This window comes from Leptosomus discolor, chromosome 2 (assembly GCF_034619465.1).
Source record: "Leptosomus discolor isolate bLepDis1 chromosome 2, bLepDis1.hap2, whole genome shotgun sequence".
NCBI lineage: Eukaryota > Metazoa > Chordata > Aves > Leptosomiformes > Leptosomidae > Leptosomus > Leptosomus discolor.
The window spans coordinates 124,208,633-124,279,814 of NC_141392.1; the positions used below are offsets into that span (position 1 = coordinate 124,208,633).

Sequence of the window (71,182 nt, forward strand, 5' to 3'; positions counted from 1 at the left end):
ACAAGGCATTTTTTCGCCTGTTGTTCTCCACTGCAGAACTGGAAGGTTCTGGTTTGTGCCACTGTCGATTGAGACAGCACCAGTGTAATTACAGCATGTTCCCTCCCTGTGGAATTTAGCAGAGACCAGCTCTTTTTATAGCCCAGCCAGACCCCCTCTGAGGGACTGCTTCTGTGCCTCTGACAGTCTTTTACACTTTCTGTTCCTGGGACTGACGTGAAAGTGCTGCAGCATTGACCTCAAGCCCTGCAGGTCCTTTGAGTGGTTCCTAGAAAACCCTCCTGGCACCTTGCCCATGGGGTATAGTCACAGCTTTGCCCTGGGAAGGCTGTGCCTGGTGTTGGCCCACGTCTCTGCAAAGTCCCTGCTGCTGTAGACACTGTGCAGAGACCAGGTCCTTAAAAAGCTGACATTATGGAGGATATAGTGTGACCCCCCACCCCCAGTTGTGCACATCTCCCATCTCCAGGGGTACTACATGGCTACCAGTTCCCAGATAATTCATGAACCCTTTTCCTTAGACTAGGTTTTACATGAGGATTGTCCATACCATCCCAACCACTCTCTCCTGCAGGGTCCCTGCAGGGCAGAGGTAAGGATGCAGATCAGAAGCTAACATCCCTGTGACGATCTGCTTCCAAAGCAGTGGTGGTGGTGGTAGGGAAGAGACAAGTGGTGGGGTGAGGGAGGGGGAGCCTTGCACTGCTGTTGTCTGAGAGATGCTTGTGCTGTGGGACATCTGGGCCCCTCTGGCATCCCGGTTGTGAACAGCAGTGTCTGGTTGGGTTGATTAAATAGGAAGAAGGGAGAACACTGCACACCACACCACCCCCTGGCAGCCTTTCAAACCCAGTTCTCAGCCCAAATTACATGGAACTAACAAAGTACAAACAAGTATCTTCTCTCTGTGGACCTCTAACTTGTTTTGTATTTTCATCTTTTCTCTGTCTCTGAGAGCCCATCCTCTCGCTGCCCCTATACCTCCTGGCCTGCTGCCGTTTCTCCATATTTCCAACCATTGGATGGCATTAGCAGAATGTCAAGTGCATGCAACTCCTTCCCAATAAATGTTTCACAAAGGGGACTGGAGACTTCCCCAGGACCTTTCTGTAAAGCCTTTCTTGCTCCTTCTGTAAAGACACAGTCTTACTGTGAAGACATCCTGAAGTGTTTCTCTTAGACTTGAAGAAGCAGGATATTGCTAAAGCCCTAAAACGTCTAGGAAATTAAGACTGCATAGAAATCAAGGGGTCTCATTCTCCTGAATTGCTTGGATGCTTTGGCTTTCTTCACCCAATGTCCATGGAGTGGGAACAAAGTACCTTAGGGTTATCCCCAGTGTGTGTTGGGTCCTGTCCCTGCCTTCCTCAGGCAACCAGTTACCCAAGAGAGACGTATTTAGTTACCCACTGGGCAGAGTGTTAGTTTGGGAAGTGAGATGGGATTAAAAGTCCCCTCCTTGCAGTGTCTCATCATGCCTCTCCCCAGCTATGCAAGAGTGGGATGAAAAGAGCTCAGCGTTATCATGAATAACAAGAACAAGTGGGTTTCTAACCTTGGGAATGAGACGATTTTTTCCGTCACAGGACACAGCTCTACTAATAAACTGAACAGTGCCAAGCACAGATAGTGAAACTTGATTGTCTGTATCGTTAGCCCAATGCTTGGCACAGTTTGGGCCCCAACCAACCACCGCCAACCTAAGCCATCCTAAATCTGCACAGGGCAATTTCTTCATAGTCTGAGCACAGGGATGGTGCTTCACCCAAATGAGGTTCAGGCAAAGCACCAAGACTTTTGGGGTGCCCCATCTGAACCCCCTCTGGGTGCAGCAAGCATGTGGCCACAGCACAGCTGAGCCTGTTGATGTATCACTCCTCTTGCCCTGCTTCTTAAACCCTTTACATAAACATTTGCTAGTGGCCAGGGTTGGGAAAGAGCGTGTAAGCAGATAGAGCTGCGTTCTGACTCATTGCGGCTGCTCAGAAGTTTTTGCCCTGCTTTTCATGCAGATGAGCTCAGACCACGGCAGAGGTCAAACCAGCACATGATATCTTTAAAAAGCCCAGAACTGAACCAGATAGCTCTTCTCAAAAGCCTTTCCTGGCAAATTTTTTTTTCCTCTCCTGGCATACCCAGGCCATGCTAGAGTTTCTCCTTGCAGCCCATGGAAAATGCAGCAATTACATGTCAAAAAATGGATGGCAAGAAAGAACAATAAAAGAAAAGGGCAGATAGGGCAGGGTAGCCCTTGTTTATCTTGCACTGGGGCTTGCAAGTTGCAGAGATCCTCAGGCTGAACTTGGATGGGGAAGAGATGTCCATTAGCTCCTTTGCCTTCATTCCCCGCTTAAAGCTTTCTCCCTACTTCGCCACTCTAGTCCCCCCAGCACTGCCCCTGCCCCCCATCCCATTAGGACCCAGCGGGCTGTCGGAAGCATAATGGAAGAGAGAGCTTTCATCCATCATAGACCTTGAAGAGTTCAGCGAGGCAGAGCCATCACAGAGGAGAAACATTCCTCCGCGAATCCCCTCTTGTCTCTCGGGTGGGAAGGGGGAGGAGGAGGGAGAGATAAGGCCAAACTAATTTGTCTTTTTTAATTGGCTCAGAATACTTGAACGAAAGCTGGTTTGTTATCCTTGGCTTTGCTCTGGCAGGCGTCCAGGATGTAGGGCAGAGACGGAGGCTTCTGAAGAGTTAACCTCTTCTAAATATCCTATTAGGATCCTCTCCGTTTAGTGTAAGGACAATCTAAGTAGAGAGAGAGTGGGAGGGCCTCTTTGTCTTTCTTTTTTCCCCTTTTTCTATTAGAAATCCAGCCTTGGAAGGGACACAGGGACATACAGAACAGCAAAGGCCCAAGGGTGAGAGTCTTCTGGTCGAATTTTGCCGTACACGTTGTAAACATCCAGAGCTGAGCTAATCACCCCAAACTCACTTTGTAGTTCTCTCAGTGAAGAGAGACGGGCACTTCTAAGGCACAGTTCATCTCAGCCAAAGGCAGTCGTCTCAAAGAGGTCAAAAGATTCGTGCCTGCTTGTCTGCAAGGGTCTGCAGTGACTGGGAAGGGAGCCTAGAGGTCATTAGCTTGAATGGACACATCCATTTAGCTGCACACATGTAGGCACCTAGTGCCCTCTGAGATGCTCTAGGGTTTATCATAGAATCATAGAATGGTTTGGGTTGGAAGGGACTTTAAAGATCATCTGGTTCCAAACCTAACGTGTTTTTTTTTTTCTGGACATTTACATTTATCTAGTGTCACACAGATACGACAACAGGTCTGTGGGAGACCTCTTGGTGCAGGTCTTGAAGAGCAGCTGGAGGCTGAGGGCACCTAAAATGCCACTTGGTGCCAACTCATGGGCGACTGAATCAAGCTGCTGAAGTCAAGCTGTTCTGAACGTCTGGCCCTAGCTGACCAAGTTTTGTGTACGTGGCTGGGAAGAAGTGGCTCCAAAGTCACGCTTGAGGTCAGACTGGCAATTCATGATTTGTGTTTCCATGCTGCAAGTGGCTGTTGAGTGACCCATTTGTTCTAAAAGAGAGATCACCAAATGCTTTAAAACAAACTCGAAGGCATATTTACAAGATCGTTTAGGCATGAACTGCACCATGTCCTTCGTCAGTCTTGGTGGTCATCATATCTGGCGGACAAAGTGGTCCAACACGCTTCCTTGAAGAGTCCCAACTCTATCTTTCATGAGGACAGATGATGTGTGTAGAGCTGAGTTTAGCATCATGCTGGTGGGTCTTAGAACAACCCTGGACTTTGCCAGGGCTCCTCACACAGCTAGCTCAGGTCCAGCGAAGAGGCAGTTAGCCGAAAACCAGTGATGCTGCATGCTTTGCTTTCCTCTCATGCTCAGATGGGTGGATCCTTTGTTTGCAGATGGTTACAGTCACAGGTCAAGGCCTGTGCCCTCCGCATGTCTGGGAGCATCAGATTTGCTTTGGTCTCTGACAACATTACTGAAAAGTAATTTCTCTCTTCGGGCCAAGCGACTCTAGTAGGCAAAGAGGCGAGAGGCAGTGCTCAGCAGCTTGACATACAGTTTGCAAGGTCCAGGGTTAATTCTGTGCTTGGTTATAAATTCCCCTTTGTAGAGTTGGCAGGCCTAATTGATTTAGGAGCCAAATTCCCATTTCTCAAAGAAGACTTATCTGTACTTGTAAAAACTGGAGCTTGCTTTCAACCCCAAAGCAGGAGAGTTAACGTCCCTTCTAGACGGTCTGCCATCTTAAATCATGTTAATTAACAATGTCATTTAATTCGTATAAATGTCTGATTGGTTTTTTTTTTTTTTGAAACCTGTGTTCCTATCAAAATCCATCATGTGGGCAGTTTAGTTGTGTTCCTCTGTGTTATGGAAAGAAGAGTGCAAAATCTAGTTCACGGGGGTTTTGTCTGTGTGAATAAAAGCCTACAAAGTAAGAAAGGGGAAAATTCTCTGGAAAAATGTGGCAAAGCCTGGAATAGTACAGTCAGGGCTGTGTTTGCCAGGGCTGGAAATATCTGTCCACTGTTTTCATTGACAAAGCCTGTTCGAGTTCACCCAGTGTGACCCAAGTAATGCCATCAAAAGACAGTCCCAGCCCCTGGATTTTGCTTTTCTCAGATGTCTTAATCAGCTTGTTTGACAGATGCAGGCAGATACAGAGGGTGGCCTTGCAGCCAGACACTGATGCGGGCGCCTGCAGAGATGGGTCTCGTTCCTTGCTCCACCCTAAAAGCGCTGAGACGCCTGGGGCAAGTCACATCGTATGGCAGCTGCCACAGCCTGAGCTGACACGGGTCAAAGCACTGCGGGGCTGGAAGGGGCTCCTTGAGGGCATCTCGACCAGCCTCCTGCCCCAAGACAGTCAGCTCTATCTACCTACTTATCCTTGCCAGAGGCCGTTCTGAAGGACACTGAATTTCCCAGGCAGTTTCTCTTTCCTAGGCTTCCCTGTCCTTGCCATTAAAAGTCCCTTCCCTCCCTTCCTCCCTCCCTTCTTTTACCCTTTATGAAGGAATGTCACTCCTCAAGTGTCTCTGCAGACTAACCATTTTCACTGCTTCCTTCTTAATCTGTCCTTTCTACTCTTTAGTTATTCTCATCGCATTTTTTTTTTTGGGGGGGGAGGCTGTCCCCAGTCCGACCCCTTTTTTCCTTGAAGCCCAGGGCCCAGGAGGAGGCCCAGTGCTCCAGCTGAGACCTTCCCAGCACCAAGGAGATAACTTCATAGCTAACTTCAAAGAAAATGCCATAACTCCACAGAGCTCCCCAAAGGCTCAGACACTTCCCAGCTTCCCAGGGATTGGGAAGAGCAGTTCCCATCATGAAAGGAGACTGAGGAAGGCTCTTGGTCTGCACATATGACACCCACATTTTCATGTCCACAGGTCAGTCATCCAGCTGGCCAAGACTAGGTCTCTGCTGCAGAGTGGAGCAAGTAGCTGTGGTGGTTCTAGTCAATAGTGGGGTGGGATTTGTTTGCCACATGAAAGTCTAAGGTCATTTTAGCAGGAGATCCTGCTACCATTCAGATGGGTGTGAGTCTTGTGCCGCAACTTCAGTCTCTGTTGACATCTCAGGTGCTTTCAGACATTCCCATTGCCTCTGTTTGACCAACTGAATTGTGTCTAAGGGAACCATGCGGAATAAAGGAAATATAAAGGGAATTTAGACATCCATCTCGCAGGGAGACATTGGCCTGGAGAAATTTATTAGTCTTAATCCACAACTCAGTCCTGACTTGGCATGCCATGTCTTACAGCCTCTTTTGCTCTGTTTTCACATCTACCTTCTCCATTTCAACCTCTTGTCCCCATGCAAAGACTCGCCTTGACTTGCTTGGTGAAAGCATTGCAGGGCCCCTTCACATCTACATCCCTGAGCATCCCCTGGGACCAGGGCACTGACACACCTGAGACAGACCCCAACATTTGGGACTTGAGTCTTGTACAGATGAAAGGGATGCTAAAACACCTTCCCTCAACTCTACTACCACTGTTGAGCCCTGTATGGAGAAGAACTACCTCCTCCTGCATGGGGATGTGCTGGAGGCCGAGCAGAGCCCACCACTCTCTGGAAACCCCCCTCCCCTTCCCCGTGCCTCACAGACCCGGGCACCCCCAGCCCTCTCAGGGCTCTGACAGTAACCATGCCACAGAGCCTGTCAGTCAACGCAACGTTGGGCAGTGTCAGCCACAGTTCTCTGTAATCTCCTGGGGGGAGAGCGGTGCCAGAAGTGACAGCTACCTTTATCCACATCCCAGGGATATAAACAATATTGTGGAATAATGACAGGGGGAGCATAAGCATCAATATCCTTCAGACGCTTCAGCCCCCCTCTCTCCACCCCGGAGTATGTTCCTGAAAAGCCTCGTTTCCTAATACCTGGGGTTTCTTTGCTTATTAGCCTTATCTGCTGGAGCAAAGTACCTCGGTGAAAGACATTTTTTGGTGCCGTTTTTTGGAATGTTTTTGTAATCCTTGCATTTATAGGCAAAGACAAGGAGATCAAAGCTGCCCAGGGTTTATAAAGCATGTCAGGCTGAAAGTTTGACATCAATTAAAGTGATATACACGTTGTCCGGATTTATGAGAAAACACTGATTTCGCTCCGTCCCCTGCCCCCAAATCAGTGAGACTCTTTGCAGTGACTTGCATCTCTTTTCCAGGCCTGCTGGTGAGTGTTTGGGGATCTGAGAGCAACACAAAGAGGACACGGTGCCCAGTGGTTCCTCCCAGCTGCAAGTCCTGACCTTGCATGCACCGAGTTGGCTGGTCTCAGCTGCTTCCATTCACTCTGCCGGTGGCATTGCAGTGGCAGCAGTCAGAAATCGTTCACTTGTAATATTTTTGGAAGGTAAAAGGGGATACAGGACTGATAATTCAGTTTTCCTCTTAATGCTTTTTATGGGTCTTCTTTTGCCTTCTGTTTTAGTAGAAATTGTTTTGTTATTACCAGAAGCAATGGCTGAAAACTGTAAAGCCTTCATGTTTTGGCTGAAAATGGACAAATTCCCTCTTGAAAGGCCCCTCTTGAGGGTTTGGGTCCCCATCCTCACCATGTTCCCAAATACTATCCCAGAGTGGATTCCCAATCTGTGACACCACAGGAAAGGTGCAAGAGAGCTCCGTGGCTGGGCTGTTTGCGAGAGAAGAGATTTCAGTTCATAGCTCCTCTCAGGCTCAGGAAATTGAAATCACCTGTGGCCCAGGAAGGAGCCATGACCTCCTCTCCAGCCTTCTTGATGAAGCTGGCCAACTCGATATGAAAAAATAAGTGACTCATAGACCGTGAAGATAACCGAGGGGAGGGAAGGCTGACTGTGTGTTTCATCTTTAGGGTACTGCCCTGTACAGGTGGGCTCTGCTTCTGTCTGTGCATTTGCATTGATGCAGTAAGATGGTGGGGATTTATAGACACAGACTCCCTCTCCCTATGGTCTTCTGTTATTTGAACTTCTTGTGCAAGGTGATAAAATGCAGACTAGCGAAACCTAACCTGCAAGAACATCTTGGAAAATATTTCTGGTACTCAACTGTGTGCTTTGCAGCTCTGCTGCCTTTGGAAATTCGGTCCATGAAGAAGATCTGACATGCCACGAGAAAGTCAGCTTTCCCCCAGCTGGAGGAAAACCCTAGATGTGGATTTGGAAACAATGGGGCTGCTACCACCTTTTTGAGCAAGCCAAACGGCGGGGACTGCTGGGTGAAGTTGTGAGCATCCCTGTTTTGCAGATTTCGTTCACCTCTGGTTTCTGGCCAGGCAGTAAATCATGCAGGATCATTTTCCTGTGTGTGGCTGGAGTAAATATGGAAACAAAATAAATATCTGAGAACCTAAAAAATAGGTTCTGGATATAAAAATGGCCAAAGGGAAGGCAATGGCGTGGGTGAGGATAATAAATGTAAATTGGATAGTTCACCCCTAAATTAGACCTTGCTTCCATCTCATTTCCCCTGCTGCATTTCAGATATCCTCTGAGTGTTTCCTGGCAATCCCTCTGCATTTTTAACATCATAATTTTGTTCATTTACCCCAGCGTTCACTGCTCTTCCTGTGTCTTGTGACCGAGGGTTGATTGCAATGAAAGTTATTCCTCAAGAACAAAACAGGAGCTGATTGTCTTTTTAACCCTCCTGGAAACAAAGCCATCCAAACCAAGAAATACTTCAAAAGCACCTGTGATAACTAGAAACAAAGCTCACTGGGTGGAAGGAACAAGAGGTGAAGACACCACAAAAGGGACCGGTGTCTGGATCCTGCTAGAGACATGGTCTCAGACCCAACTGCTTGGGCTTTTCCTCTGCAGCAGCCTCAGTAGCTGCTCTGGTGTTGCCCATCACAGATTTGCTGCAAACTGACTGTCAGTTCAGCCTTTCTGGGAAGCCCTCGGATTGCAGAACAAGCTGATGAGCCTACACTTTGATCTTCAAAAGTCGTTAGTCCTTACCTTTGTGGATAAACAGTGAAACACTCTAGGAGGAGAAAAGATGCTTGAAATTCAGCGATGTTTTTAAAACCTTATGGTTTTCATGCTAATCTGATAGCTTCTTCTGGGACTTGAAGTGTGGCACATGGGAAGGTGCCACAAAGCCTGGCTTTCCCTGTGTGCTCCCAGGTTGCCTCTGCTCCAGGCCAGGATATCTCAGGACATCTGAGACAAACCGACTTTGCATTTCATTTGGGAAGGAACTGCAGATATGCCACCTGGATCGGATGGGCAACTCTAACAGAAGCTGCTATGTGACCACCTGGAGCTGCCAGTCCAAAGGGGTGGATTCACCTGAGCAACCACATTTGGAGAAGAGAAAGAAATGGAAGTGGAGATGGTCTTCAAGGTGTTCGTCTGGTCAATGTCAGCAGCATTTTACAGAAGCTTGTGAGCAAACCCATCCAGACAGTAAGGGTCTAGATCCACGTTTTACACTCTCTGAATGTGAAGCCAGTTTAAGGGTGTCTGGCCCTAGTGATGTCCCTCAGATCTGTCCCCCAGGCTGCCAAACCTGCAGTTAACTCTGATGACAGAATTTCCAGGGCTGTTCCAGGACATTGGAATGATTAAGACAAACGAAAAAGAGAGAAGAAGAAGAAGAAGAAGAAGAAGAAGAAGAAGAAGAAGAAGAAGAAGAAGAAGAAGAAGAAGAAGAAAGGAAGAAAAAGGAAAAGAAAAAGGAAAAGGAAAATAAAAAGAAGAAGAAGAAGAAGAAGAAGAAGAAGAAGAAAAAAGAAAAGAAAAAGGAAAAGAAAAAGGAAAAGAAAAATAAAAAAAGGAAAAGAAAAAGGAAAAGAAAAAGGAAAATGAAAAAGAAAAAAGAAAAAGAAAAAGAAAAAGAAAAAGAAACAGAAAAAGAAAAAGAAAAAGAAAAAGAGAAAAAAGAAAAAGATCTGCACATAAAACAATAGGATCAGAGTCTTCACTTCTCCTCTGTTTTCTGTGTACTGTCCCTTAACCCTCCTAAACCATCTTTCTCATCAGAGAAAATGTCAGGGAATGGCATCCTGAGTCATGGGACAACTCCTTCTTTTGACAGACATGAGCATGGTGAAGGCAACAGGACCTGGCAGGTCATGCTGGAGACCATCCCCTAGGAGCTGCCAACTTCCTTAAAATGCCCCAAAAGCTGTGTGGTCCAATTACAAAATATATGGTCATTATGACTTAGCTGAAACTGTAGAAGGCAGAAGTGATCAGATCGTTTTAGTTTCTTCTCAGACCACAGGGTTTAGGAATTACTGAAGCAAGTCAGGCGTCATGACGAGCTGCTCGTGTCAGTGCTTGGGGGTATGAGCTGGGAGATATGTGGTGATGTGATTTTTACCTTTGCTCTGAACACAATCAGAAAAGGGAGCAGAGAGGTCTGTGGTTCAGGAATTAACGTCCACTGTGGGAAGCTTGGCATTTAGTCCCTGTGTTGTCATGAGTTGCTCGGCTGCTCTGTGCCCCAACGGTGTAACGAACACAGCAGCTTCCGTCAGCTACGGGGATTTTCCGCTTCCTCTAAGGGAAACCCAGTGCTACAAGGAGCCTCCCAAACCTTAAGACTCTGAGCCTTCTCCTACGCATTTCAACACCTCCTCCGGATCAGGATCCAGACTAAGGATAAGATTCAATCATTTATTGCCTTTGCCTTGAAATGTATCACAGCAAAGCAGTTTTTCAGTTCCCCTTCGCTCACGGTGGCTATTTAATATGTCCTATGGCAGTCACGGGAGATGTCAGCCGGTAGTTTCTGCAGACACCAGTGGCTCAGCACTTTCCGCCTTGAGATTTTACAGTGGAACCTGATGTTTTATCAGTGAACTGAGCTGAATAATTAAATTCACTAGGGAAACACTAGTTACTGCTTCTATGCAAGGGATGTTAGAAGGTTGTCTTCAATAGTGGTGCACCCACATTCTCTACTTCCTATTTTGAGCCAAACCAAAAATGACTTTGCAGGCCTGTTCTGCTCTCACAAATTTCCAGGGACATTCAGCTTCTGCAAGCTGTGTTACTCAGTCTGTGCATGTTCTTCTTGTTAACAAAAATGAACAAATTCAGTCTAGGAAAGGCACCAGAAAGAGTGGGTCCCTCTTCCAAAGAGCTACCTGTGAAAAAGGAGTTGACACCACCACAGGAGAGAGGAATGCACAGGAGCTTGCTGTTGTCTATTTAGCCGTGGGATATGGGGCTGTAGCTTTACTTGTCCTGATCGCAATGATTCTTATGATGTTTACAGTAGGAAAGAAATGGGAATAAGTATTTTCATCATCAGGGGTGGAAATAGACTCCCCTTGGAGGCAGCAGGGACAGGAGATGGAGCCAGGTGAGGATGGCATGGGTGAGTTTCTCAATGTACTGTGTCACGGAGCCTGCAGAACACAGTGCCTCTGCTCTGTGGTCCCACCTGCCAGTGATGCCCTTTTGCATGGTGGAGCTCATGTCCCCAGCTGGAGGCGCAAATGATGTGGAGCTTTCTGACTGACAGAGACCAGGTTACCCTGAGGACTGTGACCCTTCCTCTCTTTATGGCCATATCATGGTCTTCTGTTCTGCTAATGTACAGAACCCCAAAGTATCCCTGGTGCCCTCAAGTAACTGTTAGGCCACATGCTATGGGATTACACCACACTCCTGCACCTCAGGGCCAATGTTTTTATGAAAACTGTTCTGCTTTGAGTTGAAAAGACCAGAAAACTGGGCTTCAGGGGTGTTGTATATTCCTCATGCAGCTCTCAGAGACAGAAGGGACTTGGCTTCAGAGTATCAGGCAGGCAGGAGACCGAAGGAGAGGATAACAGGAGCACGCAAAGAAACAAGGTATGGTGGTATGAGCTTCGTCACTTTGATGCAACTATATTTCCTGGTGGAGATTTCTCTGCTTTAGTGGTGACTGTGTCCACATGACATCTCCCAAGGCTGGAGGTGAAGAGCTCTGGTCCCTGCCTAGAACAGAAGTGTGCTGGCAGGAGTCCCAGACTAGCAGCAATTTACACTGGCACAACTGTGTCTCTCTTACTCAGCCTGTTTTGTTCAGAGGTTTAAGCTGTGGCTTAGCTGATATTTGCTGTTTTGCAGTGCCTGTTTCCCAGCATTGTGTCCTGTCATCCACATCCAGGGAAACTGGATGGTGTGATGGTGAGGAGGGAACGGGCTTCTGGTTTGAGGGACAAATCCTTTCCTCCTCCCACAAAGAACTGAGATTGTCCTTTTCAGGAGAATGAAATGATGCCAAATATTTAATTTTCCCTTGTTTTATTACTTAATCTCACAGGAAGTTGAATAAGGGGATCATAGTTTCATTTCAAGGCAAAACCATTGCTTGAGAAAGAAAAGGCAAGAAATTTCATTTTTGAAACTCAGGGCAAAATGCTTCAAAGTTTGCTCCATTGTTTTTTTTTTTTTGGCTGAAACAGCTTGCCAAATTTGGCCTGAACTTGCAGAGAGACTCGATCTGCCAAAACCTGCATTTTTCAGTGAATTAATGATTGTCATGAAAAATTTCAGCCAGCTGAGACAAAACCCAGAGCTGTTTTGAAGAGATAAAGCTAAAATGGTGCAAAAGTCTTCCTAGACAAGCCTTTATGGTTAGTTTCCTGCAGGAATGCATGTACCTAACTCCCTCTCAAATGACGGAGAGTTAGTACTTAATTCTTGGATGACATTGGCCCTTCATGCTTATATGGTGACGACTGTTTTCGACAGCAGAAGGGACTGAACCTATGACCACTGACAGCAAAAAGCAGAGTTCACACTAGCTCCATTCACCCCCACCTGAAGATTTCTTTACAATGGTATTTGAGTAGCATTTGGTAGCACACCACCCGATATTAACAGCTCTGGCCCTTCTCCATAGCAGCAAATTTCTGCACTTGGCAGGTTTCAGGCCTAACTTGCTTTAGCTATAAAATGCAGATTCTGCTGAAAAATCCCAGTGACCAGCTCTGCTCTTTGGCCTTGCTTCATTTTCAAATCAAAGAACAGCCTCAGCATCCTCCCTCATCCTCCCTTTTATTTCCCTCTTGGCAAAAAATAAACACGTATATTTTTCCTAGGACACTGGTATCTCTGCCCAGAACATGCCATGATATTATTTTTAACTCTGTTTTCCCTTCCTTGCTTTTTTTTATGGAAGAGCCTTGGAAGCCCGCTTTTTTTTTTTTCATCTGCACCTGCATCTGCTTTGCCCTTTCCTTCCCTTCCTCACTCCTCTTGATAAAAGAACCCTGGTCCGATTCCAGCAAAGTGCCAAATGTACCGTGCACAGAGCTGGGCAGAAATACCTCGGCTGATTAAATCACCCTTTTTAAATAACCCAAGCAGTTAATGTCAGCTCTCCCTGCCAAACAGTTTCTTGCCTACCCATATCGGCCCAGCAGCGTGGCAGCCAACCTCTCTTGCTCTTGAGTTGTGCTGAGAAAAGGCAGCTCATAAGCCAGACAGATATGTAGACATCCCCTGAAGCAACATGAGGAGGTGTGAGCGAATAGAAAGAAGCATTGCTGGGCAGATCGGACGTTGCATTTCACCCAAATGTTGTTGTTGCCTTGCTGAGCGTGGTCAGAGTGTTGTGTTAAGAGCCTCAGAGGGCTGACTGCTCAGTTGCAGTGTACCTGGGGGCTGTAGGTGGGTTAGTTTGAATTTTCAGTGTGCTGGGGCTGTTGTAGGTGGGTACAGGTGTCCCTAAAATCTAGTATTCTTTTTGATGCCTCCGAGGAAAGGCCAAGGGGGACTTGGCAAGGTGGGAGCTGCCTGAAGACCACTACCAAGTGAGGAGTGCAGGGCATAGGGCTTAGGTGGAAACAATGCTGTCCAGAAAACCACAGGGCAGTGAGGTGTTTTTAGAGGCTCAGATGTGTCTTGGTGACTACCAAGGTCCTGCCTTATCTCTGAGACATTGTGGTGCTTCCTGGTGCCTCAAGTTTTCTTCTCAAGGACATGGGTTGAATTGGCTGCCCTGCTCATGCACAGTTGAGCTCCCGGCAGCTCTGAGGCTCCTGTTCACATAGGGAGAAGAAGGTGACTCCAACTTGCTGAGCATTCAGGACCTTGCAGATATTGCATCCCAGAGAAAAGCCTGAAGGAGACAAAGAAGCATGAGGAGGTCACCTGAATTCCAACCCTCTGACCACCTTGGTAGCCCTCCTCTGGACTCTCCCCAACAGCTCCATATCTGTCTTGTGTTGGGGTCTCCAGAGCTGGACGCAGTATTCCAGGTGGGATCTCATGAGGGCAGAGGCCCCATATCATATGGGAGCTGCTCATCCTGCTGCTGCGGGTATCTGGCAGCTTCCTTCAATGCAGTTACTCCACTCTGCAGTGAAGCATCACCCTGAAGTGAGCAGCTCGGAGAGGGGACTCCGGACCAGAGCATCCCGCACCCAAGCCCTGTTACTGCACCCTTGTCTACAAGCGCAGCCCTTGCCTGTGCTTCCCGCTCCCAGACAGAAGTCAAGGTCCCTGCGGCAGGAGAGCCTGACGCAGACAGCTCCCCGCCGTGACGCTCCTGTGCCTGGGTACAGAGCATTCCCATGGGGAGGTGAGGGGTGGGCTGGAGGAGGGGGGGACAGAGCACAGATGCGCGCTGCCTGTTACCTTGAGCGCTGGAGAACGGCTCTGGAGCGAGCCGGGATACGGTCGACTTGTTTTGCAGTCCTACTCCAAGCAAGAAGAGCAGGAGGAGAAGGAGGAGGAGGAGAAGGAGGAGGAGGAGCGGGGCCTCTGGCAGGGATTGCATGGGAGACTGCTTTGGAAACAGCCGGCACAGCTGGGCTCTGTCCCATGACCTTCACCTTGCTGCTTTGCTAGGGGAAAAAGAAAGGGGGGAGACTTGGCTGGGGAACCCTTTGATTTCTCCTGCTTTCATACTTCAGTTTCTTCCCAGGTAGAAGGACTCTCTGGTCCCACAGGCAGGCAGACCAGCATGGATTGGATCCATCCTACTAATCTCTCTTCACCTTCAGAAAAGGATGGCCACATGCAGAAGGACTATTGGGAATGGTCCCCGGCCCATGATAATCCCCAAACCGTGCTTGGGACTCCTCTGGGTCAGTGCTAGCCAGGCCAAGCCAGACCTGTGCCAGACTAAGCAGGATGGACAATCTGGAGATGGAGGTTCAAAGGTTTTTTTCCATATTTTAGTGTGAGACAGAGCAATGTAGTTGTCCCCTTCTGTCCATCTTTGTGAGCTCCTTCTGCTTCAGAGACGACGTTGGTTGGACTTTTCCCCTGTGGTGAACCATCCTGATATCCCGTCCTTTTGCATCCAAGGGCAATAAGGCTGTGAGAAACCCACTGACTAAAATACAACCTGTCCCCAGACCTTCCTTACTTGTGTACAAGGAACTGAGGCTGGGAAACATGAGGCATGTTCAGACCACCAGCCTGGTGGGTGTTGCTTTTGCCCCAGCAAGTGGCTTTAGATTTGCAGGTCACACCTTGGGGCTAAGACGTTATAGGTACAATGCTGAAGGCTTTACATCCTTCCGTTGTCCCACTCTTTTTAGACCAAATACATAAGAGAAACCAAAGCAATGGTTTAGAAGGATCTGTAAGTGCTCCTCTAACACCACGCACACAAAGCTGTGGATGTAGAGCACGCACACATTAGTGCTCCCACCCCTTCAACCTTCTACAACTCCCCAACCCACCACAGCTGACACTCAGCCACAAGCTGAGCCTCTCTTAGCAATTTTGGCTCTGAGCGTGCCTCTCCTTCAGGCTCCCAATGCTGTTGGAGTGAGAAGATGGTAGGGGGATCGGGGGGGAAGGGTGTAAATTGCTCACTGAGGATGCTATCACGTCAAGCCCACTGTTTACAAGCTGCTGCCAGGTTATTGAAGATCAGAGAGTTGCTGGGTCTAAACACAGCTACTCCTGGAGTGCAGCATGTCGAAGCTGGTTGATACATGTCCACCCGCTGCCCTTGGGCTGACCTTTAAGACCTCAGAGTTATCAGAGGGAAGCGACCATGCGGTGGGGCTGGCGGACCACCTACGGTGCGACGTGAGCTGTGTGGCGATCTTGCACAGCTCAAAGAGAGGAGATCTAGAGATACAGTCTACACAGGAGGCTCCCAGCCCATATAGATCCAGGGCTGGGAACCTATATGAGCACCTAAACACCTGGGATAAATGATTGCCGGTCCATAGATGGCAGAGGTGCTTTTTCCCAGTCTGTCCAGTTGGGCTGATTAACTTCTGTGGTGCTGGCCCGTGGAGCGAGGTGACTCTGTCCACCAAATGAAAACCGATGCTGGTTATTTCATGCAAGATTTGGCTTAGTGGACATATCTGTACTAGTAAACTCAACACAGCCAGGAATTTGATCATCTGCACTACTAAATTGTTAACATGCTCCCAGCATCAGCTTGGCCCAGCTCAACCAGCATAGACACAAACAATCCCTGGGCATCAGACTGGAAACAGCACACACCAGGGAGCATTCCCAAAACCTATTTTGGATCTGTCCACCCTGTTCTGGAGGCTGAGAGAATTTAATAGCGTGGACATGGCCAGACCAAGACAGGTGGCCTCAGGGTTGGAGGACAGGACAGGTACTTCTTTTGTTTACCAGCACGGCTGTAATGATTAGGCTCAAAAGTTTGAGGTACTGGAGCATCAACACCAGCCAGAACAGCACTAGCAGTGCTTGTCCTGCAGAAGAAAGGCTCTTGAGGTCCTTGGTTGAAGATGGCAAAGGCAAAGGTCATTAGATGAAGATGGCAAAGGCAAGGTGCTGGTAGAGAAGGAAGGTCAGAGCACACCCTTGCTGTGGGGCAGGGTCCAATTTCAAGTGCAGAAGGGCTTGTGATGTTAATTTCTGACCTCCTGGATGGGACAGGCCAGTTGTTCTGAAAGTTTGATCTAGATAAGAAAACGTGGGGCAAAGGCTCTCACATTCACCTGCTTAGAGCAGATAAACATCCCTCTGCTTGCAAGCCCATGTGCCCCAGTCAAGGCTTATCCCTATGGCTTGGAGGTTCTCGACGTTCTGCCTTTCTTCTTTGCAAGGGGTATATCCTCTTAGCAAGGGGTACTACCCCGTATAGCTCCAGTCTTTACCCTTCCTAATATATCCCTATGGGTGAGCTGGGGGCCTGCTTGGGACCCCTAGCTTGTGGGGCAGGGGAGAGCAGCACGCCATGCATGTAGGGCTCACTGGGAAGAAGGTCTGTTCTTGCTCATGTCACATTGCTAGTCCTTAGCAGAAGGGAACCTGGAGGCCAGGACAGAACTTTCTTGCGAGGGTTTCTTCCCAAATAAAACACGTGAGCTCAGCTCTAGGCTGGGTTCCTGCATGCTGCTCTCCACTTGGAAGTACACTGAAATTCCTGCTCTGCAGTTGTTCCTCTGCTATTTGCTCAGAGCTCCCCAGCAGGCACTCAAATTCCACGAAAAGTCAGAAAACTGATTGCAATCTCTGTTAATGTCATGCACAGAGGGATGCAGACAAGTGAACATCAAATGCCAGCAGAATGAGACAGGTCCAAACTGGGTGTCCTCACTCCCAGACACCAATATGGCTATAGCTCCCATTTCTGGTCAAGTGTGTCCACATAAATGGCCCCACACCTACAAGCACAGAACCTTCCTCAGAGTGTGGCCCTCATCACATTTATTGTTTTTACCCTTCAAAGACTTCATTACGAGCTGATAATTGCACCCCACCTTCCTGTTACTGCCTGCTGACCCTTGATGGAGAAGTGGTGACCACCACAAGGCCCAAATCCAGAAGCAATAACATTTCAGGCCCTCATGAGGACAAAAGAAAGGTGTATTGTTAATACCTGAATTGAGTATCAACATGAGAACTAAGAAAGCTACCTCGTCCTGAGGCTTTCATTCTCCAGGCTTGGCTGCCAAAAGGACTCAGCACCCTGACTTGCTTCCGGGGACCTCCAGTTTGCATCTCACTATGGACAATTTCCTCAAATGAGTGGGGTCTCTGGGAAGGAAAAGCCAAAAAGAAAGCTGCAAGACAGGAGCAGAGACTGAGATAAAAGGATTGCTCTCCAAAGCTTTGTAAGGGATCTTGTAGGTGGGGCACATGGTGGTTCAAGGTACAGAGAAAAGATTTGGAGAAGTGTTTTTTCCCCACTGCCTCAGTATTGTTGAGATCTTGGAAATGTTTCCATGGTCCGTCTGAGACGCAGTAAGATTTCCATCCATATGAGGTGTTTCGGGAAATGTGGGTGAACGAACTGCATTCTCAATGTGGGGGATCCTTGCAGTTGGATTATTTGCTGTCTAATAAGGTGTGTCCTCCAATCTGAAGCTTTTTCTGCATCTGGGGCATTCATAGCTTCTCTTCCAGCTCCTGTAATAAGGACTGTGTGCATGCTAGACACTTTCCCTCAGAAAGGACATCCATGGGCTCCTTCTTCTCCTCAGCTGCCCATTTCCTTGAAGCTCACAGGAACATAATACCTCTGCGATCTTCACCCCTTTGGCCACGGAATCAGGGCTACAGCAGAAGACAATTTCCTCCCTCACTGGGCGGCCAGAAGCCAGGTCATACAGGGTTCAGCAGCGCAGACAGAAGCACAAGGGTTCAGAGGAACCATGTCCCCAAGGCCCTGCTCTCTAGACCAAAACGATGATGCTCATCTAGTCCAGGATGGTTTCTCTTAACCTCATCCTTTCCAGCTCTTCCCCTTTGTGTAGGAGATTTATAGCACAGGAGTTTCACCACAACAGCTGTTCTCCAAGGCACTAGTTACTAGTCTGGGCATTTAGAATTCCAAATATCCATATTTTCCACCAGAAATGCACTTTTTCTGTGGTATGAATCTCTCCTACTCTTCTTCTGTGGCTCTTTGTCAATCCCAAGAGTCTGCCTGACAGCTTCAATTCAAGTAAGCATATATTCTCTGTGAAAAACTTGATTTTGTCCAGATATTTCAGGTGGCACTTGATAAGGAAAGGCTTGGGTGTTACAGCAGTTTTTCTTGGCTTTTTGCTATTATTGGAAACACCTCTGTTTTTGAAGAACATCCTCCCTCAAGCAGTGGTGACACTGCAGATTTTCATTTGCAGTTGCCCAGTGCAAAGGTAAGGCCACCATGCTCATTTCTTCCTCCTAGTGAGGTGCATGTGATTTCCCTTTTTTTCTGCCATCGCTCTGTTGCCCACATCAGCTAGCAGTGCCTCACACACCAATGTTTGAGTTCAGGGTTGAGTTCGGTCTGGAGGAGATGCCCTGACTGGTACATCAGGAAGACAAGGGTGCTCTTTCTCCTTGGGACCAAATTTAGGGGCATATGTTACAAAGGGACAAACCATGTGAGTGTTACTGCTGCATGGGGCAGGGGATGCTTTCCTGGGCTGTGCACCAAGCTGGGACTGAGGTCCTGATTCCCTTTGCCATCTGTGCCCTTTCCTGGTGGACCAGACATTACACACCGAGGCATCTCCAACCCAGGGTAGGGGACTGACCACAGCAAAACTCGCAGCACCCTGCCACGGCTGCCTTTCTGCTACCTCCACCCTGTGGCTTCAGCCTGCCCTGGATAAAAAGGAAAGAAAGATAAGAAGACCAGGAAGAGGGATCAGGTGAGGACGAGTTAAATATAGATTTGAAAGACTGGGGGAACTCTCTTGCTATCACAGAGGCACGATCAGCAGAACGTCTGGTTTGGGTACATCTGGCATTCAGAGGATGGTGGTGGGAGCTAGAGGCTCCAGGGAGACGCTTTTTCCTCCTGCTTTGTCGGCACGGATCTGGAGCTCAGATTTAAGGCAGAGAGAGAGAGAGCTGGCTGCAAGTCCTTAGCTTATGACTGAGGATGGCAAGCACAGGCTCTCTCACCTCCAAGGGAAGACAGAGCTGGATCCCCTGACACCAGCTCCCAGGATCATGAGCAGGCCGGTGAAATTGGCCGTCCCTTCTTGCCAACGGTGAATAAGCTGCTAATTTTAACTGGGAGTGACCTTCAACAGATTGGTGGGGAAGGAAACTCCGGGGAAGAGAGGTCTGTAAGCAGCCTAAAGAAGGAGCACCCATGGCAGGTGATGGCCCATCTCCAGTGGTGGGCAATTGCAAGTGCCATAGGAAGAACAGGGGGAGGGTGCAGCAAGAACCCTGGGAGAGCAGAACAAGGAAATCAGCTCTTTAGAGACTTTCCGAGCCAGGGATGGTGTTGTAACGCCTGACTCAAATCACTGAGGGATGGGCAATCACCCAGAAACAGCTCCAGCCCTCCTGCCTGCAACCCAACAGGACTGCAGGGAATGCCTTTGACACATCCCACAAACCTCTCTGGAGCAGCCATGGGCCCTGAGTGTATAAAGAAAATTCCTCGTTATCCATGGAGGATTTTTCTGGCAGCTGGCAGAGATGGGATGTTGCAGTGAGTGGCAGGTGGGGATGAAGAGGCTTTTCCTTGGGCAGATTTGCTGGGGGCTCCGTCTCTGCTTCGCATCAGCAACGCATCTCTGCTCTCTGCCACCCACGGAGCCTGGCTGTGCCACATGGCCCCAGCCTCTCCTTCAGTTGAGGGGTGCTCACGGGTGGCTGCCTACGCTTTTCAGATCCAGCCTGCAGCTTCACCAGCCCTTGGGGATGCTCTGAACCAAGACTTCCTCTTGGAGAAGCAAGCCAGATGAAGTCCCCCTTGGTTGTAAGCACTAGGCTAGCTAGCTGCCTGGCCAGGGAAGGGGCCCTCCTGGTGAAAGAGTAGTCATTGTTCCCTTTGCCGGAGCAGCTTGGAAACCAGGTCTCAGGCTGGCAGGACACTGATGGCCTTGTTTGCTCTACAGTATTTGCCTGGGGATATTTGCTCTGCTGCTTGTGGGTGGAGGTGAAACAGAACAAGGTGAGGGCTCCTCACCACCTCCCTTCCCTGGGGCCCTCCCTTACTTTTCGGTAGCAGCCTGGCAAGCTCCAGGCACCCTGTCCTGCGTGGAGAGGGTGGGGACACTCGGATCCTCACTTTATCGCCCTTGGAGAGATCCTGAGCTCCTGGCATGTGCCAGCGTGCGCTGCTGGTGAGGCTGTGCTTGCCGATGCTGTTCTGCTCAGGACCAAACAAGAGCCTAGCACGGGGTGGCATTGAAAAATGCTCGTTTCCCAGGACATGACTTCGATACATCGCTGCTTTGCTTTTGCTTTACCAACCAACAAGCCAAGCCCACCTCACAGCTCCAAGCTCCGGTTGCAGCCTGTTAAAGTAGATGCAGATTTCTGTCTGTTAACAACCTCCTTCCCGAAAAGGGTACCAGCTCCCCCATTAGCCAGACATCTGGAAATGTAATGGACTTTTGTTCTTTACCACTGCCCTGTCTGAGTCCTGCGCACACAGGCTGTCAGGCAGGTTGGGTTGTTGATATAACATGGGGAGAAAGAAGAGGGTAGAGGAGCCTTACTTGAGAAGCCCTGTGCCTTTATCCATGGGTAGGGCCATGTGCTCTCTCCTTCTTCCTGCTCTGCTCTTCCATCTCACCTAACCTTCTTGTCCTGCTCTGACTTTAACCCAGCTTCCTCAAGACATTCAGGAAAGCCTGTAGTGTATGCTATGCTTAATCTTTTATTAGACACAAGAAAATCCACATTGCTATGAATGCCTGGGTCATGGGAAAAGCCTCAGCTGGGTCTCACACCGTGTTAGACGTCAGAGAAGCCACCTGATTTCCTCAGTGCTGTCGCTCCCCGCAGCCCTGCCCTCTCACTGGTTTTCCTTTGCTTTCCCTCTCGCTCTCACCTCTCTCCTCTAAGCACCTGCTGATTTTTCCGTTCTTGTCTCACCGCCTGGCCCTGGCTCCGGCTCCGAGTTTCCAGATGCACTTTCTGCTTTGCTAAGATGTCGCAGAGCACAGCTATTTTCCTGGAGAAGGCTTTACACTGCAGTTACAGGGATGTTTCTACAGCTGCAGGGTGGAGAACTGAGAAGTACCATAGAAACCTTCCCCTTAGAGCCCCAAACCACTTGCAAACAGGGTGTTAATGCAGATGAACTCAGCACTAACAGCAGACCAGATATCACCTGCACAGTTGAAATTTCAGGCAGAGGATGGGGATGAAGTAACAGGACCAAGGCTGCATGGGAAAGCAGTAGCAAAGACCAATAATGGATACCTGGGTCTTTCCATATGAAAATCCGAAAAACCATTCCAACGGTCGTTGGAAAGACCATCTGGCACTTGGGAAAGGAATTAAAGGACTATCTTGGTTGTTATGCAAGATTCATATCATTAGGTATCCCTTTTAATCCTTGCCTGGGCCATTCAGAGAGTTCAGACTCTATCCACAGCAGGAATTGCCTCTTCTCTTGTAAAACACCTTGCACAGCCCGATGCCTGCACAAAATAAACCACAGGATCTTCTCGGGTAGCTTCACAGGGTCCTTGTAACTGAGCTGTTTGCGTGAGTGATAAGGTCCCTGCTGCAGATCACTGAAGAATCACAAACTGAATTTGAGAGCCTGGATTACTTTTGCCACCTTTCTCCTGCTCTGAGACTCACCTGTGAGCTTCTGGCTAGAGCTCACCCATGGTGAAGAGACATTGCAGGCTGCCAGGCAGATACGGGGATGAAGGGCCTCTTGTAGAGCTTGCTAGGGCATTGGAGACCTCCTGGTCCCCCAGAGTACAGTTACCTCCTGGGCTGGAGGTCACAGGAGACAGCATCTGACTTCTCACCTGGGTTTTTGACTGAAGTCCCTGATGTACATGTCCAGGGTGCAGACTGGAGTGCAGGTCCTTTTCTCTCCAACTGAATGAGCTCTGCTGTGGTGGAGCTGTGGTGTCCATTTCCCAGCGGTTTTGGTGGCTGTTGCATAAACCCATGGCTGCTCGTGGAGCTCACGGTCTCCCTTCACCCCCTGGAGGGGCTCAAGTTGGTGACACAGCCCCCAGCCCCACTCCCCTAAGCAAAGGAAGAGTTGCCAGTGGCTTTTGCAATGGCTTTGTGGTGGAAGCACATTTGACTATGGAGCTGGATGAGAGTCTGCCCCGTCCATTTATCACAGGCATGGCAGGGAACAAAATTCAACAAATGTTTGTGCAGCACGAACAAAAAAACCGCTGTGGTGTCCAGTGCAGAGGAAGCACAGCTTACAGTCTCTTTGTTCTGTTCACCCTGGGCTCAGCCACGTGTTGCTATTGGCCATAAAAATATCCATTTCCTTTCTAAATTGAGCTACAATACTTGACTTTTTGGCCTTGGGTGATAATGCAATAGACAAGTGCTTAGCAGGCACCCCGTAACACTTCTTCCTGGTTTGTTCCAGTACAAATGATCTACGGTTTTCAGTTCAATAAAATATTTGCAGCCAAGGAGTCAAATATCTTTAATCTGTATTTATTTGCGGTGTGTCATCTCATTAATAGAGATCTGCTAGTCCTGCATGGAGTTCCTGGCATACGTGAAAGACCAAGGTGGAGTTCAAGCAGGGGGAAAGACTGTTTCTTCCACTCCAGCAAAATTATTGAGCAAATAACTTCTCGTTTAAAATGGGGTTTGCATTGTCATAGCACACATAACTTGTTCCTTGGAACCATGAAACAAGTGGACTAAGCCTGGTTCATCTTAAATTAGCACTAGGACCTGCTAGCTCTGGGTTCATGGGGCCCAAGAACCAGGTTGTGAAGAATGAGATGGGTGGACCAAGGTTTGCTGACGAGGTCTGTGTAGCTGTGTCCAGGCCCTGGCCACACAGCTGCTCCCCAGCTGCTCGTGCTGAGTTGGAGGATGACTTCTGATGGCTCCCAGAAATGCTTCTTCCGCGAGGAACGAAGCTGCCCATGGGTCTGCTGTGGAAAGCGGTTGCAGATCAGATGTGTTATGGGTGGGATAAGCAAAGAGCTCTGAGACACCAGGGGTTGGTTCACCTTCAGGTTTAGACACTTTGTGGGGGTGAAATCCCAACTCCTGAACGTAGATGTTCAATACCACCCAGAGAAGTTGTGGCATCTCCTTTGCTGCAGATATTAAAAGTCTGCCTGAACGTGATCCTGTGTGACCTGCTGTAGGTGACCCTGCTTTAGCAGTGGGTTGGACTAGATAATCTCCAGAGATCCCTTCCAACCCCTGCCAGTCTGTGATTCTATGAGTCTGTGTAATACTCTTTTCACACCCTGAGGTTTCCCATCCAGCCCCAGCCACAGTCCCAGAGGGGTGCAGGTCTCCCACAGACTCCTATCCACCAGCACTGTGAAAACATCCTGGACACCCTAGGGTGTCTCCACTAGATCTAGGATTTCTGAGGCTGGATCATCTCACCCAGTTCCCTTCCTCCTGTGTCTGGGACACTTGTTTATTCCTATTAAAGCCTCCTTCCCTCCTCAGGTTGCAGAGAATGACATTTCCAAGCTGTGCAAACCAGCCATCTCCAAAGACTTTGGCGTCCTGTGAATGCTAAGCCAGTCCCTATGTGCTCTTTCTTCCAGTTGTGGGTCTGCAGAGGAGGGACAAACGGCTTTTGAAGACAGGCAAAGTGCTGTTCATGCTGACACGAACACATTATTCCATCAGGAACACTTGGGAAGTGATGCTGGCCTCACAGTGGGGGATTTTGTCTCATCACGGGCAATGGACAGGGGCATTATGGCACTGAAGATCAAGGACTTGGACTGAATGTAGCTGCTGATAGCCCAGGTGTCCCTACAGATTTGTTATGATCCCACTCCTGTTTCCTTCTAGCTCTCTTGCAGCAGTGGTGTGCACAGGTAACTCTGTGTCACTTACTGGTGACGCTCAGGTATTTTTTTCTGGCACGTGGGTCACCTCTGCTGTTTCTTTCTCGTAGCATCCTTGTTACACTATAAAAAGCACCCTCTACAGAAGGGCTCAAAGTCTGGTTCATGGGGTAGAAACCAACAGACCAAGCACCCTGGGGGGATGCTGCTCAGCTCCACAACCTGAAGGAGAGTCCACCTGGGTCCCAGCCTGCTGCTGACTCCTGTGGTCCTAACACCCCTTCAGTGCGCCACCTGTGCCTTATTTCTTCACCCTCCACCCCCCAGCCCAGTGCAACTGCTGACTGGAGACCGCCCTGCAGCCTGATGTGGGCATTTCCACGGGAGCTGTGGGTCAGAGACGCACCAGAAACCAGGGAAATAGCATTCAAACCCTTCTGGTTCTGGGTGCGGAGAAGGACCCACCGCGGGGCTGTCATGATGCACTGATGCTGCATCAGGAGCTTGTGCAGGCTCAGCAAAGCAGGAAGGGTATTTTTTTTTATTATTATTGAGGTATTTATATATATATATATATTTAACTCCCCCCACCAGCTGGGTGGCAGGAGCCACCCAGATTTGCGGGGAAGGAGGGACATCTCGTGGCCACACCACGAACATCTCTCCTCCCTCCGTGCGGCAGTCGGCGGGGTGCACCCCGGGCATCCCCCCGCTTCCCACCCCTGGGTACCACCCCAGCATCACCCCGCGCTGCCCCATGGCCTCTCCCCTTCCCCTCCATGGGTTGGGGCTGGGCACGGGAAGCACAGGGGTCCATTCTCGCCCTGATGCCTGAATAAAGAAATGGGAAATGATCGCATCCAGTTCTTTATTATTGACTTGGGGCAGAGGGGCGGCACCACCTGCAGAGATTGTCCCAGAGCTTGGGGACCTGGTGTGGCCCAAGGAGGTGCAGACAGGACACGTTCTCACCTCTGCCCGTGGCATGAAGGACGGTGTAGTATTGCCAGCAACGGCATCAGAAGTGGGGAGAGAGAGATTGTGCATCCCCATACCACCATCCCGGCCATGGCCTCCTCTTCCCAGGGCTGCAGTTGCAGGGCTGAAGGGCTTTTCCGTGTCCAGGTGGGGCACGAAGGAGTGTGCTGTCCTTCGTGACAGGGGCAATGTCTGTGAAGTAGGTGCAGACCTCCAAGGTGGGTGAGGAAGGAGCTGTGCCAGCTCTCAGCCACCTCTTTGGTCTCCATGATAACCACAGAGCTGGCAGCATCCACCTCCCTCATGTGCCTCCTCGTTCCCCATCTCCAAATGCTTCGTGGTGGCACACAGGAGAAAGGGAAAGGCCTGAAACAACCCATCGCCGGGTGGTGGCTTTCCTCCAGATCTGTCCCCAAGTGCTGGTGGGACAGTGGCTTACTGCTGAGGCTCCGGCTCGTACTGCTTCTCCGTGGCAGTGTAAAAATCCTCAAGGACCGACTGCAGGTACTCAAAGGTTGGGCGTTCCTCTGGCTTGTTCCTCCAGCATTTCAGGATGATATTGTAGAGTTCGCCAGGGCACATGTCCGGGCAGGGCATGCGGTAGCCCCGCTCCAGGTTGCGGATCACCTCGGGGTTGGTCATCCCTGGAGGAAAACACAGCGCAAGAGGAGTTATTCAGCACCCTGGGGGTAAAGCTCAGTGCCACATTCAGGCAGAGCTGGAGGGGCAGGAGGGACTGCGATGCCATAGCTGGGAACCATCCCTTCTTGAGGGTCGCGCTCTCCCATCTGTTCCCACTGTCCCCTCCCTGAGTCCCCTCTATAGATTTTGCCTAGCACAGGTACAACTGAGGCTTGTGGGAGCCTAGGAAAGGAAACCCAGCGTGGAGACAGGCATGTGTGTCCTGGCACACGTGTGCACGCTCGGGTATGTGCCTCCAAGTGTACAGCAGCACTAGATGCTCTGAGGTGGATGCACACTGATCCCGTATTTGCAGCGCGCCATACCTGGGTAGGGGATCCTGCCGTACGTTATGATTTCTGTCAGGAGGATCCCGAAAGACCACACGTCAGATTTGATGGTGAAAACTCCAAAGTTAATAGCCTCTGGCGCTGTCCATTTGATTGGGAATTTGGCACCTGTCCGGAGCAAAGAAAAGGAAATAGCACGTGGAGGTACAGCATCTCCCTGTGCTCCCACAGGCATGGGCAAGCTGCTCTCCCAAAGCTGAGCCCTGGGTCCTGTGGACTGTTGACTGCATCAGGGGGCTGCGATGGGGCTTACTGAAGGAACTGTGGAGTTATGGAGGTAAGGCCAGGGGAAGATAATTGCTGCCTGTCTCCTGCTTTTACTAAAAGGTCATTTCTACCGGGCATTTCTTTGTCTTTCTTGGTTCTTTTCCCAGTTCAATCAAGGCTATTTCATCTTAAAAGACTTTTTCACATGTATGTGCTTATAAACATCCATAGATACTGACAGACAGAGGCCAAATAATGAAAAAACGCCTTAGGTAGCCGAAATATGCATATTAAAAATCTCTAGGTAAACTGTTTTACTGCTGAAATTAGAGGAATCCGCAGTCTTAGAACACCTTTGCATCACTTGTGTGTTTAGCCATGGGATCGCAGGAATAGAGCCAGGAATGGCAGCATGGATGGCTGACCAGTGCTGTGCACGCCGAGGGCGCAGTGCTGGGAGCGAGCAGTGCCTGCTGCAGCCCGTGGGCATCAAACAGCTCTCACGAGAGAGCCATCGCTCTTCAGGTAGCAACCTGCCACACGGAATCAGTGGGGTTTTGTAGCCCAAACTGTGTGCCTGTGTTATTCAGAGCCAATGCCTTGAGTAGCTTTATTAGAGGACAACAACAGCAGGATTTTATTCTGTATAAAATTACTCACTGGAAAAGGGCTGTTTTTAGCAAAAGTGCATAAACAATGCAGCAAATTTAGATTCTCCAGTTCTTAAAGCTGCGTAAAAATATTAAACCCAAAAGAAGTCCCACTTCATTTCGTCCACCAAGTTCTTGTTTTGCATGCTGCAGACAGCAATGACCATAAGACTGCAATTTTAGTTTAGCTGAGGCCAAAAAAGCCACCCCAAATCCCCCAGACACCTTGAAAAGTAGGAACTGCATGCGTTAAAGCCTTCAGAGGAAACCACATTTTTATTTGTATATATCCTTTCAGGACCCAAAGCCCAAATGCAGGGTGTGAAATAAATGCCTTTGTTCTGGCACATCATACTCTGACAAGTAGACTGACGAGGCTCGGAAATGCGATCTGTGAAGTGAAAATTGTTCAAAGCAGATAGAGGGGCAGTTGTTATTTCAGAGTAAAGCTAGCTGGAAAAATGCTGATAGGAACTGTTTTCCTGGAATGTAGCTCCTCTGGGTATGTTAAGAGAATTATAACAATTTCACCAAAACTTCTCTTAAGGATAAAAACTGCCTTAAAAAATTGCAGCAATCTCACAGTACCCCTTCATGACATTTCACAAATTACATTTGCGAGCTTTTGCTGCTTTGAAATAGTTTTACGTGTTGAAATGGGTATAATTGGTACCATAAAGTATTTTGGGACAGCAAATTGAAAGAAAAGTTTCCTATCTTACAAGAAAAAAAAAAAAACTATTAAATTTCGTTTCCCCAGAGTATTTTTAATGATGAATTTTAGCTTCATCCCAGCTCTCGAAGAGGACAGATTTCCAAAATTTGAAAATCTTCTGGTAATTGCCACTTATGCCAGACTTAATTGTTTTATTTCAATCACTTCTGCTTGTTTCCCTGGTGCTCTAGAAAATCTCTTTGCAATCTGAATGACATGGTCTCGTAATTGACCTCAGAGTCAGAGGTCAGTACAGAGAAAGCACAAAGAAAAAGCTGCTGCCAGGGGAATTTAACTTAGCCCTGTTGTCAAATGGCTGTAGACGCACCTCTGCACCAGCCAAACGAGCTGTCACCTCTCATAGCCATGCTCTTCTGTCCACAACCAGCACAGGTACTCCGTCCCAGCAAGGGGCTTGGCTTTGCAGGTGGAGTCATAAGGAGATTTCACATTAACATGGGAAATACTGGTGTTTTGTATGCCTTGTTTGTTTGTTTTTATTTCAGATGCTTAAGGTACTCTGTTCCCATGAGAAACAGCTGCCAAGCTGCAAACCCTCTCCCATGTTTTGTAAGTTGTCGCTGTGTTGTCGAAGGGACCTGATCTGATCTGGGCTCGGTTTGCCTGGGACATCTGGAAACTGCTGTTAGGGCCAAATTTGTGGCTCCAGCTTCACTCTGCAGTGCGATGACTGAGTTACCCTGCTATTTCCTTCCCTTTGGGCTGACTCACGGTGAACACGTAGGCACAGGCAGCAGGTTTCATTAGCAGGGATGAAATTTCTCCAGTAATACAACCTGAGATTCAGCAGGACTCTCCCAAACAGTGCCAAAAGACTTTTTTTCCCCGTTTCCCTCTGTAAATCTCACTTGCTCTTTATTGTCCCCGAGCACTGCTGCCTCTCCTGGGACCCAGCGTTTGGCTCTCTTGCTCGCTTTACCTGCTGCCTGGGTGTTGCCAATGGCAGCAATGGGGGCTCTGGTCTGATGCCATCAGCAGCGGTGCCCCGTACCTGGTCCCAGCCCAGCCCTTGGACACCCCATATCTTGTCACGTCTGCATGGCAGGAGGATCAGAGATAAGGGAAACGTGTTGGTGAGGCAACGTTGGGAATGACACCCACCTTCCTGTGCCAAGTATTCATTCTCAATGATCCTGGCCAGGCCAAAATCGGCAATTTTGCAGCAGAGCGTCTCTGAGACGAGTATGTTGGCGGCTCTCAGGTCACGGTGGATGGAGTTCATGCGCTCGATGTACGCCATTCCCTCTGCCACCTAGGAAAGGAGGAAGAGTCCGTCTTACCCATGTTTACAAAAGCACAGCATGCATATAGGGTTGCTGACATGCTTCCACATGCATGGACATGCAATCATGCTCCATGGATGGACAGACAGATCAACAGACAGATAGACAGTTAGATGGATACACACAGACATGAACAGGTATTGCCCATGTGTGTGTGCATATGTTCAGCTCTACCAGCATACACCCGGCCACCAAAAGCTTTAAGCAGACAAGTCAAGTAGAACAGAAGCATCAGTCTCTGTTTTGCTCAGAAGTTACAGCGGTGAGTCATGTCTGGAGGGAGACGCAGAAAGTTGAAGCAAACCTGAAACCACATCACTGGATTCACAGTTTCTGCCACGAGACTCTCCTCTCTAGTTGGAATTTTAATCACAAACACTCCAGGTTAAATATGTGGATTAACAAAAAGAAAAAAATCCTCAAAAACCTCATCTGTCCCTCAGTCACAGTAGCAAAGTCCAGATTTAGGAGGACAACTAGATGTTTTTCAGCAACCTGTCTCTGTTCTCCCTCACTGAGCTGCTTCGGGATGGGGAGGAGACCCAAGGAGATCCCTCCACAATAAAACTGAGACTGCTGTTTTCTTTCCCTGTGCTGGATCCAGACTAGGACCCAGGATACAATACAGTCCTCCACTCTGATGGTAGCTACAGGATGCATTAGAGCAGAAGACCCAGATAGCCATAGAAATATGGCTGGGACAAAGAGTATGTCCCTGGACAAATCCCTTGTCCTGGGCATGCGCTGCCTTCTTCAACCATCTCCAAACTTTACTTTTGGAGGTTCTTGCTCCCAAGATCATCTTGCAATGTTTAGCTCCTTGGAGCTGAGAGCAGCCTTGGGGAGGTGTCTGGTGTGTGACGAGCCTCGATAAATTATGGCAGCAGTCTTTATTGCTGGGTGCTGGGAGATATAGAAAAAAAAAGAGATTGCAAGGTTGCTCTACCAGTTGAGTCTCAGGTTTGGGTTAGGCATTTATCAGGAGGGGGAGTAGATGCGTGCAACCCCTGCTAATGATGGTTAGTACCTATTAAAGCTTTTATGCGCCTGTGGGTGAGGGCGGAGCAATTTTCCACTCCATGTAGATTCACATCAGCATCTCGACTTACATGTGGTTTTAAACAGGATACTAACACATACTTTCCAATGCTGCATTTCTAACCTGTGTCAACACCCTTCAGTGCAAGTGCTGTTTGCTGCAGTGGAAAATGGAAGAACTGATGTAATTTCCTGTCCTGATGTTAATGAGATAGTACCTGGCGATGGGCCCGTTCCAGCCCAGCGTGCTTTCGAACATGTACCCTTGAGACTGACCACAGTCAAGTGCATCGGCCCAGAGATTTCTAATTTTAACTCCGACAGATGCTATTGGATCCAAAATTGCGCTCGAGAGGGTTTGGTGCCTGTTGGGCCGTGATGTCATCCCAACACTGCACATGAACAGATTGTACAATACCTCCAGAGTCTGCCCTTTTTTCTTCCTCCTCCTTCTGGAGCTACCCAGCGAGTGTTTGAATCCCTGCCCTGGGGAGGTGGTGCCGGGGTGCGAGGGGGAATGATGAAAGCCATCCTTCCGATTCACGCCCATGCCTTGAGGGATGGGCAAAGTCCTTCCTACCCCACGTGCTGTGAGCAGCTTGTGCGGGTTATTTCATCGTTGGGGTGTGTGGGTTTGGTCTGCGTTCAATTATCCTGGTCCAGGAAGCAGTGCACAGTGCAGGATGCTGCAAGGAGCGTGGAGGGATGCATTCCTGTGTGACCTGCTCTAGGCTAACCTGCTTTGGCGGAGGAGTTGGACTAGATGATCTCCAGAGGTCCCTTCCAACTCCTACCGTGTTGTGATTCTGTGTGATTCTGTGATTTTGAGAGGGGTGTGCAGGGTGGGTGAGTGCTTCCAGGTGCCCATGGAGAGGTGACATCCAAGTGCAACTGCTCAACCCTAGTGATGATGCCCACTGTGAAGGCTAGTTGGCCATTGTAGTGTATGGATTTCTGTCCAGCTCAGGCCACGCCACGTGATCACATTCAAGGCTTCAGCCCTGAACTCACAGAGAAGGTTTGGGTGCATGAGGCTGCCCTGGGAAGGGCATCTCCCAGGGGTTCCTGCAGCCAGTCTGTTGTCAGACCTATACCACCCTCATGCCTAGGACAGACAAGATCACTGACCTCTCCTCAGGTGCTTCCATACACCTGCCTGGAAATGCTTTGTGGTTCCACGTGCTCAATGCAAGTTATAATGTTGTGTTAAATGCATGAGTACTCATAGCTTCTGCTGTCCCTGCCTCAAAGCTGGGTACAATGTTGGCCCACAGCTTTGCTCTGGGTCACCCCTGTGACTATAGCTGAGTGCAGATTGCTCTGACTACGGCACTTTCCTCTTGCATAGAAATGCATCAGGCCAATTCCCAGGGTAATCCTCCCACCAAACCCAAGGGCTCTGTAATACCAATGAATTTGGACCATTCTGCTTGTCATCAGGAATTTAAAACAAACCACAAGCTGTACCTTTCAAGAGATGGAGTGAAAAAAATTAAAAAGTGAAGGAGGGAAGTGGGGAGGTAAAGACAGGAGGGAAGGAAGGAAGAATTTAAGGGAAAGATACTATACTGAAAGGCTGCAGTTGTCCCCGTAACCTCTCACAGACGACAAAGACAAAGCTGCAGATACAGAAGATTTATCAGCAGCGAAGAGGGAAGAAGGCACTGAATCATATTCCTCTGCACCCTTCATAGGGTAAAATAAAAATGGCAGATGAGGACACTGCTTTAAAGTATTTAAATATTTTCATCATGGTTAAAGCAAGAAGGAAAATCTTTCATTATCGTATAACATTCATTCAAATACTAAGATCCTCCATTTTTTAACACACTATAAAATAGCTCTGTATGATGGCTGGAACCAAGTGGCCAGCCTTTACAGGTTTTGTTTGCTCAGGCAGAGAGTCCGAGTGATCGTATAGGTCAAGACCTGCACATCAAAACAGCTGTATTCAGCCACGACACTGATGTTTCATGGTTTTTTACCAGTATTTCCAAAAGTAAAATAACTCTACTCTGGGTGAGCTAAACTCTGTCAACAGCTGGCTAGGACCAAAGTGGAGTGATCTTGTCAACTTCATCCTTCATGTACAACTCGTTGCCAGGATGTTGCCACTCTGGTGATGGTTTGGTTTCCCTAATTTTGACCTGTTTGAGCTTAGATGCACTTCCGGACTAAAATGTTAGGGTGCAGCTGCAACTATTAACATTTACAGCCTGGGGATGCTTAGAGGGAAACAGTCCTACGAAGGTAAAAGTTTGTTCTCATACAAAGCAAAATTCCTAGATTTGAGGGTCAGAACATCCTTTTTACCCAATCATCAGAAGGGAAGAACCGCTGAAAGCCAGCGTGTCTCTACATTGAAAGTCTCTTTGTGGAGCTTTTTCTTCCTTTCGGTAAAAAGAGAATCAAACTTATTTCCTGCTCAGCAAGCTAGAAAAGCAAAGCAAAGCAAAACAACCCCCCAAAAAACAAAAGCCAACCCCCAGTTCTCTAGCACTGCACTAAGTTCCCCAGAGGCTGTCCTCAGGACAGTAGAGCATCGCTGAGCTGACATGCACATCAGCAGGAGAGGACTGAGAGAGAAACCCTGAGAGAGCACACCAGGAGGTGCTGTTTTTCTCCATGAACGCACTGACAGACCAGACTTGCAAGAATTTCACTGAGGCAATAACAAGTCATGGTCTTGAGTCTGTTTCACAGAGGCCCTTCACTGACCTGAGCAGACATATCAATGAGTTTTGGGAGATTCAGCTGGCTTCCTTCTTCTGTCTTCAAGTAATCCAGCAAACACCCTGCAAAAGAGGAGAGACTGCTGTTACTCTTCTGTTTCGCAGAATATATGCAACAAATCTGCCTGCATCCTAGAGAAAATCCAAGGAACCACAATGGGTGTCTGCTGGAGCATCTTCCATTAGGAAAGTTCCCAAATGCAGCCCACTTCCCCGCTCTGTTTTGCACAGACCTTTTGCAAAGTGCTGGGCATTCATCACTCAAAGCATCAGAGACAAAAGGGGCAAAAGAAAGAAAAATTTCACCACGAGGGGAGTAAAAATCTGAAACAAACTTCCAGCAACAACAGTGGACATGAGAACTTTACATACTCTTCAAATGGACTATCACCGTCTTGTGAAGTAGCTTTTGAAATATGTGACCACAAGACGCATGATTTCATCGCCCGGAAAGTCCCTTCCAGTACTAGAAACAGACTTCTGGTTCACTTAGTCCTTCTGCTCACAGCTTTGGTACAATGCCCTCCTTCCCACCCTTATTAGGAGGGGAGTACTAGCTGTCTTCATTGACCTGATTTTGCAGAAACTCAACAAAAAACTCAATGAGGCTCTTTACCGTTGGCCATGTACTCTGTCACAATGTAGATTGGCTGCTTCGTGACTACTGCATACAGCCGGACCAGTTTGTTATGCTGGAGTCTCTTCATCAAGTTTGCCTCTGCCAAGAAGGCATCAGGATCCATGCTGCCTTCCTTCATGGTCTTCACAGCCACCTTGATGTTGTTCTTGTAATAGCCTGCAGAGAGATAATGGTGCACTGAGGAATTTCTAGAGCCTCTCTACGGGCTCTATCAGGCTGTGCAATAAGGAGCAGAAGATCTTGTGGATCAGGGAGTAAAAAAAAACCCACGGTAACAACTTTCAATCTCTCAGAAAGAAACACATGGTAAATCTCAGTGCCAGTGGGCTCTGAGCAACCAGTAGGTATGAAAGGAGAAGGGAGAGATGCGGCACAACTGTGAATCCGTGTAGCTTCATCAGGGATCATCCCTGCTCTGAGTGGTGGACACCCATGCAATGAGCCCATCCTCACACAGTCCTCCCAGCCCTGCAAGACTCTTTCTGGGTGAAACCTCTGGGGCCTCCCACCAACTAGGCTCTCAAATAATCCGAATGCCATTGAAAAAGCCAGGACTTTGCGGTCAGGATGTCGACAAAGTCTGGTCCTGTCCGCAATCTCAATTGCCAAGGCAACAAGCAACCACAAAGAGGACAGCAAAGGAAGCTGAGCTCACCCCACTTCCTCTCCCACTGATTAGCAGTGGGCAGGGAGGCATAAGGGATTGAGAACTGGGCTATAAAGTGGAACAGGGAAGGAGAAATAATGGGATAGTGTCACCCAGGCACCCTGCTGTGTATAACTTGGGATCCTACAACCATGCCCAGGACTCCCAGGAAGAACCAGAGCATGTCTCAGGACATGAGAGATGAGTATATAGATACTTTAACACCTCTTGCATGCATCTAGCCTGTGAAACCCATGCTCAACCGCTGATCTGTGCAAGCACAACCTGTCTGATCCTTCCCAGGAGTATGGCATCTACTGCTGCGTGTGTACCCATAAACATGTGTTTATACTTCAGGAACCGCTTGCCCAGACTAGCCCTGTCTCAGGGAAAGAGGACTTTCCATCTTCTCTGTTCATGTATTTTTTTCCTGGAACAGGGGGAATTATACTTACCCATCCACACTTCCCCAAATTGCCCACTGCCAAGTTTCTTCACCAGCTTCAAAGACTCCCGTGGGATCTCCCATTCATCCTGTGCCCAGGGTCTCTGGGGAACCAGGGATATGCAGGGAGCTGTGAGCCGCTGGCACAGGCCATCCCCTTTCTCTGTATGAGGACGAAGCACAGGATATTTCAACGGGATGGCAGAATTAACCTCCTCCTACATCTACATATGCCAGGAAAAAGCCAACCCATGGGAAACCTCCACAGCCACACTAATGTTTCAGCCACAGGGATCAAGGCACGCAGAATGGACCCAAATGAAAGGAAAAAGCCCAAAGAGAGGAAAAAATTCTCGTGCCTAACTGTTCCAAACCCTGGTTTCCCAAACACCCCTCCTGCATATCCCTCCAGCATTGATCTCTTTCATTTCCTGATGGGAGACACTCCCTGTTTATAGGACTATGGTCAGAGCTCACCCTCACAGTGCCCTAGGATGGAAAACAGGACATGGGTGCCCAAGTTCTGCTTGTAGGAGCACACCCAGCCCGTGAGAGTGGATGGAGTGGTGGTGGTGGCTAGTAAGCCTGTCCTCCCTCTCTCCACATGCTCACCTTCTGCTAGGAGACAAACTCATTAGGGATGCAAAAAACTTACGGCTATAGTGATGGATTAGCTCTGGCAGGCTGGAGAAAGTCATCCTGGGGGAGATGTAATAACCCCCGCCATCTAAGGAGCGGATCCTGTAGTGTTTGATGATGTCCCCGTGAGCAGAGTCGCTGTCTCTCACAGACAAGGAGTAGGCACCTGGAGAACAAGCAGAAGAAGGAACTGTGAGGACAAGCAGCACCCTACTCAGGGACCAGTTACCTCCTCTTTCCTTGGCTGCTTACAGCTGCAGACACCTCTCCCAGTCCTTGCTGATGTCTTCTCAGGGCAAGTCCTATCTGACTGCAAAGCTACAAACTTCCCACTCTCCAAGGCAAGTGGAGAGGCTAAAGGTTCATCAGAGCTTAATTTGGCCTGTGAGGCTCTGTTGAGTAAGACTCGTCTATGCTGTGGCCAGCAGCCCCAAGGAAGAAACATGGTAATCAATAGCACATCTCCAGCCAGAGCAATCAGACGTTTCTTAGGTCATGATGGTCTTGCCACAGCTTCATATCCCCCGGCTGAGCTCTGTCAACCCTGGTCTCGTCTGGATGAAACAAGTGACTGCAGTCTCACAACCAGCATTTCAGTAGAGCGGGGGAGATAAGGTCAAGAGATACGTGCACCTTCTCAGTATTATCCAGGGTCCTTCTGTCCCTGCTATCCCCCATAACCCTTGTATCAAGGTCAGTGGTTCAGCTGGGAGGTACAGAAGGGGGGTTCAGGAGAATTGTCTTGTTCAGCCATAAACTTGTGACTGTGGCTACACCACATCTAGAGATTCACATCCAGGTTCATGTGCCTCTTGACCTCAAGGCAGCTACTCAACAATCTACCACTCCAGCCTGCTATTCTCTCCTTATAATGGGCTTATAATCTAAACCATGGGGTTGGTTTTTTGCACACAAAAACATCACTAGATGTTGCTACAGAGCAGCAACTTCCAGCCTATGCCAGTGTAAATTTCAACACAGCTTAGCAGCTTTTTTTCCCTTTGTCTGGATCATATTTCCGGAGTAAGTTGTTACAAGCCTGCTGGGCTGTTAAAAGCCTAATACGTCACCCGGGTTGATAGGCTGCTTTTTTTAATGTTTGAAAAGGCAAGGCTATATATGTTAAAAAGTATATATGTGTCATGTAGGATCATAAGCAGAAGTGGGGCCTTCCATGGTGACCCTGACACCCTAATCCTGCATGCGAGGGGAAAGTTTACTAACATACAACGCTCACTGGCTGGTGTTTCTCCATCACAGCACCAGCAGTTCCCTAGACTACAGCTGGAAACCATTTGCATTTTTGAAAAGTGACAAAAGAAAACCATCTCTGTGCATATTTGCTCTGTTGCAGTGATTATAAATATTTACAAGCAGAATTTGGGAGAGTCTAAAATTTTTCCAAGTGCTAGCAGTCGTTTTGGGGGCACTCCCTTTTTCTGCAGAGACCAGACTATGAGATATAGGGAGATTGGACTAGATGACCTTTAAGGGCCCCTTCCAACCCAAACTATTCTATCATATGGTGGCATAATGTTCATGGAAGACCTGCTGGTTTAAATGCAGATCCAGAGAACCTCAAGACTACAAGCACATAGCCTCAGCATGGAGGGATTCTTCTCAACAGAGGATGCTCTTCTGAAACTCTTTCCTTCACCATAAGTGTCAGGCAGAAGACAGACAGAGAAGGACTTTTGGCTATATCAGTCCTGCAGCTGAACATCTGAGAAAACCGTCCTGAAGCATCTTCAATCCAGCAACAAAAAACTAAAGGGAAAGGCAAAGGAATGGCTCATTTTTGCAGGCCACGTCTCAGTGACCAGAGGTGACTACACAGCTAAGGATGATGATGTTATTTTAATTTCAAAGTGATTGAAATAATGTACAGGCCAGGCTGCAGCCCATCAGAGTTGGGCTTATCCAGCACAATTCCAAGAGGGTGCTTTACATGCCTGGGATGTGGCTTAGGGTATGTGTGGGATTTTTACAACATGGAGCCTGCTAGAGGAAGGAGCCAAACGTGGTGTGAACCCAACTGTACTGACAACAGACAGCGTTGCAGAAGGGAGTGCAGGAATTAATGACTAACATGTGGGCGCCTGGGGGCTGAGAGTCCGCAGAGAAGAGGAGACCTGATGTGTTTGTTAGCATGGTTGCACCCAAAATATCTGCTCTCCTGCAGGACTTCCTCTCCAGATCCCACTGAACATTTAAACCCTCCTGCATCTTTCAAGCCAGCGATGCACAGCATGCAGTGGTGACAGGGGCTCCGGGCACCCTCCAGGCCAATCTGTCAGCTGCTTACTACCAGTGTTAATACTTATCCTGCCATTTAGAGCTAACGATGGTATTTCACCCCAAGTCAGAGTTTAGTTTGCTGGAGTCAGTGTTGTAGAGCTTTCCCTGTCATCCACTGTGGCTGGTTACTGTTCCCTTGGGAGCTACAGTGTAAAGCACTATGGCTGAAAAGCCTCAATTCTCTCTTTTCCCACTGACAACAGCAAACGAAAAGTGCAGCCAGACAGATGGCAGGACTCCTAATCCCCACCAGTGACAACCAGGATGGCCAGAAGGAGTTCTTGCTCCTCAGCCACACGTCCTACAGTCCTGCATTGCATCCCAGCACAGACCTGGGCGGACACACGGAGGTCCACACCTATACTTGACATCAGCTCAGAGCAGTGTGAGCACAATCAAATCTTGCCCTGGGCAACTCTGGGTGTCAGACCCTTCTGTTCCGGGGTTGGGATCCCCAAACCATCCTATAAGAGCTCTCAGGTCCTTTCTGTTCAAAAGGTAGCAAGTTTTGTATAGGAAAGAGCAAAATAAGATGTAAAGGGTGAGATTCAACTTCACATCATACCTAGTGCTGATTTGGTCACCTAAACATGGGTGCCTGGTGCTCCTTGAGATACTGTGGGACATCTGCATGGGCTTGGCAGATGTGGTGCAAAACCACACCTCCTCAGTGGAACACCTGCAGGTGACTCTAAGACGTTCAGGGTTTGGCAACCAAATCAAGCCCCACTGGATATAGTGGGAGCTCAGTCAACTACCACATGTGACACCTACATTTTGATGCCCGCATCTCAGACTGAGTCCCACCACGTGTGACATCTCCGGTTCCTGTAGGTCTCATCAGGCTCTTAACTCCTTCCCGATGGGAAACTCAGCTCAGCTGGATGTGGCGGCTGAGCTCTGCAAGGACCCTCCTGCCGGGAGCACAGACGCAGCAGTCTTGCTGCAAGCCAGGAGTTCGTGACTTGACACAGCTGTGTGACTGTGTTCCCGCAGATTTCAGAATGATTATTACTTCGGGGGGAAGATTTGTTTACTTCCAGCAGCTTCAGCAAGGCTAGTTCTCTGCTGGTGATTTCACTGCTGGTCTGCTTCCCACACTGTCTTGACAAGGACTCATTTTGCTGGGCTGTCGAACGTGCCCTTCACAGCCTCTGCAAAATGTTGGCTGAAAGCAAAGTCCCCAGATCTTCAGTATCTTTAACCGTGAGCAAGATCTTGCAGATCTTCAGTATCTTTAACCAGGAGCAAAATGAGACACTGCTTAGGATGGGCTGTGAATAGGTGCTGCTCTTAGGCAGGTGCAGAATGCATCCCACTGTGGCTGAGACAACCCAGTATGTGACAACCACCCACCGGTGCATGCAGCTAAGGGTGCTACTGTCCTTAGCTTGACTCAGTGCTCAGCCCTGAAGGTGGAATGCTGACGATGATGTGCAAAGTGAATAAAAATATACGTCATGGAGGGGGAAAACAGGAAAAACCTGTGGCTTTCAAAGGACGGGGTTAATCTCATGGCATTGCTCTGGACAGCTTGTGGTGCGTCTCAGGGTACTTCACATTAGTGACCTCAGCTTCATGGCACATTTGGAGATGCAAAGTTTTCTCTTTTCCTCTTCTCTTTAGAGAGGAGGACTCTGTGGTAAAGATGGATCAAATGGTGTCCCCATGGCCACTCAGACAGCTCAAGACACAGGGTATTCAGGTAGAAGCTGATTGTATAGGATGATTCAGAGGATGAGGTGTTTGAATGAATAACAGCCATATTTTAAGACAGAATACTGAATCTCAAAAAAGGCACAGGAAAGACTTGCATTTCAGAGCAGAAGCTGATCTCTGACCATTTGGAATTAACATGGGACTTCCATGGAGTGCAACACACCACATCTGCTAATGCAGAATATCACACACCTCCAGCTAAGTTTGCTTCTAGCCAGCAGAGACAGGGTATTAAAGACTAAGTCTAGCCTGGTCATTTCTCCTTGAATCTCAGGACTCCATCACCTCTGTCCAAGCCTCGTGTAACCTAGACCCAACCACGCTCCAGAGGATTGCAAGCAACTATTTCATCCTGTGTTTGCAGCTCGTGGCTAGAAGAAGTAGGGGACAATTGTCCTGAGCAAGTGTAGGGAAAGGTCTGATCCCGTACACGTGTGGCATCTAGAGATGCCACAAAGACTAGGATCATGTGTGGACACAGGACTTGACGCCTTCTCAGGCCTTCAGATACCATGCACAAATGTCTGCTGGTCTTGTGCACGGCATGTGTGTTTCTCCATACCCTTCCTGGGTCTAATGCACAGTCATGCCAGGTACTCAAATATCTCAGCCAACAAACAGAAGAGCGGGAAGGGGATAAACGGAAGAGCAGAATGTGGTGACTAGCCCAAGCCTGATCATTTCAAAGGTACCACAAAAGCAGTGAGGAAACCAATATACAAGCAGAACAAGTTACTTGTAACTGAAAATGCTTAGAAACAGGTTTCTTCACTGTTTCATGACCTGAATGTTCCTTAATTCTGAAAACTGCAAATCCGCATGGAAAGCAGCCCTCCGACTTGGCATCAGCTCTGCAGGGATGTGTGGAGGTGAGCCCAGGTGTGGGGCAGGGGGGAACAGCCAAAGCAGGCTGGTATAATGCTAACACAGCACCCCTGCCTGATGGCCAAGAGGGAGGGCTACAGGAAGCTGAGCATCTTGTTGCCCCGCTTAGCTCACTAGATATCACACCAGTTCAAGACCAGAGCTCCAGCTCAACTCTATTTGTCAAACCCTGCTGCTGGAGGTGACTGAAATGGTCAGGTCTGCAACACAGCCAGGGCTCAGACTACATCTGTGAGTAAATTACATCATGTCAGAGCCTGCTTTCTAGCCCTGGGGTCACATCCATACTGTGAAGCTCTCTCACCCTCTGAAACAGGGTGACTGCATTTAAACTGACTGCTGTGAGTGGTGCCTGGTTGACGCCAAGACAAAACCTGCACAGAGACTCTGTGGATGACCCAGCCATCGCATCCAGGCTCTGGCACTTTAAAATTTACTGGTAATGACGTAGCCATGGACGAAGGGACAGATACTGCCTTGAAGACCTCCCATGTGAATGGGGGAAAATAGAGACAGGAAAGGAAGAAGGAGAAGCTACTTTAGGGAAGAACTAGTTGCAAAATGGAGGACCCAGTCTATCTGATCCCACTCTCACTGTTTGGCCCGGGCCTTGTAGAAGCATTTGAGAAGCAAGTCAAGGAAAAGAAGGTCCCATAGTACCTCAGAGGGATGCTCCAAGCCTCTAGTGATCTATTGGAAAGACACAAACCCCGTTTTCCCATGTGACAAGGAAAGACTCCTAGATCCATTTCACAGGAAAGAAACCAAAGCACAGCAAGACTGAAGTACTTTCCTGAACTACTGTAAGGGGTGGATTCAGAGTAGAACCACAGGACCACCATAAGCATCATTTCCTCCATGCTGTAAACACATCTGCTGGCTCAAAGGATGCAAGGAGAGAAAAGTAGGAAAGAAACAATATGAAATTCCCATGGGACAACCTAAACTATCTTCCAGACCATCAAATTAATAGCACAAAACAAAGAAGTTGCAATTACATGGTTAAGTATTATGGTTAATAGCTATATCCACTGCCTGAAAGAGATGAGCACAATGTTCTGCCCTTTCCCTTCTCATTGGGTCATGTCTTCAAAAGCCAGGCATGTTCATAGGGAAGGAAAGTGGATGAAGTCCACCTTTCATGCTCATCGGTCTCCTTACAAAAGTCCTGGATGCATCAATTCCCTCTGCTACAGACTATCGGGAAAAACATGTTTCCTCGGGGCAAATGTTGCATGAAAAGATTTTTTTCCAAAATTCTGCATGTTTCTGCTGCAAGCAGGAGAAACGTTTCTTCAAGAGTTCAAGAGTGCATAGAAGAATCTCTATTTGCAAAAAAAAGAGTGACATTTCCTCAGGGAGAAAAGGAAAAAAAAAAACCCATACACACTGTTTTGGAAAGTTTTTTCTCTTTATCTGTGTTCCTGCATCTCTGCCACGAACTATGGTGATAGAAGCCACCCTTACCACAGCCTGATCTACACATACAAGTAGCATCATGAGCAAATCTTTGCCCTCCAAATCCCCAGCTCACTTCTACAGCCCTGTTGAGCCTAGCAAGCACTATTTTGCCCAGCCAGATCCAAGAAACACTGACACAGCTGAACTTTGCAGCTCGGGTCTGAAAGGTTTTCCAAGCCGTGGTAATAATGAGGAGTTACCCTTGCTCTGTGTATCTCACCTTTGCTGGTTTCACTCTCTCTGACAAGGAAAGAGCCAGCTTTGTTACCAGAAGACAACAGCAGCCGTTCAGCATCTTTTCTGCTCAGTGTTTTAAAATACCACCTGGGAGACAGAGAAGGCAAAATTGTTGCTTGAAAAGGAAAATCTCAAAAAAAATCAAATTCTTTCCAGTTAGTTCTTTTTTTTTTACCATTACACTCTGAAATAGAGGGTTATTTTTATCAGCGAATAGTTTTTTATCTGCTGGAAAGTGGCAGTAATAGGCTGTTTTCAGTAGATTAACACCAGATTTCAGTCACTTTGGACTTGTTTCACAGCCTAGCAATTCAGCCAGAGCAGAGAGTACGTGATATGTGCAGTACCCCGTGCACGAGAGAGGTGCAGGCTCAGCCAGAGTGCAGCCTCTGAGGCACGCAGGGACCCACGGCTCACCTGGCAAGCGAGTGAGTCCCGAGCAGTGCCCAGGCAGGCTGTGTGTAAAGCAGATACGTGGTCTGGAGGCTAAGCATAGGGTGCCCACAGCCATTAAAATGTACCTTTTGGATACAAAGAGCATTTATGTCTCAACCACATTCCTGTGTGCTGCTAAATATTTGCTGAATTCAAGGGTGGTTGCGTCCCTCCAAGAGAAGATTGCAAGCAGGTCTGATCATTTGTAGCTGAATGCCATAGAGGAGAGTAAGTCACGGAAACAATTTCCTCTGCTGCTGGTATTATAGGAATAATAAATCCTTCTGGTTCAATTCTTTCTTACCATCTTCTTTTCAGGGAGCCAAACACAAAGGCTGCATCTGGGCTAATGAAACAAACAGCGTCAGGCTGTGGGTCTGGGTGCTGGCATTCAGTTGTCTGCCCCAATAACTTGTTGCTGTGGTCCTTGGTGCACCCAAGACCTGACCGACACACCCTTGCCGAGTGATCCCCAGTCCCACATTGCATATGGAGACTGTCTTGGAGGCTGAGGAAGTTTAACATTATGCATGTGGGTGGACTGTCCCAGTGGGGACAGAGGATGGTCCCCGGCACTGCGAATTTACCAGTGCAAACATAACCTTTATATTCTTTCCCCCCAAATCCTTGTTTTCCACAGTGGTTGCAATCAATGGTACAGAAGTCTTTGCCCACTTTCACCGTAGCAACCTCATCCTCCCTGACTCACACCCACATGGTGCTTAAAACTTCTCCTGAACTTTCAGGCAACATTGCTGGGGATGATGAAAGACCTCTTGCCACCCATCCCAGCAGCGACATCTTCCTGCAAGTGAGTAAAGCTGTTCCTGTAGCTTGTGGAGAGACAGGGCACTGCATCAGTGTTCACCATTCATAAGTTTACAGACTTACTTTTCCTCTTCCAAACTGTCTACTTGTGCAACGAAGTTACTAGGGATGTAGCCTTTCCTCCCGCTGCTGAGGGATTTTGCCAGCCACCAGTCTCCCTCGCTGGAAAGCAAGCAGAAGAGAAAGCGTGAGTGCCCGGAGGAGGTTTCATGACAAGCTAGGGCTGCGGAGACAGCATGATTTCTGGGGTTTCGAGCACTGCAAATAGACTAGGCATCTTTACTCCACTCCACAGGTTCCTCTTGATTTCCCAGGACCACCACCAGGTTGAAGGCTGTTGGTCTCTCAGGGACTTCTGAAGGTGACAGTCTCTTCCCATGTATGCAGAGGAAGCGCAGAATGACTACAGACCCAAACCTCTGCTACGCATCCCAAGTGAGAGGAGGGAAACCTGGGTCACCATGGCTTTTCTTTGCCTCTTGCGCAGGGACATCGAGGCTCTTCCTTTCTGCTCCTTCCATTGTCTGCTAGGCACCCTACTGCTTCGCTGTCCCGCCACTGACTCAGCCACCAGCTGTGACCAAAAGCCATTCCCACCCAGCAGTCTCCCCTGTCCCATGGGTCCCAGCCCACGGCGTTTGGGTGAGAAATGCCACATCTGGAGGACACGTCACAGAGACGTCAAGGATGGAGCAGCCCTACAAGGCCAAATGACCGGGGGACCCAAGCCCACCCCTGCCCTATTATGGACTGGGCAGATGGACTTTCAGCCTCTTCTCTCATGAGTTTGAGAAGAAGGTGAACTGAAACCACACGCCTCTGGCTTGATTCTGTCCTTTCCTCTGACTACGCCCAACCCACATCCTTTGCAAAAGCATGATCAACACAAAATACAAAACAGGAGCTAGGTTATTGTTGTTATTTATGCTTCTTCTACGCCCACGTGCACTGGCAATGAAGAAGGTCCCAGTAGTATCCAGGCAGGGACATTACCTGACCCCAAAGTATCTGTAACCCATGAAAAGCATGGAAGTGTCACCTTCTGCACATTGCAGAGAGAAGAGGGTACCCAGAGTCACACTGGAGCAAAGCTAAGGCACAGGCTCAGCTCTGGTGAGCTGCAAGATGGTGTCTGACCCCAAGGTCTCCCCTTTCCCAGCCTCACCACGCTCATCTTTGAACCCCCCTCTGGCAGCAGGTCACTTACTTGGAGAGGACTTGGAGTTTCTCCCCCTTTACTAGCTGCAGGTCACGGTCACTTGAGGCAGGAAAATCGTACAGTGCAATCACGACCAAGTTATCTGAAAGAAGCAGCAGCACCATTGAAATCAGACAGTTCCTGCCCGCGGCAGGGGGGTGACACACCCCCGAGTGTATGGTGGGGCATTTCACCCCCTGGCATACAGGGGCTGTCCAACCCCCCTATCCCCCAAAAGTCGAGCTTTCCACCAACCCAGCTTTCCTGCCAACCACAACCTCTGCTGGTGGACTAACACTGAGTCACCAAAGTGTTTCCTGTGCATGTGTTTTTAAAGCACTCCAGACCCCCTTATCCACAAAACCCAGTGTGTCAACAAGAAAAAAGGTTTTGTGTGGAATAAGAAGGGTCATAAATAACCTGTCAGTGTTTGGCCTGAGTTTTACATGGTGGTAAATGAAAACTGCTGTAGCAACATTTCCCAGGGTGTCTCTGGGATCTGACTCAAAAAGATGAGGCTTTCTTGACTGAGAAAGGTATAAAGTCAGCTCAGTTTCTGTTTGAGCCCATTGCTAGGATTTAACTCTCCCTCCAGATGCTCTTGAATCAGCCTGTACCTTGCCATCCCTTTTACACACAGTTCCTTGCAGATGTGCCACCACTTTGAAGTCACATTGCCACTTTCTACCCAGCACCTCTATAGCGCCTGGCTGCTCCACTCATCTGAAGTTCCCATGGGGGTGGTGGATGCTCCAGCATCCTCTTCCCTCTCCCTGGCCCAGATGCACTGCAGATGCTCCAAGCCACAAAACTGGTGCTCTATGTCTCCCAATTCACTTGCAACCCACCTGGACCAAGGCTGTGAGCAAGTCTGCATCCCCCTCCCCAAACTTACCATGATGCTGTTTTTACCCCAGCCACGTTAGTTGAACCTAAATTTTGGCAGGGCCAAATGAACTTTCACTCTCTGGTGCAAGTTGTGCTGTGTGTGTGGCAAAGCTGCTGCCTGGTACGTGTGCTGCGAGGCTGCTAACCCACACTGGGGCAGATCTCTGTGGGCTGCAGCTTAATCGCTACCTTTGCATGCCCGGGTTGTGCCGCTGCTGCTCTCGGAGAGGTTGTGCAACTGTTCACTTGCACTCTGCAGGCTCGCAGCTACTGAAGCAGAAACGAGCAGCTATTTTGGGGCAGATCAAACTTTGTAAAGAAGATCAGTACAAGCACACAAACACAAAAATCAAACTGAAACACAATGGTGAAAAAGGAAAAGAAGGAAAAAAAAAGAAAAAGACAAAGAAAAAGACAAAGAAAAAGAAAAAGAAAAAGAAAAAGAAAAAGAAAAAGAAAAAGAAAAAGAAAAAGAAAAAGAAAAAGAAAAAGAAAAAGAAAAAGAAAAAGAAAAAGAAAAAGAAAAAGAAAAAGAAAAAGAAAAAAGAAAAAGAAAAAGAAAAAAGAAAAAGAAAAAGAAGAAAGAAAAAGAAAAAGAAAAAGAAAAAGAAAAAAGAAAACAAAAAAGAAAAAGTAAAAGACAAAGGAAAAGAAAAAGAAAAAGAAGAAAGAAAAAGAAAAAGAAAAAGAAAAAGAAAAAGAAAAAAGAAAAGAAAAAAGAAAAAGTAAAAGACAAAGGAAAAGAAAAAGAAAAAGAAAAAGAAAAAGAAAAAAGAAAAAGAAAAAGAAAAAGAAAAAGAAAAAAATAAAAATAAAAAGAAAAAGAAAAAGAAAAAGAAAAAGAAAAAGAAAAAGAAAAAGAAAAAGAAAAAGAAAAAGAAAAAGAAAAAGAAAAAGAAAAGAAATATAAAAAAAGGAGACCGTTTGCTGCAGAGAGGTTTTAGCTTGTACACAGCCTAATTAATGCACCAAGAGCGATGGATGGTCTATTATTAGCGTTTTTCAAAACAGTCTGTCAAGCCACAGTCTCTGTGTGACCTTTTCAAATAATGCCACCAGCAAGAGAGCCAGACTGGCCCTTTGTCACTGCAAGATAACGTGTCTCAGGGACAACTTGGGTTTTGTGTCTGCGCAAGGCCTGGCTGCTGCTCTGCTGGCGATTTATTGGAGAGGAGGGACAAGAAAGGGTCAGCGTGGAAGGAAATGCGGCTTTGTAAACTGAAGCCCTGAGCAGTTCCCTTCAGGCTTGTGAGGAGGAACTTGGAGATCCACGAGAGGTTTCAGCAGAGCCTCACTCTCTCCTGCGTGTGGGGAAAAGGATGATCAGTCACAAGGGAGACTGCTTTGAAGTCTCAAAATAGCTTGCACGGTTGGGGGCTTCCCCTTGAGGGATCTCAAAGTGTTCAGCATTAGCAAGGCACCCAAACTCTTGTTGCCTCCTTGAGAAAGTTGTTATCACACAGCTTCTCTGACATGAAAGGTTTTTGAGTGTGTGCCTACTGCAAGGTGTCCACATCAACCATGCTCATCCACATGCACCGTACTGCTTCTCTTGAAAGTAAAATAACGCAGTGGTCACACTTTTGCTTTGAAAAAGAGAAGCGAATGCATAAACATCTGCAAGCACAGAGTGCCTGTGTATTCCAGAAAATAAAATAAAAAATGTTTTTGATCTTGCAGCGACTGACAGAAGTACAAACAAGTGAAACAAAAAACAAAAAGGGGAGAGGGAGAAAGAAAAAGAGCAAATACAGCAAGGACAAAAAGGTTTTATATGCTGAAAAAATATTATGATCACCTCTTATCCCCTTCTCAAAACACGTGTTGAGAAACACCGCACACTTAAGCGAGCTAGAAGAAAAGCTCTCTCTGCTCAAGCCAGCAAGACTTGCCGTCTCATGATGAGAGTGACTCTTCCTGTCTCTGAGTCTGTAACCCCACTGAGAAACAGCGTCGATAATACTTTCTTGGCCTGTTTGATCAAGTTAGGTCATGAGTGACTCCACAGCGGAGAAGCCGTCGGGGCTGCTAGGAGTGACTGCTTTGCAGATAATGTTAGCAGCCCAGAGACTTTGATTGCAAGCCAAACACATCTTGGCTCAGAGCTGCTGTCAGGAATGTTAGATACCAGCTTGGTTTGCATAGGCTGAGTGCCAGTTTGATGGCTTAATAGAAATTATTCAACCAGTCTTCCCACCGCTGCCGCGTCATGAATAGAAGGTTTTTGCAACCGTCTCACGGCTGTGGAGCCAGGCTGAGACTGTGCCAGGGTCCCCCAAAGGACCATCAATTGGTTTGGAGCCGTGCTAGGATGGTCATGGGGTAAATGACAACTCACAGCACATGTGTTGGCCAGCTGGGTGCGCTGAGCTATGAGTTACTGCTGCTGAAAATGGGTCCAGCTTCCCGTTTCGGCATGGCATGGGCTGCCTCACCAAGGTAAACGCGTGCTGGGAAAGGATGCCTTCAAAACACACAGCTGCTGGTGGCACACTGGCCTCATTGCTGCTCGTTCCACCAAGAGGAACGCCATTAGATCGCATTGGTGGAGATGCAGAAGATGACAGGCTGGGACTGGTCAGCAAGCCCGGGTGTGACAGCGTGGGAGATGTCTCCTGGGACATCCAGGCTTGCACTGTGAGAGCGCTTTCTACCAAATCCTTTTCTGCCCTGTGTTTTGACACAGTGGGTGTTTTTGCAGATAACTTCTGCTTTCCTCATAAAATCATATCAGACCCAAACTCATAGCATTTTTATTAGGAAATCTGAAAATTTGGGGCAATTCCCTCTCACTTTCCTTCGCCCTCTTTCTTTTGATGGGCAAGGCCTGTTTTTTGATGAGATTCGATTGAAAAGTCAGCCTTTTCAGTAGAAACAACCCTTCCTTGAACCAGCTGAGCTCAAACCCACGTTTCTGCCAGCATTCCTTTCAAACTCAAATCCATATTCAGGGAACAACAACAAAAACAACAAGAGCTTCAATGCTACTCTTGAGATGCCTCAAAAGTCTTCAATTTCCAGAGAACGCTACACTCCTGACCCCTGAAATCAGTCCTATTCATATTATGGTCAGCCAACAGCAAGTGAAGAGGTGAAAGAAGTTGCAGTTCATCAACCAGAAGAAATGACCACAGAGAGAACGATTCTTTGTGCAGTCGCAGGTTATTATAATTCCTGAGGATAAGCACACAAAATTACCATCTCTCTCCATCAGCAGCACTTAAATCCAGCCATGAGCAGCTGGCAGGGCAAGGGCAGGGATTATTCTACCTATCTGCCACATCTTGTCTACCCAATGCAAGCAAAGAACAGCAGCTGTAGCAACAGCTATTCTCTTTGGGGACCACCATCATAGGCCATGACTTTGCTGTATAGGGGGCTTTAAAGGTGCAGAATCAAAGGAACCGGCCTTAAAGACACCATGAGTGCTTAGGGAACGATGTTAAAATGAATGAGAAACTCACACGATGGAAGAACTCACCCCAAGTGAAAGGTGTATTGGCAATGCAGCCAGCACTGCAGTTGGACCCAGAGTTATGCACTCCTCACCTGCCTTTGTGTTACTTCCATCAAGATAAATAAAGTCAGGAGGAATTAGGCTTTCGTTGACAATAAATGAATAAATTAATAATTTCTGAGATAGTGGTGTGAAAGCTTGAAACTGTGAAACAAGTTGCACAACACTGAGATCAGAAAAAAAAAAAAACAACCCACCAAAAATCAAAATGCAAGGAATGCAAAAAAATGCAAAAAAAAAAAAGTTTTGGTTTTTTTTACTACATGCCACAATTTCGTAGTCAATAATTTTGCCAGACTGACGTTTGAAGTGCTCCCACAGGATATAATTCAGCTCTTTGATTTTTTTATATTATTGAATTGCCTGGATTTTGTGCTGTCTCTATCAATTCGCTTGAGTTACCTTCTTTCATAAGAATATCTCAGATATCTCAAATATCTTGCTCGGTTCTTATCAGCCCATTTTGCCACACAGGACAGACTCAGACAGAGCATCATTTCTGGAAACTCAGGCACCGGTAGAGAAAAATAAGAAGTTCCCCAGACTGTTAGTGTGAGTATTCCTCCAAAACTGGAACTGAACCTAACAAACCAAAATATTTTTGACAGCTGAAAAAGGCTAGCATGGTACTTAATGTATTTTTTAGCATCTTTCCACTTCTGCCTTCTGGCATGAAGCAGAAGTAAAAGCCGCCTCCCTGAAGATAGCTTCTGTTGTGCTTCTCACCAGAGTGAGAAGGTTGATAAAAACCCCGTGAAAAAACTGGCGATGTCTGCTCAGTTGTGGAGGTAGGAAAGCGTGGCTGCTTGGAAATGTGCCATGAAGACAATTTTGCAAAAGAAAGCATGGTTTCTGGAAAAATGGTACTTCCACGGAAACACACCCCAATTCACATGGGTGAAGAGCTACACCTCCCACAAATTTGATCTCCGTAACAAATGTCTGTTTTGAAAAACATTTTGACGTTGCAGGATTTCCTCTGTCTGCCCCATGGCAGAGACCCTCCGTCATCATCTGTAAGATAGTGAGAACCTAGATCTGCTGTTCCACCCATCCTGTTTATTTGTCACCCCATTTTTTTCTTTCCTCATGCCCTGTCTCCCCTAATTCTGCACTTTGGCCCGTGTGAGGATAACTGCTTCCTTCCAAGCTTCCTCTATTTTTTGGCCTCTTCTAATTCTCTCTATCTCTCTCCCTGTCTTGAATCTGCAAAAGTTCTTTGTCAGGAATACATACAAGTTGCTGTCAGAGGCTGGGCAGAGGTAGCAGAGGGCTTGTTGCTAAAAGGCCATCATCTACCAAACACCATCTGCAACCCACAGATAATTGTAGAGGTGGATGAAGCCAACAGACAGTCTCCAAGCAGGGTCTCTGTGCATCCTTATTTTATAGTCTTTTCTTTCTTCTCATTCTCTTTGTAGTCTCTCTGGGCTCTCTGATGCCTGCTATTTCCTCTGACATTCTCAGCTAACTGGGTATAGCATCCACAAGTTGTCACGCTGCAGACAGGGCAGCAGACAGAGAAATCTCATGCGGTTGATGTCTCAGATCTCACTTTGCTCAACCAATGAAGGAGGATTGCTTTTCCTCCTTAATTTCTTTGACGAGCAGGGGAAACTGGCAGCTACAAACAGTTAGTGATGTAAACTGAATCGTCCAAAACCCACTAATAAACCCCCCGCCTGGCAATGCTAAAGATACAGGAACTGCACGCCTGTGACATGACAGCTTGTTCTCAAGCCTGCTGTTGGGGGACCACCACCTTGCAAAACCCCACGGGAAGGAGAAGAAAACAGCTATTAAGCTAAGAATCTTACCTTCTACAGAGGCTTGGTTTAGATGAGGGATGTTGATAAATTGTCTGCCCTTTGGTAGAAATAGAAAGAAAAAAGAAGACATTTATTTCTTTGCTGTGTTTGCAGGAAGACTTGCTCTCAGCTTCATGGATGAGTGGGAGTCTGACCTGGAGCCCACTGGGAGTTTGATCTGGAGCCCACTGGGAGTTTGATCTGGAGCCCACTGGGAGTCTGACCTGGAGCCCTGGGAGTCTGATCTGGAGCCCACTGTAGTCAGCCAACAGCCCCTGCATCTGGAGCCATATGTGTCGTGATGGCTCTAGCACATTTTGCCATGATGTGATCGTAGCTGTCTTAACTGTCAGCTTGAATAATCCTTGGTTTGCCTCTGAATAAAAGCATGAATCTGCTGTCCACTCGTTTAGACTCTGGTCTATCTAACTCTTGTTCACTGATGCCAGCTTTCGGATCAATGGGGGATGAGACATGAATGATCCCATTGAAAAAATGACTATTGCAATATTATTTGAAGCAGAAAACTGGGGATACCTTTTGTCTTAATTGTCCCAAGGCTCATGGAATATCCTATGCTCGGGGATATGTTCAAAAAACGGAGGCGGTGACTGTATTAGCTAATTGAATAGCAGCAAGGTATTGCAACACATCTAGACCTGCTTTTAAAATGTTGACACGGTCCCTCTTTTGGTTTGGCCCGGACCCTGAGAGTGACCAATTGGCCATAGAACATTCCTGATCAGCAACTGGGATGCAACCACCTTGTTTTGTGGGCTAGGAGTTTAGTATTATGGAAATGGCCCAGTGGGCTTTTTCAGTCTCTACCCAACTTCAAACACCAGTTCTGTGATCAGTCCAAGGTACAGTACCTAGTGACTATAGTGGGTGTTTGACCACTGCCAGGTATTTTTATACACGTGCAAAAGCAGTGAACTACAGATGCCTAATTAAAAGCACCTAGTGTTTTCTGTCCATGCCATCGTTTGACTCTTACTCAGCAGCAGTGTGGGGCAGGAAATCTGCTCACCCTCTGCCCTTTCTAATTTAAATGGAAGAAATATGGACTTCCATTGACATGTGAGAGCTTAGTGCCCTTGGCAAAAAAAAATGAGTGTCAGAAGGTGACTGGTGATACTGTAGTACACTCATAGCATCTCCTCTTCAGTCAGCGGGAAAGTAGGAAATTTAGGAAAACAACACCTCCTTGGTCAATCCGACCTCTGCTGTCATGGACTCCATAACCATGGGAGAACTTGGAAATGAAACTAGAGGAGTGAAAAACATCTCCACCTGTCATCCAAAGCAATGGCAGGCAATTTCTCCCCGCTCTCAGAGCTCAGGACCTGAGATGGTTTTCACATGACAGTTGCACCCAGAGTTTCTTGTGTGCTGGCTGCTGGATGCAGTGCTGACAAGGGCAAGAAAAAAGAAAACAACTTCATGTCCTCTGTACAGCAACAGACAGATAGATAAAGTGATTTCCAAAGCTTCAATAAGGAGTTTGTCATTTGAGGTCTCCTAAATCCTGACCCCGTGTCTCACTGATCTGTGTCCATGCAAGCAGGAGCTGTATGAATTCAAAGGGAGCAGCAGATTCTCAGCGTCCCTGATTCTCAGCCTGCCCCACCACAGATTAGCTATAGACCCTCTTTAGTGAACCCGTTGTCCTCCCTGATGGTAAAGTTTCCACTGCGGTTTGCAGCTTTGAATCTTAGCTTGAATCTGACCCATCTTTGTGCCATTTGCAAGTCAGCAACATCAGCTTGGGTTGCAGAGTGCTGAGGGAAGCAGCCCTGTCTAAAAAATACGAGGATCAGCTCGGAGGTCTTGTGTCCAAGCGATGCAGGGCACACAGGGCAGTGGCCTCTGCACCTTCTCTCCCTGTCTCCTGCCCTGCTCTGCAGTCCAGCCCATGCAAATCATTGTGCCAGGCTCAACACGACACAGCCTTTCAGAGCACGACCACCCCAAGCCTGCTCAGACAAGTCGAGACCGTAACAGAGCCCCGAAGAGAAAATGGCATCCTTTCTGACAGAGAAAAAACCCAGAGCAAGAAAGGGTTGATTGAACAATTCACCCCATATTAAGAAGCTCATGGGGGGAAGCTAAGCATCTTTTTTCTGCCCTTTGAACATTTCCCAATCGGTGACCAAATTTTAAGAAATAGAAGTGCTCAAGTTCTTGCTGGCACACACGGGTATCGCCTGCGTCACTCCAGACATTAATCGAGCTGTGGAGGATCCCAAAAGGACACAAAACTGCAGGCTTACCTTGGGTGGGGCGGAAGGAGGTTTACTCTTGGTTTTTGGGTGGCTTCCAGAAGCATGTTTCTCATTGGACGTCAGCTGATTTTTGCTCCCGAGCAACCCCATCCTGGAAGGAAGACCAGAATTTTTTTGTTAATGAGACTGCTCTTAGGAAAAGTGGCAGGCACTGAGGGACAAAACAATTTTCTTATTCATGTTGGAGAAGATGGCAATGCAGGGCAATGGGACAGTGGAGAGAAGAGTCTAAAATCATCCCATCTACAGTCGTCCTTCCGCCTTGGACCTGTGAACCCCATAGTGTCTTTTCCCATACAACTGTGGTGTTTCACGCTTTCCAGGTGATGCTCAGACAGACACTAGAAGTCACCAGAAAAAAACTAGGCACAAATGACTGCTTTGCATATGTCCCTTCTCCAACGCAGAGATCCCCTGCTGTCATCGAGCAGACTTGCTCCAGAGCCAAGTGATGTTGCTGGAGGGTCAAAGAGGGGAGATCCTGGGGGAATGTTGCTGTGCTGAGCTCTGCAGGGGTACCAGGGCTTCAAGAGGGTCACATAGTCCAAGAACAAGCCATATTTTCTCTGCTCAGTGCTTTCTGTAGGTCATGTCCCTGCCCTGCAACAAAAGCAGCACACAGAGGCGGTAGCTATCTGCATGGTACCAGTCCCACTGTTTCTCCTTAAGCAGCACAGCCACGCTCTCAACTTGTCCACAAAGGCATGGGACCTCCTGAGATGCTTTGGAGGACTGCAAGAAGCTTAGAGAGTCAAATATGTAGCTTGCATCCATCCTGCCTGTAAATTGTAGGCCTAGGGCTTGACTCAGTTGTCCATGTGCAATGCCCTAGTACCTTTTGATGTGCCTTGGGTTCTCACAAGATGTGGGTCTCCCATACATTGTGGATTACATTTCCCAACCCCATATGCATGTTTCAGAGCTCCTGGACACCTCAAGGTTCACTAGACACAAGTGATTCAAACCCTTTCCATGGTTTTCCATACTTCTGCTTGAGGGCTCGTTTAACTTGCAGCCTAGAAATGTAATTTCAGCTCAATAATTCTAGCATAATACCAGGTCTGGGTAGCCAAGATAGCCAAACCATGGCAAATTCAGACTGCTCAGCCCCCTGAGAAAGTAGGGAGCAGTTGAAGCCAGCATCACTGAAGTGATGTTGCCATGAGTATAATAAGTATCTACACCATCCAGCACCAAGTCTGCCCCAGCCCCTGCTTTGAAGCAAAGGCATTGAAAGGTGTGGGCTACATGTCCAAAAAACCCCCGAACAACCCAAACCCTGAATACTCGTAGCGGAGCAAAGACATATTGACTCCTCTTCTTGCCAAAATGCCTCAAGGTCTGCAATGAACATGGAGGATCAGAGACTAGAGGTCCAGGGACATGTATGGTTAGTCAGTTCCCCCAAATGTCAGTCTGACACTGTCATGATAGCCACACTCAAACAGAAGTGTTCAGAAAAGCTTCCAGCAAACCAGACTTCTGGGAAAAAATATTCCAGTAAAAGTAACTTTTTTTTTTCTCTCTAGCACATATCTAATATTTCAAAAACTAGGACTCTGAAATGAGGTTTTTAACAAAGGTATCCCAATATTTTAAGGCATTATTTTTTTGAAATATCTTCTCCCTTCTGCCTCATTTTTATTTTCACGGATAAAGTGAGCAAAATGGAAGGAACTTGTGAAATATTTCAGGATAGCCCTATACACATTTCCTCCCGCAATCAAAAGTTTTTCAGCACCCAAACTTCTCTGAGCATGTCTTTAACCTGAGTTTACAGATCCCATCCATCTGTACCCAGGACTCCACACCACTTTGGGCACTGACAACACAGCTGGTGGGGAAGTTTTGGTCACTGAATCAGCCCCAGCATTTCCTGCAGCAAGCTCATTTTAATTTGGCAGCCTCCCTTCCAGGTTGCAACCAGGCTTTGCTTTGCTTAGAAGATCTAGTTGTCATGCAACAGCACATGATCGATTAAGCGAGCTTTTCCTGCTGTTCAACACGCAAATTGGTGGAAGAGAACTTTGTGCGATCCTGAATGGTGTTATTTGCCAGGATAGTAAGTGAGAGTAGCTGGAGTTCCCTTTTCAGCCAGGGAACTGCAAGGTATCATTTTAGCTCAAGGCTGGACGATAGACAAGTTTTAGATACCACTCATTACCAACCATGGAAGGCACAAAGTCTACCTGTGTGTTGGATAACTATCTACAGTCCTTGTTACTGTCTCACTGAAGCATCTCAGAGTCTTCGATATACTTTGCTCCCAAATGGGAGATCTTCAGACCTGGCAATTATCATCTTTTTGGCAGAGTTAGGGGACATGAGATACAACACGAGTCAGCAATATGCTTTGACCACCAGTCGTGTCATCAGGATGATCTTGTGAGAGGATTGATGGACCATCTACAGGGTGGTGGATGCACGTTTTGGGGTTTCAAGAGTGGGAAAGGGCATGGAGGAAGGTCAGTCTCAGCAAGTCCCGTCAGGGTCTTGTGGCCATCCCAACTCCTCTGACAGGGTTTGAGAGGAGTGGGGACCGTGCCCTAACCCGTGCATCTCCCCACACTGCTCCTGTGTCCAGAGGGACGTTGCAACCCTTTCTGCACCGTGCTGAGACTGGAAACACCTCTCTGCGTGCTTGCACCAACCGAGCTTTCTCCCCACAGAGATGTGTCGAAGACACATCCGTGCAAAGCGGCACAGAGAAGTGAACAGCGCGCTCCAGCACTGGTGGGAAACGGAACCAGTGAAAAGTCTCCCGCAAAGGTCACTCGCTCCCACCCACGCACAAAAGACGTTAGCACAGCTCTGGGTATTCACAGCCCCTGCGAAATCCACCGATCATGCTCTCCAGGTTGCCTCTGCAGCCTCCGGCAGCCGACTCAACCATCCTTCACGCCGGTAGGTGTTACTCAAAATCCCGAAATAGCGCTGCAGACAAATGCTGTCAGATGTGGAGAGCTGCTGGTGAGCTCCCAGCCCACAGCTGGTGGAGTTTTCATTTTTTTAAAAGTAATTTTTTTTTTTCCAAAAATTGTGGCTGAGTTTAACATACGTTGTTCCGCAGTGCTTCTGCTTCTGATTAATGTTTTTTAAAATTAGCTTCACAAAGAAAAAGATTTGAGAAAAGTAATTGATAGTAGTTCTCCCAGCCTTTTTTTTTTTTTCTTTTTCTAGTGGAAAAGAGCACTGGGGATAAAACAGTAACGCAGAAAAGCATTAAAATTTCCTTTTGTGAATTTATGGTTTTTTACATCTAAAAATGTTTGTCTGTATTTAATAACTGAGAGTGGGGAAACTTGTTACCTCAACTTTACTCAAGTTCAAAAAAAGGAAATTTATAAAACAAATTGTTTTCAAAGCAACCAGAAATCAAAAGAGAACAACAAAAATTAAAGTCAATGCGAAATTTTTCCATAAGCTTGAAAAGTTTTAGCAAAAAATACTCCAGCTTAGCTGCTGATTAAGTTGCGAGTAAAAATATTTGACATAGAAGACTTCCTGAGAGAGCCAAGCAAGCTTTTGCTGAAGAAGTCAATAGATAGCAGGACAATGAGCTCTGTGTAGATCCAGCTCTGAACACGTGCGCGACAGACACACAGGTCACAGCCACACTGGATGCTTGTATAGGAGCTCTGAAACATGCTGCATGCCCCATGTTGCGGGATGACAGAAAGTAATTTTAGCAACTTTCAGAGGGGCAGCTGAGGTGCCATTTTGGCTAGCAAGAGCTGGGTGCAGGTACAGATGTTCCCGCAGCAATGGGCCAAAAGGAGGTCTTCTGAAGATCCCAACGCAAGGCACTGGTGCAGCGATGCTTCCGCTGCCATTTGGACAACAACTTGGTGGTGGTGAGGAGAGGATATGACTAAATGTCCTATCACTCTGACATCTTCAAAGAGGACTGGAGAACATACCCTACAGGAGCAATCCCATCAAGCTGAACTTGGCACTCCGGGGTCTAGTAGAGGTAGACTCAAGTCTTTGTTGACCTGCCTTGCCCCTACGCTTGGCGTGTTTTGAGAGCCCAGGGTGGGCTAAAGCAAACAGGACAGTGTCAAATTGGACCTGCTGGATGCACTTACTCCTTTCATTGCAGCAGATCGGTGGGTAGGATGGAGGCACGTGGGCTAAGCAAGCATTTGCCCTTCTCATCTTTACGGTAAGCAGCTCTACCATGGGCACACCATTTATTGCGGTTGGCTGGTTTCCGCTACCAGAGCAAGAGAGCTCAAAAGTTGTTTCTGATGTGAATGCAGCAAAGTCTTCTGCAACAGGGATGTTGGATGACACAGACAAACAGCCTTGGGATTGCATGGGTGGGTGGAGGGAAAAAACAAGACAGAATCTAGCAGAAAAGCAGAAGTCTCGGCTCATTATTTGCCTCACCCCCATGAAACTGTGCCATGGAAAAATAGGTCAATACCCAAGCAAGCCAATAGTGTTTCACTGTGAGGGCAGCTTCAAAAAACCCCCCAAGCCCAGTGAAATCACAAAATGAGCCCCTTTCCATTCAGATTCTAGGGTGGGTCCAACAAAGTGTTTTCATAGTTCACCAAGATTAGATATTTCACTTCATTTTAAAACTTCAGAATGCCTTTTTTAAGAAAACATATTTTAAAAGGAAATGGCATTAAAACCCCTAAAAATCACTCTGAAAATGCAGATATAGCCAATTATGAAAGGTTTTAAATGCTGAATTTCTCTTTCTAAGTCCACTCCCTTCCAGAAAGAATTGTTGAAATCAACTCACTTTGGATACAATAATTTAAGTATTCCAGATTTGCATTTTAGCATCAGTGAGGAGCAAAAAATTTCAGTAGGAAAAAAAAAAATTCCATCAGTTCTAGGCACAACCCAGATGCATTCAGTTCTCTTTTTTCCTCAATAAAATGTCTCTTCAGTACATTTCCTGACCAGGCACGCTTGGATTGCTTTGCAAGACACAAAACTGGAGAATTACTGAAGATCTTGGTGAGATCAGCTACTTAAATAAGAACGAAGATTTGCTACCAATGCGTTTTCTACTGTGACTGTTTTACTACTTTTGCTGGGTTTCGGTCAAGTTCTTTTTATCTTTTTCTTTAAATGATCGGCGGCTTTGTTGCTAAGAGGTGGTTAGAAGACAGCTACAAACAAGTGTGCTGTGCTATAAACAGCAGTGACCATGCAAAAGGTCTTTCTCAGAGGCAGAAGGTGGAGACTGTGTCCACTGTCCTCTAGGACACAATGGCCAAAGTCTTGCTGAAGACCCCTACCTGCAGCAGCGAGACCTCCTGTGACGATGCACACAGTGCTGGGTCTCCAACAAACATCAGGGGGGACTTTCACAGACAAAAGCTGCTGCTCCCTAGGACCAGGCTGCATGTGGAGGAATTACAGCAATGCAGAAAGTCCCCGTGAAAGGCCTGGAGCAAGAAGCATCATGGCTTTTGCTGGGGAGTGAAGCAAATATCTGTCTTGCATGTTGCATCCTTAGTGGAGAACTAGGAATATCCTACTGGCAGTGTTCAGATCCCATCCAGTCCTGGTCCTTATTGGGTAAATATACCAAGTTGTATTTGTGCTTGAATTGAGGCCCCTTTCAAACACTCTGGCCTGTGTAAAAGGTCCTTGAGAGAGCATGAAGGCCTGCAGGAGCAGCCAGGCTCTCCAGCTAATGCTGGTGAGGTGCTAATATTGGTGATGCACTGCTTCAGGTCCCACTCTGGAGCACAGCCGTTGTGGCCAAAATAGTCGCGGTGATGTCTGTCTGCTGCCAGCCCAGTGCAGCCAGAAGACAACTCCAGGAGCTCTGTCCTCGTGCACCTCGGTGAGGTGTACATATTGCAGAAATGAGATTGGAGCCCAGTGACTTGTTTTGGGATCTCTTGCTGAAATCCTAGCCAGCTTACCATTTCCATTGCAACTTAAGTCTGCCCCGAAGCTACCACCCTTCTTAGGCCACACTTTGCAGGTGAACCTGGCCCAAGCAAATGAACCAAGTGGAAAATCCGGCTGTTTCAGGTTTCAGGCCTTTCTGAAGAGCTGGGACACCCCATGGGAGAAGGCTGTGTGTGAGGGTAGGGGGTGGGAGTGCACAGATTTCCAGGACCCTGAGTTTAAACAGATGCAAGAAGTTTCTTGACAAGGGAAAAGAAAAAAAGAAAAGATAATAAAAGCTTCTTGCTCTCCCTCCAGAAGTAGAAAACAGCTGCCTGTTGCCAGAGTGGTCATTCGCTAATCAAAACATCTGTCTGGAGGAAAAATGGCTGCTTACATTGAGCATTGCGCCCTGCTGGAACCTGGCAGATGCTTGGCTGAGCTGCAAGAGGCTGTGGGCCAGGAAGCAGAGCCAGGGCTCAGGGTCCCAGGCAGGGAGGAGAGGAGGAGGGCAGACTGCTTGTCCCACCTCCCTTAGACATGCTTTTGCGTCAGCTAGGTGGGATATCTGCTGTGGACGGCTGAGGTCCTGCAGTACTGGGAGGTTTGGATGCACTGGAGGGTTGAAGGAGGAGGATGGGGCCAGAAGAAGCAGGCACGTCTCTTTGGGTACATGGAGCATCTCTGGGGTTCTTCAGGAGTGAGAGGTTTGGTCACAAAATTGTATTGCTTGACAGAAATTTCTGCAGTGGCTGGACTCTCAACCCAAATTTCAACTCAAATCTATCTGCTGCCCAACACAGGCGTGGGCCAGACTTCTGGGTCGGCTACGGGTGAGTTGGAGCAGAGCAGGGAGAAGCCCTCTCTGCAGACCACCCCTATCTGACATCTAAGTCATACAGAAGTGGGCACAGGCCATGCTGGCTTGGCCAGAATCCCTAATGCTCTGTTTCGCAGTGCTTTGAGGGGACATCACAGTGGTCTTGCAAGGATATGGGGAGATCCGAGGCCTCACAGCCTTGGGAACCTGAGGAGTTGGATGGGGTGTTCCTACACACCTCTGCATGTGGCCACCCACAATTCTGCCCTGGAAAAAGCCCTTCCTGTAGGCCTGCATCCCAGAGGCTGCCTTTTCCTAGCAAGAGGACAGCATTTGGTAGGATCCGTTAGCCATGTCCCAAGAGGAGCAATGAAGCTGGTGGCAGGCTGGTCCTCAGGCATTCGATGCTGTCAGAGACCCCCTCCTTGGGTTGGGTCTCAGAGGGAATGATGCTCCCTCCCTCCATCCTCAGATGAGGCAAAGGGCTGTAGGGAGAGATGTGCACCTCCAGTTCCCCACCTGAACACCTCCAACCACACGTCAGAATCAGCTACTGGATGGCAGAGCCCTTCCCCTGCTCGTCACAGCTGTGTCCACCTCCAGCCAGCCTTCCCCACACATACACCCTCTCTTCCCCGCCAGGCCCTGGGGGAACAGGGGAGGATGGGTGTGCACGTCTGGCACCTATTAGTCCTCCTTTCCTTTTGCAGCAAACCAAGGGCAGAACATCCCTGCAAAGCATCCCTTGGGGCTGGATCTTAGCGGCTGCCAGGTAGCGCCGCCATCATCTCTCTACTCCACAGATCTTGGGGAAGGGGAACAGGGCAGAGGGGGCATCACATGAAGGAGGGACAGGAGAGAGGAAGAGGATAGAGAAAAACCTGCTGGGCTTATCCCCACCCTCAGGGGAGTGTGGATGGGAGTGGGATGTTCCCTACTTGCCTGCTTCCTACGCAGCTGCTCCTGGAGACACGATCCGAGGACAGACGAACCACTGGTCCGACCCATGACAGATGCTCCATGGGGCTGAGGGCCCTTGCAGCACTTCTCTGTTAGAGACCTCTGGTTCCCACCACGTCCACACCATCCATGGGACTGAGTGCTTTTAATGTTACACCCCCAGATTGCAGGAGCAGCCTGATTTTGCAAATGCTTCTAATGGGCTTTCTTTTTTTAATCAGGTCTTTGTGTCAGAACTGACTCTTTTCTCCCCCCAAGGATTCCTTGCTCTATTTTGAATATAAAAATGATCATCTGGGAGGGGGTGGGAGTTGCACTTCCCAGACAACCTGGCCAATGCAAACAGCAGTGAGGAAGGCGAGAAACCCAAAGAGAATCCAGACACATAACCCAGCAAAACCCACAGGCTATTAACAGCTGTCATTAAAAACAGACACAGCGACTGTGAATGGGTTGTGTTTCCACCATGCAAACCAACAAATTTTAGGAAACAGCTGAACAAACTGGCTTTGCAATGATCTTTCCTTTCTGTGACAAAAAAAAAAGAGATCTTTTTCAGCTGAAACACATCTTGTTCCCGTGAGCCCCAACACTCTATGAACCTACTCAACCGTAGCAGCGTGGTCTAACGAATGAAGACCTGGACAGGGACTTGTGGGTGACTCTAAGGAAGTGACTTTCTCATTCTGCCTCAGCATGTTCAATAGGGAGAGCGAAATGCCTCTGTCCTAGGACACAAATGTTTTATAAGAAGCAGGACTTGTTTCTACAGACTCCTGAGGCTTCCTGTAAGGTGCTTAAAGAGCTGGCTTCTCTGGGGTGTTTTCAATGTATTTGCTTAAGCTGCTGCAGAGATGAGGCCCCCCAAAACCACTGTGTAAACCTCTGCGGGTAATTGCATGATGTCATTTTTGTGTTATAAGGGGCAGCAGGAGGGAAGGGACTCTCGGTCTCAGCCAGCTTGAGGTTGGAATGACCTCACGTAGTTTGCACTTCAGCTGCTCTCACTGAGCAGGACAAACACAAGCCGATATCCGACGAGCGCAATGCACAACCTAAAGGTCTCCCACACACTGGTGATGTTGTTTACAGGAGGGAAGGCTTCATGAAGCAGATCTAAGCTGAGGTCAAGGCAGAGGACCTTTACGAGGCATAAGACCCGAGGACAAGACGAGGGTGGCTGAGGACACGATGCTGTGTGAGATGGGAGCAGCTACTCCAGGACGCACATGCCTGATGCCCCAGCACTGCTCATGGGACTGTGAAGGTGCCCTCCCCAATAAACCTCCACGGGATGCATGGCATGGAAATCAGCCTTGGCTCTGCAAGTGCTCTGTGCTCTTGACAAAGGAGGAAAACCCCGTGGAGGGATGCAAGGCTGTCTGGGCCATAAGCAGGGGATTGCAAGTGCTCGGGGGTCGCACCGTGCCTCTTACCCTAGAAGGTCAGCACAGGGTGACTCTGAAGACAACCAGGACAGCCACCCACCCCATCACTCCTCAGCCAGGTGTGCTGCAGAGTCAGGCCTGCCGTTTGCATACCAAGGAGATACAGAAATGAGGAAGCCCTTGCAGACTTGTCAAACTTCTCCCTCGCCGGCTTGCATGTTGCCGGCTCAATTCTCCTCCAGCCAAGGGCAGGGAAGAGAGATGGAGGCTGTTGCATTGGGGCTGGAGAAGGAGAGGATAGCTTCAGGGTTAGCTGGAGTGCTTTGAGATTTAGGGCAGGGGCACGTCCTTTGGTGGAGAGCACATCTGAGGTACCTGACCTCTCTTTGCTAAGCAAGCTTCACTTCCTATTCCTATGAAAAAGGAAGTTGCTTTTTTAGAAAACTGCTTGTCGTCCACCGCTGAGGTAGGAAGGAAGAGCTACCATGAGGTGCAGCAAAGGCTTAGAAAAAAGCTGGTGGCTGCCAAGTCATCTTGGGAAGCAGGGTAATAGCATGGTGACTCCAGACTGAAACCTGCTTCTGATTTGAGACACGCTTCCAATGCTGACAGTGGGGAAACCCAGCACCTGCAGCCAGGCTGCTGCAAAGACCGTTCAAGTGACGGCCATGGTTTCAGCAGCTCAGAAGCAAAAAGTAAAAATGTAAAGGATTAGCTATGGTGTGGTCTGCCTATTGCATCCCAGGGAGGGGTTTTTGGTGACTAAGATGACCTGGCTGTGCCCCTGCATGTCCTTTCATCCTTGTGCTTCCTCTGTTTCCTTCAGGCTGGGCATCTCATGGCCATGAGATGAGACCCGGAGTCAAGAAGCCCAGGCAGAGAGTGCCCTTCTGCAGTTTGCTTACTCAGTAATTACGAAGTGACAGCCCGGGGATGCCCTTTGAAAGCAGCTGGAGGGAGACTACCAAGAAAGCATGTGAAAAAGGGCACTAAAAAGAGAGGAAGTCTCTCACATGCAGCTCCTGGGTCGCTCCAGATGGGCTGGCTCCACCTGCACCCACTTTCCTGACCTGAAAGCGCAGACCCGAGTCTCACCCAGCTGAGCAGGATCTGTCTGGCAGTGGTTTCCACCCTGTTTTCATACCAGTCCCCAAGTGTTCTCCAACATCTTTGCAGGCCTCTACGTGAGTGTGCAGTCTGGAGGCTGGCTTGTCTCTGCTACCTTTTACAGTTCCCTGTGAGACATTCATGAAGACCAGAGGTCCAGCCCATGAAGCAGATGCCCATGGGCTCTTAGGCTTGCCCATAAGAAAGACCTCTAAAACCCACTGGTCCACAGGATGCAGAGAGGGACCAGAAAATGTGGCAGCCTCCCTCCAGATGACCCATGGCCCACCAGGATGACCCCACAGCCAGACACCTACACCGGTGGTTCACTGCATAGCCTCCTTCTGCAGCAGCACCCACTCCCCTTGCGTTTTATCCAGTTCACACCGAACCAAAAGGGTTCCTGTTGAGGTGTCTGCTGCAGAGGTGACTATGGCTTTGATCTGAAACCACCAAGAGAGAATGAAGGCCCCTCTCCTCTTCCAAATGGCCCCCAGGGCTGCTTCCCTCTACTGCTGCTGTGAACACTGGGCAGCTTATTCCCTCTGGTGACTGTTTTCATGATCTGGCCGTGTTTTTCTCTTCCCTGTTAAGAATAAGTAGCCCAATTTACCATCTGAACCTCCCTGTTTCCGTTCCTTTGGCAGATTAAAAGCTTATTTAATGTGATGTACTGTTGCTCCTGGAAGATGCTGCTGTATTACAACCAACCCACCAGCCTCCATTTTGAGCACTTAGACTTTCTGAGCTCTCTGAGGCAGCATCTTGACTAGTAAAATAGGCAATACGGTGGCTCATTCTCCCACCCTTCAAAATGAGGTGGCTGCATCCAAACCCCTTGTAGTCCCCATCCCATGCTCGCTCCTGGACTGCATTTAGGAAAGTCTAGCCTGATTGCTCAGGTCTCTGTTTTCCAAGGCACCATCTTTTCCAAAGTCTATCCCTTTCCCTCTGATTTACTATCTGATTTCTGATTTTCCCCTGATTTACTAAACACATCACTGTGTTTGGGATGACACTCAGACACAGGCACCTTGTGTAGCCCCATGTACCAGACTGCCCCGAGTGCAGGGTGGTGATGGGATCTCTCTTGTTTCACTGTTGTCATCTATTATTGAATCCTGTGAGCATTGCAGGGCTACCTTGAGGGACTGGGATGAAAATGCAGCAATGGCTTTGGCTGGTTATTCTGCTAGTGCGGACCACAAAAGTGTTTTGTCTGGCCCCAGTTAGGGAAAGCCTTTTTGGAGGGAGAAAATTACTTTATTTTTTTTCTTTTTCTTCTTCTCACATCTAAATAAGAAAACTAATGAGAAGAAATGCAAACATTTTAAACCAGATACGTTTCTGGTGACCTCATGGTGGTATGAATTTCCACTGTCCAAAATCAGTACAACCGCTTGCAGAAAATAGCCTCTGGAGAAGCATCTACCACAGCCCTCTGCCCTGGAGCAGGATCAGTCCTCACAAAACTTTGCTAGAGGAGCATGTGGTCCTTGCTCCCAAGAGCCTGCCCACGCTGGACATGAAGGTGCTGATTCTTCTCTCCTACTCACACCAGTCCTCCCTGCCCAGCTTCCTCCGCACTGCTCATACCATGCCTATTCTTGGCTACTTGTGGCAGCCAAGACCGTGCCTCAATATTATTTCCCTTTTGATACTAATGAAGAAAACAAACCCCACCATTTTTTAATCCCTTATTCAAAAGTAAAAGATATACTTGACTTTCAGAATTAAAAGAATATTCAGATTTCCCTAGGGTGCTCAAAGGAGACAGAAACGCAGCAGAACAGGGACAAACCTTGCAGCCAGGTCTATTGCAGAAGTCGTTATTTATGAGACAGAAGTGATGGGGCTGATCCATTCTCAGGTTACCTCATCTTTGATCTGATCTAATTCTACTGCATCAGAGCCAGAAAAAAATCTTATTTTCTCAAGTTTCTTGCTTTGCCGGTGTCCATACTCTCACTAGCACCTGCAGGACAGGTTGATATCCATGCAGCACTGCATTTGAACAACCAGGACTTCTTCCCACCTGGCTAAGACCTCTCTTGTTCAGAGTCCCACATTTATGATTCCCTTCTGTGCACAGTTGTTATTCATTGGCAACCCACAGAGTGACTTTTACACAGCATGTTTTTTCCCACTTTTCCATCAAAATTTTCAGGAAAAGAAGCATTCCATGGGAAATAGCCACACTTGAAAAGGTTCTGTCACAAAACCACCATGCATATTGGCATCTTTCACTGGAAAAATAGTAATTCTCCATGCAACTTTGCTATATTAATGTCTCAAGCAGCTGCAGCCTTCTTCCTGTGCTTCTAAAATGGTGAAGGCCAAATACGTAAGAGGCAGCCAGGAAAAACTCTTGAGATAAAAGTCAAGTTAAAGCTTTTCTATCAATTTCTCCATTTGTTTAGTATGATCTTAGTTCTTCCTCCTTCCATCACATATTGCTGGTGATGCCTTGATTTTTCCATAGATCAAATTCAACCTCTAGCCAAAGCCCACTTCTCAAGCATCATCCTCCCGTACACGTATCTTGAGATGTTCTGCCCCAGATTTTCATGGTTCCAAGCCATTCTCCATTAGCAGCTATTCGCATAAACGTGGATGCCATCACGGCTCGGGTGTTGGGCAGACAACCTGCTGGGCTGAAAGAAGTCCTGCAGCTCCTCTGCCCGCAACATTTTGTCAAGGTTTTTCTTTCCCACCCCAGGTTTTCCTAGAGAAGAGGGGTACCTTCTTGTGAGGCCACCCCATGCCTTCGCCACTAGCCACCATAACCTGGGGAAGCACGGAGATCTGAGAAAAGGGGAGGTTGTGATGAGGGTACACCGTTACGTAGTAAATTGGGACCCCAGGGACCTGGGCACATGGCCAATCGCCTGTTTTGCCTCTTGGACATAAGTACTCTTAAGCAGACAGTATAAAGAGTTTTTTCAACCAAGCTTCACCCACCAGAAGTGTTGCATATTCAACCATCAGTAAGGCAGACCAGACATCCCAGGGAACTGAATAATATTTCACTCTTCTCCCCTCATTAGGTAGCAAAGGATTCATTTGTAAACCATGTGTTTTTTATTTCTGCTCTGTCTCCTACGTGCCTGACACACAGGACCCGAGGGGTTGTGCACACTGTTTTTTGATCAGCAACACATTTCACAGTTTCCAGAGGAGCAGAAATGATCAGCGAGATTTGATCAAATTTGGAGAATAATTTCATACATACATAAACAAATAAAAAGGGGGAAATGCGGGAGAGAGATTTCGAAAAGCCCATTTCACTTCAGAAGTCATATATATTTCACAGGGTGGCAGAAATGTCAGACTGGTCCCTAGAAGGTCATTAGTCTGGTGGACCTACACTGCATCTGAGAGACTACCTAGCTTGTGCTCCAAAGCTTTCAATGATGGAAATTCCTACTGGTCCCCATTAGTCTATCCCAGCCTTCCAATTCCCTTCACCTTAAAAAGAATTCCTAATGACCGGCATTAATTTCCTTCGCTGAAAGATCTACAACCGCTTGTCCTGCCCATGGTGGACAAGAAGTTAATTCCTTCCTTCTTCACAGTGGCTCCAGCAAAAGAAGCAACATTCCTTCTTGCAAAATTTCCTCATTGATCACACTGTCCACACCTTTGCTCAACTGTGTCCCTCTCCTTCAGGCATTTATAGTTGGGTTTGGAAGTTTGAATAGGCAAGCCCACAATGTTTTCCAAATTAAAACTGACCAACATTAACAAAGGCAAAATTGCTCTGTAAAACCACAGAAACATTGTTCTCCTGCTCCGTTGCAACAATTTCTTGGAAAAAAATATAATTAGAAACCTATTTTTTATTTCAACACGAGGAGCTGCTGCGTTTTGAGTTCTGTCTTTTTGGCGGGATATTTTTGGCTGGCCAGTGAAATGAATTCACATGGACTTAATCCTGATGTGGAAAGCAGGCTGACCTGTGAGAAGCACAGGGCTTGTACAGCGTGAAATACTGGAGGTCTGGTTTATGTTCGTATTGCGTATGTTGTGCCTTAGCTTTTATTTTTAAGCAATAACCATGACCCTGTATATCCTGTTTCGTACAGTGATGTACTTTCTTTTGAGTTTCACAGTGATGTCCAGCGGTGCAGCCACTTCTTCCACAATGAGCAGCAGGACCCTGAGGCTGTAATCTGTTGCCAAGACCTCTGCCAAGGGGGAATTGCATCCTTTTTTAATCCCCTCAGCTACCTCTAATCTTGCAGTGTGGTGCTGACCGAACAAGAAAGCTAACTTGCCTCACATAAAATGAAGTCGAGAATGGAAACTTTGGGGCTGCCGAGGGCTCCAGCAAGATTTAGCCCCAGGTATTTTGCTAAATTCTTGCCTATCATTGAACCACGTGGGCCTACAGGAAACGATTGACTACAGGGGAGCTCACCCACATAGAGTCAACGCTCGGTTGCCTCCAGAGTCTCATCAACCATGGAAGAACTCCCTTTTTATCATAGAGAGAATGGAAAGAATGAGGGGAAGGAAGGAAGACAAATAACGATGAAGTAATAGTGTGCCCAAGTGCTCCTACTCTGCCTAACACAGTGCCATGACCCTCATGAAATCCATGATGACCTATTTCCACACTTGACCGAGATAAAAAAATGCCTTGTGTCTATGCAAATACAGCCTCAAGATGTTTTTGGATTCTGATGTGCCCATAAAGGTGCCACTCAGCATTAAAGGCTGAAAGGTCAGTCAAAAGGAAAGTTGCAAAGCAGAAAGAGAAGAGCTCCTACTGTTGTCTGAAACGGGCGCACAGCCCAAAATGCGCAGAAGTGGGATGCTCAGCTTGGGATATCGTGGGATTATTTAACAGGGACTGGGGAGCACCACATCTCAGCTGAGAGCCCAGGGTACAAATGCATTCCAGAAAACGCCACGCTGATTAAGCAGAACATGGAAAATCATTAGAAAAGTAGATAAAGAAAAATCAGTAGCACCTTTGCAAAATTTTCACTTAAATCTGTCTTGGGTCTTTCCTCCTCCATCAGAAAATTCAACCTTCAGCTCCACAACCCTCAGGGTGTAGTGATAGCCCTATTTTGGCAGAACAGAACAAGAATGGGCCAGAAGTTTTTTTCATAGATTTTTGTGCATCAGTCTAATGATAATGCTGCAGGAGGTCTGGGGGGAAAAAACAAGATGTGGGCAAGACATCACAAGCTCTGCAACCCTCAAACCTTCTGATAAAAATTACTTAAACCTTGGCAGAATGACTAATGGAGCATATTAATGAGGATGCCTTTGCTGCCCTTTTTTTCTTCTTAATTTCCATCTGCCTTCTCTTCTGCAGCAAGTACCAGAGCAGGGACCACGTGTGCATGCTCTGTGTGCAGCAGGAATCCTTGCTGCTGACCGTGTATGCACCTTGTCCTGATTTCACACTTTTAAAGATCTGTAATCAATTAAATACCACAGCAGCCCTGTGCAAGAAAGGCAAGAAATGCTCCCATTTCACAAGTGGGGTAACTGATGCACCTTGAAGAGCATTGCCTTGCCAGGCATCACCGGCCACAAAGCCCCAAGTAAACACCTGAGGAGGTCTGAGATGCAAATACCCAAGACACTGCAACTGCTTTTCCCTCCCAGAAGCGGTGCAGCAACAAGGTGGTTTCTGAGATATCCGTGCTCTAAGTTAGAGCTCTGTGGAAGTTTGATTCTGGCCTAAATTTTAACCAAGAATTAAAGTTATGGACTTAGTATATACTCTGCATGTGTGGGGATGGGAAGCGGCCATGGGGAGAAGCAGTAAGTCCATCCTTCCTGTAACTCCGCTGGAGTTCTCCAACTTGCCAGAAGCTTTGTCCACAACCACTGTTAACCTGCCACTGGTGTTTTACCAGCTTGAATGGAGGAGCTGGTGAAAACAAAATAATACCTCTAAGGAGACCATCCACCCCCTCTGTGGGGCAAAAGAAAGCAAAGAGCCTCAAATATGCCTCTTGGCAGAAGGGGAATTAAAGCCTCAACCCTTCTCTGCACCGTAAGCAGCACCCATGGGTTCAACTCAGCAAAGGTTGCTGAGTTGGAGCCTGAGAATCCAAACTTCTGCCTCCCCCTAAATTTGGAATTGGGTCCCTGATTTCACCTTCTCCTTTTTCTCTCCTCTCCAAGGAATTCAGCTGGAAGAAACTCATTCACCCCTTGCTATCTAAAGGGCTTTCATCCGCTTTTGTTTTTTTAAGAGAAAGAGGTTGATTTGTGCCCAAGAAAGAACCTGCTGGGTCAGCCTCTGACTTACAGCATCAGTCTCACCTCAGAGAGTACCCCAATTTCAGCACTGAGGTGCTGCCAGAAGGAAAGAAGGAGATGCACCCTGCCCCAACCCGCAGCAGCAGTATGACCCATTCCCTTGAACATCCCACTCCAAATCTTTAAGGGCTGAGTTATCACTGATCCACAGACGATAACCAGAGATAGGCCAAATCTTTAAATGCTCTAAGGGGATGCACCCAGTGGAGCTCCAGGCAGCAGGAATGAAGCAGAATTGCTGGAAAATAATTTGCACTTACCTGGTGATTCCTTTGTTCAGATTAAATCATATCCCGCAGGATCCTAGTTGTCTACTAGAGTTAAAAAAATCCCTTGTAGGGTGCGTACTTAACATATGCTCATCTTGACAAGTTTTAATCCTTAGAGCACGTAGAAAGAGAAAGCCTAATTCTTCTTGTTGTCAGTTGACTGCTGTTAGTGGTTTCCTGTCGACAACAGCTGAATGACAAATCGAACTGGTTTGTTACACTTATAGCAATTAAGGGCTGGTAGTATAACCACACTGTTCATTTAGCTCTAATGTTAGCACGGTGTCTACCTTAGAAGAACCGTTACCCACAAAGGCTCAGCGGGCTATAAAAAGTACCATCCTGCTACAAAAGATGCCCTGAATCGCTCTCATTCAAGCTGGCGTGAGTCGAAAGTCATCTCCTGGAGCCACACGGTGTAAAACCGGTCTGCAAATGGGAGGAGAAATACGGGTCCTGGAGTTTTCTAGATTGGCCCATTCACAGCGAAGAGCAGTCTGGGCCAATAGCAGAGGTGGAGATATTTATTGCGTGCACTTAACCTTTCAGAGAGTTTATCTCCAGTCAGGTTCTAGTCTGAACAGTTTCCCCTTTTGTAATCATCTAGGTTAGAGTGCTGTAATCTTACTCACTTTCCATTTGAGGTTCTGTTTCTGCTTAAAATCTCATCTGAAGAGAGCGGTTGTATTCCTCCTCAGAGCTGGATGCCTTTTGGCAATGAGTACAAGACAGCTGATGCCATTTAGGGCACACAGGGGAGAGAGGTATGGGAGACAGCTGACAGCACATCCTGATATCTTTCTCTCTTGTACGTAAGATCTGGTAAGATCTGCCTTTCCTCTATTTTGTGCGATTAGCTGCTTGCTGTATTGCAAAAAGCTTCGCCTAGGTTGAGCACTCAGTGCCCACCTGGAGCTGTTGTGGGCAGGGACCAGCTCAGATCTCACTACGCCAGGGTCTTATGGTGCTTGCTATCCCAAAGAGTCTTTGGGCACCGTGCAATACTGTGATGCCACCCTCATCAGCAGGGTTTCAGACCCACCAACCCACCTGAAGGCCAGGAAGCTGATGTGTGTCAACTGCTGATCCTCCTGGATTTCAGATAGAGCCTCTGCCAAGGCAAGGAGAAAGGCAAGCCAACCAAAGCTTTGTCGAACAGGGCAACAAGGACCCTGCCTGAGGCTGACTGAGCGATGGGCTGTTTATCACCCCTTTTTTGAGATGAGGGATGACAACCTCATGTAAGAGAAGGCTGAATCTTTGGTCTTGGTCCTGCAGTTTCAGGTAGCATCGTTGGCTGAGGTAACAGCCTTCTGCTGATGGCTGTCTGGCGAATGAAGACAACCTCCAAACTATGGATGTCTCTGGAATAGTGGTCATCAGGAGGGCTGCAAATATTTGATTTTATGGTTCATTCACCAGGCTGAAAAAACACCAAAGACGAAGGATCTAACAAGAAACAACATTTCACTTGCTTTCATTTTGATGCCCGAAAAACAGGTCAGTTTGGTCCAGGAACATTAAAAATCCAACTGCTGGGCTGAAAAAAAAGTCAAAACCAATTATTAGAATGTGCTGGTTTTGGCTGGGGCAGAGTTAATTTTCTTCACAGTAGCCAGTACGGGGCTGTGGTTTGGGTTTGTGCTGGAAACAGCGCTGATAATCCAGGGATGTTTTAGTGATTGCTGAGCAGTGCTTACACGGAGTCGAGGCCTTCTCTGCTCCTCACACCACCCCACCAGTGAGTGGGCTGTGGGTGTGCAAGGAGTTGGGAGGGGACATGGCT

At 47.8% G+C, this 71,182-nt stretch overlaps 1 protein-coding gene across 1 annotated transcript; it reads right to left on the reverse strand.

Moving 5' to 3' along the window:
• Positions 1-25,528: 25,528 nt before the first annotated feature.
• On the reverse strand, positions 25,529-52,789 carry BLK (BLK proto-oncogene, Src family tyrosine kinase). Its single transcript, XM_009948026.2, has 12 exons — positions 52,688-52,789; positions 50,424-50,472; positions 44,211-44,304; positions 43,067-43,165; positions 41,724-41,827; positions 35,157-35,306; positions 34,512-34,664; positions 33,387-33,566; positions 32,757-32,833; positions 28,819-28,969; positions 26,101-26,232; positions 25,529-25,737 (listed from the first exon to the last, which is right to left on the reverse strand). The coding sequence occupies exons 1-12, from the start codon at positions 52,787-52,789 to the stop codon at positions 25,529-25,531; spliced, it is 1,500 nt and encodes a 499-aa protein (XP_009946328.1).
• Between the last annotated feature and the right edge of the window lie 18,393 nt (positions 52,790-71,182).

Coding starts and splice junctions, on each gene's coding strand:
- BLK (XM_009948026.2), bottom strand. CDS start 52,789: ATGGGGTTGCTCGGGAGCAAAAATCAGCTGACGTCCAATGAGAAACAT. Junction 43,166..44,210: donor AAACTCCAAGTCCTCTCCAA/GTAAGTGACCTG, acceptor CTTGCTTTCCAG/CGAGGGAGACTGGTGGCTGG. Junction 28,970..32,756: donor TCATTGATATGTCTGCTCAG/GTCAGTGAAGGG, acceptor CTCCTTTCCTAG/GTGGCAGAGGGAATGGCGTA.